This window comes from Dasypus novemcinctus, chromosome 20 (genome assembly GCF_030445035.2).
Source record: "Dasypus novemcinctus isolate mDasNov1 chromosome 20, mDasNov1.1.hap2, whole genome shotgun sequence".
Taxonomy (NCBI): Eukaryota; Metazoa; Chordata; class Mammalia; order Cingulata; family Dasypodidae; genus Dasypus; species Dasypus novemcinctus.
Genome location: NC_080692.1, coordinates 29,683,779 through 29,753,256, shown reverse-complemented (window position 1 = coordinate 29,753,256; position 69,478 = coordinate 29,683,779). Strand labels below are relative to the sequence as shown.

Genomic DNA, 69,478 nt, shown 5'->3' with positions numbered 1-69,478 from the left:
GGTGCCTTGTTCTATACAGACTAGACTGTTGGATGCACTTGTGGCTCATCCCTGCTCCTGACAGACCAGTAAGAGGGACAACTGAATTCACTTTCAGCCTGAATATATGAGATTTTGGGGAACACTTGTGACTCCATCCCCACCAACCCCAGCAGGAGAGGAGAGTAGCCAGTGATTCATCAGTTTATCTGGGCAAATATGGTCAGTTTTGACCTATATGACTTAGTTTGCTGCACATACCTGTGACTCCATCCCTGTCATAGGCAAGGGAAGAAGGACCATGGAGCTTCATCAGTTTCTCCAGGCAACTACAGATAGTCTTAGCCTGCATGGTTTGGATCACTACACTTGGCTGTGGCTCTGTCCCTTCCTATGGCAGAAGAGAAAGGTGGGAGAAGATTCAGTGGTTCCCAGGACAATGCAGGCAGCTTCAGCCTCCACAGCTTACAGTACCATGGAGGAACATGCCATGCTCATGGATTAGGAGACTAAATATCATTAAGATACAAATTTTACCCAAATTGATATACAAATTCAATGCAATCCCAATTTTAAAAATTCCAACAGGCTTTTTAAAAGAAATAGAAAACCCAATTATCAAACTTATTTGAAAGGGTCAAGGGCCCAAATAGCCAGAAACATCTTAAAAAGGAAGAACAAAATTGGAGGACTCTCATTTCTGGACTTCAGATCATATTACATGACTACAGTGGTAAAAACAATGTGGTACTGGCACAAAGATAGACATATAGACCAATGGAATCAAATTTATGGTTCAGAAACAGATCCTTACATCTATGGTCAAGCGATTTTTGACAACCCTGTCAAGCCTACCCAACTTGGGCAGAACAGTCTATTCAAAAAAATGGTTCTGGGAGAACTGGATATCCATATCTAAAAGAAAGAAAAAGGATCCCTATATCACATCTTATGCCAAATTTAACTCAAAATGGATCAAAGACCTAAATATAAAAGCAAGAACCATAAAACTCCTAAAGGAAAATGTAGGTAAACATCTTCAAGACCTGGTGGTAGGTGGTGGTTTCTTAAACCTCTCACCAAAAGCACAGGAACAAAAGAAATGAGACCGCCTCAAGCTTAAGCACTTTTGTGCTTCAAAAGAATGTCAAGAAGGTGAAAAGGCACCCCACCTAATGGGAGAAAATATTTGGAACAAACACATCCAGGGAAGCGGACTTGGCCCAGTGGTTAGGGTGTCTGTCTACCACATGGGAGGTCTGCAGTTCAAACCCCGGGCCTCCTTGACCCATGTGGAGCTGACCCATGTGCAGTGCTGATGCACACAAGGAGAGCCGTGCCACGCAAGGGTGTCCCCCCATAGGGGAGCCCCATGCCCAAAGAGTGTGCCCTGTAAGGAGAGCCGCCCAGCGCGAAAGAAAGTGTAGCCTGCCCAAGAATGGTGCCGCCCACACAGAGAGCTGACACAACAAGATGATGCAACAAGAAACACAGATTCCCATGCCACTGATAACAACAGAAGCAGACAAAGAAGACACAGCAAATAGACACAGAGAACAGACAACCAGGGTGCGGGGGGTGGGGGGGAAGGGGAGAGAAAATAATAAATAAATAAATCTCTTTAAAAAAAAAACCACATCCAATAAGGGTTTGATTTCCATGCTATAAAAAAAGATGATGCAACTCAACAATAAAAGAGCAAGCAATCCAATTTAAAATTAGGCAAAAGACTTAAATAGATATTTCTCCCAAAAGGAAATACAAATGGCAAAAAAGCACATCAAAAAAATGTTCAACATCACTAGTGATTAGGGAAATGCAAATCAAAACTGTAGTGAGATAGCCTCTCACACCTCACAGAATGGCCATTATTTTTTAAAAAATAAAAATGAAACAGAGATAGGAACAGTCCATCACTATTAGTGGGAATATAGAATGTCCTCTGCAAAAGAAGGTTTGGCATTTCCTCAGGAAGCTAAATACAGAACTACTATATGATCCCGCAATCCCCCTACTAGGAATATATTCAGAACTGAAAACAGTGACACAAGCACACTTTTGCACACAGATGCTCATAGTGGCCTTATTCACAATTGCCAAAAGATGGGAACAATCCAAGTGTCGATCAACCAATGAATGGATAAACCAAATGTAGTATATACTTACAATGGAATACTATGCTGCTGTAAGAAGAAATGAAATTGGGACACATATGGCAACATGGATGAACCTTGAGGACAGTATGCTAGGTGAAATAAGCCAGATACAATAGAGCAAATATTGTATCATCTCTTTAATATGAACTAAATACAAAGAATAAACTCACAATGTTAAACCTAGACTATAGGTTAATAGGAGATAGTATGAAGGCTGAGAAAGTGTACTGATGCTTACTGCATGTAGAATTTTTAATTAGTTTGACTGTGAAAGTTTGGAAATGTATAGAGTTGATGGTAACACATTATAGTGAGTATAACTAAAATTACTGGTTTATAAATGGAATTGTGACTGAAAGGGAAAGTTTAGGGATGTACATGTCAATTGAAAGAAAGGTAAAGAGTAATCTAGGGATTGAATAACATAGTGAACCTGGAAGTGGATAGGGATTGTGTTTAATAATGCAAATATAAGAATATTCATGTATGAACTAGAAAAAATGTACATTACTATTACAAGGTAATAAGAATATAGTGATGCATGGAGAAAATACAATTTATGTAACTTATGGACTATAGTTAATTGTAATATTCTTGCATCAGTGTCAAAGAAGGTACTATATGGACTCTAAGAGTCAATAATAAGGATGTTTGGAATTTTTTCTTTTGGACAAAGAGAAAAGTACAAAGGTTTACTGGGGTGATGACTGCAGTCTGTGATGAAAGTGGGAGACCTTGAGTGTACATTTTGGATGGAATATACAAGGCATCGAACTGTATTAACAGTGAATGATGCAGGGAAGATGGACTGTGGTTAACAGTACAAATATGAGAGTATTCTCTCATGAACAATAACAAATGTACAATACTAATGCATAGTGTTAATAATAGGGAGTGTAAGAAAAAATATACCAAGTGTTGTGGACCACAGTTAGTGGTAATAGTCTGATCAAGTTCTTTCATAATCTGTAACAAATATTCCACAACAGCATAAGCTGTTGGCGGAGAGGTAATGTATGGTAATTCTTCACATTATGGATGATGGTTTTGTAAGCTCACAAATTCTTAAATTAAAAAAATGAAAAAGAAATTTTGTAGCTGGTGGGTGGGAAGGGAATTGTGAGAAGATGGCAGAGTATGAAGCTCCAGGAATCAGTCCTTCCACCAGAACAACTATTAAACAGGCAATATATTTTCTACAACTACATTGAAATGAAGCTAGAAATCAATAATATGGGTAGAAATGGGAAATTCACACATATGCGAAAATTTTAAAAACATACTCAAATAACAAATTGATTAAAGATGATATCACATAGAAAATTAGGAAATATTTTGAGGCAAATAAAAGTGAAAATGCAGCATACCAAAATTTATGGGATGTAACAAAGGCAGTGCTGAAAGGGAAATTCATAGCTCAACATTCTTACATTAAAAAAAGAAGATTTCAAATCACAGGCTTATCATTAAAACTGGAAAAACTAGGAAAAGAAGAGCAAACTATACTCCAAGCAAGAAGGAGGGAAATAAAGATAAATGAAATAGCACCTAGGTAAATAAAATAGAGGGGGGAAAAAAAACAACAGAGAGACTCAAGTAAACCAAAAGTTGGTTCTTTAAAAGATCAATAAATTTGATAAACCTTTACTTAGACTGAACTAAAAAGAAGAAAGGACAAAAATAACTAAAATCAGACATGAAAAGAGGGTCATTACTACTGACTCCAATGAAATAATGAATTAAGAGGGTACTATGAAATAGTGTGTGGCAGTTTGAGATTATTTATTTATCCCAAAAAGAGAAATATTATATTTATAAACTAATCTAATCTTCTGGTATGGTACCCTTTGATTGTATTAAATTCAAAGGTTTTAAATTTGCTTGATAAAATCATTCTGGGCTTTTTGGTTTGACCACATCAGTAGGGCAGGACTCAGGTTGAGTCCCTACCCCCTTGGTGGGCTGATATAAATGGACACTCACTCAAGAAGACACTCAAGAAAAGAGAGAGAGTGATCATGTTTGATCCTGGGACTCTGGGGAGAGATGACAACTTGCAAATGAAGAGAACAGAGCAGCTAGCAGCTGAGAAGGCCCAGGAAGAAGTGAGCCCTATGCCAGAGACTAATATAGGAAGCCCTGAGAGACACGGCAGAGCATGCCCGCCACCTTGCTTCAACACATGGCAACTGTCTTTGGTGAGAAAGTACCTCTTATGGTACTTTGAGTTTGATTTTCCATGAGACTATGAGCTTTTACCCCAAATAAATATTCTTTATAAAAGCTAACAGATTTCTGGTACTTTGCATCAGCACCCCTTTGGCATATTGATCATACTGTATACCATCAATCTAGATAACCTAGTCAAATGGACAGATTCCTAGAAACACACGAACTACCTACACTGGCTCGAAAAGAAATTGAAGATCTCAATAAACCAATATCGAGTAAAGAGATTGAATCAGTAAAGAAAAACCACCCAACAAAGAAAAACCCAGGACCAGGTGGCTTCACAGGGGAATTTTACCAAACATTCTAAAAAGAATTAACACCAATCTTGCCCAAACTCTTCCGAAACATTGAAGAGAAGGGACTTTTCTGAATTCATTCCCAGAGGCCAATATCACCCTTATAATAAATCCACAAGGAAATACCACAAGGAAATACCACAAGGAAAGATAAATATACCATAAGGAAAGAAAATGCAAAACAGTATCCCTTATGACTATCGATGCAAAAATCTTCCTCAAAGTACTAGCAAACCAAATACAACAGTATATTAAATGAATTATACATCATAATTCAGTGATATTTATCCCAGATATGCAAAGGTGGTACAACATAAGAAAATCAATTAATCATGAGCAGAATAAAGGGGTAAAAAACATATGATTATCTAAATTGATGTAGAAATGGTTTTTAACAAAATCCAGCAACTCTTCTTGATAAAAACACTTAGAAAACTAAGAGTAGAAAGAAACTCCTCCACATGATAAGGTGCATATATGAAAAACCCACAGCTAACCTCATAATTAATGGTGAAAGACCAAAAGCTTTCCCTCTAAGATTAGGAACAAGATAAGTATACACACTGTCACCACTATTATTCAATATTGTAGTGGAAGTTCAAGCCAGAACAACTAGGCAAGTAAAAGAAATAAAAAGCATCCAAATTGTAAAGGAAGAATTAAAATCCTCCCTATTTGCAGATGACATGATCTTATACAAGAAATCCTGAAAAATCCACAACAAAGCTTCTAGAGCTAATAAAAGAATTCAGCAAAATGGCTGGGTACAATATCAACATGAAAAAATCAGTAGTCTTGCTATACTTTTGTAATGAAACATTGGAAGAAATTAGGAAAAAAATCCAAATTCCATTGACAATAGCAACAAAAAGAATTAAATATCTAGGAATGACTCTAACTAGGATGAAAAGAACTTGTACACAGAAAACTTCAAAACATTTTTAAAAGAAATCAAAGAAGACTTAAATAAGTGGAAGGGCATACCATGCTCATGGGTTGGAAGATTAAAACCATTAAGATGTCAATTCTATCCACAGTGATTTAAAGATTCAATGCAATCCCTATCAAAATTCTAACAGTCTTCTTTGCAGAAGAGGAAAAGCCAATCATCAAATTTATATGGAAAGGTAGGGAACCCTGAATAGTCAATGAAGCCATCATGAAAAGGAAGAATGAAGTTGGAGGACTCACAATTCCTGATCTTAAAAATTGTTTATAAAGCCACAGCAATCAAAACAGCATGATACTGGCCCAAGGACAGACATATAGAACAATGGAATTAAACTCAGAGTTCAGAAATCAATGCTTACATTTATGGCTACCTGATTTTTGACAAGGCGGCAAAGATCACTCCATTGGGAAAGAACAGTCTCTTCAAAAAGTGGGAAAACTGGATTTCCAGATGCAAAAGAATGAAGGGGGACCCCTACCACACATATTTTAAAAATCAACTCTAAATGGATCAAAGACCTAAATATAAGAATTAGAACTATCAAACTCCTAGAAGAAAATGTTGGGAAAGCCTCTTCAGGGCCTCATACGGTTTCTTAGAATTTACACCCAAAGCATAAGCAACAAAAGAAAAAAATAGATAAATGGACTTCATTAAATTTTTTAACTGTTTTACATTAAAGGACTTTATCATTAAGATAAAGGAAACCTACACAATGGGGGAAATATTTGGAAACCACATATCTGACAAGTGTTTAATATCCAGACTATAAAAGAAATCCTTCATTTCGATAACAAAAAGACAAACAACCCAATTATAAACGGGCAAAAGACTTGAATAGACATTTCTCCAAAGGAGATATACAAATGGCCAAAGACCACATGAAAAGATGTTTAATATTATTAACCATTAGGGAAATGCAAATCAAAACTACAATGAGATGCCATTTCACACACATTAGAATGGCTACTATTTTTTTTTTAATGGAAAGTTACAAGTGTTGAAGAGGATGTAGAAAAATAGGAACACTCATTCTTTGTAGATGGGAATATAAAATGATGCATCTGAGGGAAGCAGATGTGGCTCAAGTGATAGAGCTTCTGCCTACCATATGGGAGGACCTGGGTTTGATCCCTGGGGCCTCCTGGTGAAAAAGAAGAAAGAGTGCCGGTGTGACAAGCCAGTGCCTGCACAAGTGCCCTTGTAGTAAGCTAGTGGCTGCACAAGTACCTGTCTGGTGAGCCAGTGTCCCATGCACGTGAGTCACACAGCAAGATGATGATGTATCAAAAAGAGAGAAAAGGGGAAAGTCAAGGTGAAGCACAGCAGAGACCAGGAACTGAGGTGGCACAATTGACCAGCCACCTCTCTATCAGAGGTCTCCAGGATTGAATCCTAGAGGAAAGAAAATGAGAAGACAACATAGACAGCAAAAGCAGCAGGGTGGGAGGAGGGGAAGTGGGGAATAAATAAATAAATAAATAAATAAATAAATAAATAAATAAATAAATAAATCTTTTAAAAATATGATGCATCTGATTTGGAAGACAATTTGACAATACTAACAATGTTAAGTATAGAGATACCATTAGACCCAGCAATTACACTTCTAGGCATATACCCAAAAGAATTGAAAGGAAGGACTCAAGCAGATCTTTGCACACCAATATTCATAGTGTCATTATTCACAATTGTCAAAATATGGAAACAATCCAAATATCCATCAACTTATGAGTGTAAAAGTAATGTGGTATATACACGCAATAGAACATTATTCAGCTGTAAAAAAGGAATGATGTTCTGACACATGTGATGATATGGATGAACCTGGAAGACATCATGTTGAGTGAAATAAACAAGGCACAAAAAGACAAACATTGTATGACCTCACTGATATGAAATAATTAGAATAAGCAAACTCAAGAGTCAGAATCTAGAGTATATGTTACCAGGAACAGGTGGGATAAAAGAATAAGAGTTAAGGCTTAAAATGTACAGTTTCTGTGTGGGATGATGGAAAAAGTTTTGGTGCTGGATGATCATTTTGGTAGCACAACATCGTGAATGTAATTAGCAGCATTGAATTCTACATTTGAATGTGATTAAAAGAGGGAAATTTTAGATTGAATATTTATTACTAGAATAATCTTTTTTAAATTTTGATGAGTGGTAGACATAAGTGTTTTTGTCTTGTTCTTTGTATTTGTGAGAGTATATATGAAATGCTTTATTTTTAAAAATTAATCTTAATCTATATTTTATGATGAAAGAAATAAAGACATGCAGTAAAGACTGATAGGACAGAATCTACATTATGATGAGTGGTTTTCTGAAGAGGATATATTAAAGCTGAGAGAGAGAAAGAGAAAGAAAACTTGACAAAAATATCTTGAGCACCAAGATCAAAATGTGCACAGACATCAGTGTCTATACATGAGGGAAAGGCATTGAAACTCTTCATCTGTCTGTGTTAACCTCTAGACCTCAAGTTCTTTAAGAGTATGAGCCTTGAATGTCTTGTTCAACCCTGTATTCCCCGCACCAGAATAGCATTTAAAACTCTCCCCCAGCATGGGACATGACTCCCGGGGATGAGCCACCCTGGCACTGAGGGATTACTATCAAGCATCAACCAGCAATGCAACTGGAAAAAGACATTGACCTAAAGGGAGAAATGGTAAAAACAAATGAGTTTATATGGCTAAGAGACTTCAAAGCAAGTCAGAAGGTCATTCCAGGGGTCACACTTATGCACATCTCAGCAGAATCTCATTGACTACCAAAGTAAATATTGCCTCAAATATCAGAGACACCCAGATACCACAGGCAGAGCAGAGAGCTCAGGAGTTTGGTGTCCTTCCAGTGGGAACTTGAGAAGTTATGCTCCCCAGTGTGACAGAGTTGAACTTAGTTGTAGTTTCCCTACACATGGCTCTTCTGCCCCTTCTATTTGAACCTATAGTTAGTGCTAGAGTTGATAGGTTTATGTCCAAGAGACTTAAATCTTTGGGCTGTCCGTGTGCCAGCTGGGTCCTAAATCCCAGCAGAGTCACAAAACCTACTCCCCAGTTCATTGGACTCACCCAGGACAATACCCATCTCAAGGAACAGAGAGAGTCTGCAGCTGCAAGCAAGATAGTCACATCCACTTGCCCCATGGGATCTAAGCCCCCTCTCAAGTAGAGGTGCAGTGGGTATCACCATCCCAGAATTCTCAGGATTGGGGTTTGAATGATGGGCTAGAGTAGACTTATTGGTATTCTACTATACACATATTGTGATTCTAGTAATGGAAGAACTTTTATCACTTGAGGTTCTGCGGGGAGGGAGAGAGAAAAACACATGTAATATGGGCATATTTTTGGAACTTGGGAATTGTCCTCAATAACATTCCGATGACAGATACAAGCCATTATATATCTTGTTGTAAACTATAATCCACGCTTGGTGGCAATACTCCAAAATGTGTTCATCAAATGAAACAAATGTACCACAATAATGGAACATGTTGTTAATGTGGGAAAATGTGGGAGGGGTTGGGAGCAGGGCATATTGTAATCCCCTATATTTTTTATGTAACATTTATGTAATCTAAGTATCTTTTTTAAAAGGTATATTTTTCTTTAATTAAAAAATAAAACATGGTAAAATCTCAAGAAAATATTTCTTGAATAATGTGAATTACATCATTTAAGTGACTTAAACTTTAGCACGTCCACACAGTGACAAGGAAAGACAAAAGAAATTAGATGACCAGATCAGTGCTGTGAAATAGGCAAAGGGACCTTTGATAACCATTTTTTTAATGTCCCTTTCATTTTTCCCTATCCCCCACCACAGACACCTCTTTTGAATTGCCTTCTCCCAGGAATAGGTTCTCAATCCATAGCCAAAAATCCCCCTAAAGTTCTATTTCATTCAAACCCAGGAATGAATCTGTATCGAATGAATTACTGGCACCACGATGTGTCCCATGGCCTTCAAATATAGCTTCCTTTGATATCTGCTTATAAGGCTTTTGAAGGCAGCAATTTAAGGAGTTGGAGAAAGGTGACTTGAAAGTCCTTCATCAAGGTCTTTACTGTCAAAGTTAAAGTTCATTTTAACTTGCATATGAATTTTATACTTCAGAAAGGACTCAGAGCCCATCATAATTTAGCCTTGAGGGTAATGAAGCAATCACTGAGAGCAATGACCCTTTTAGAGAATCTGTGCTCAGCTTTGACCTCTATTCAGTGGCCATGGGGTGGGGCTTATTTGCAAACAGCGGCTGCATAAAGTCTAATAAATTTGGGACGTCACAGGGACCAAGCTGAGAGCAGGGAGTTGGGCACCAACACATTCTCTGAGATTTGTCCCTCACTATGGGGGAAAACAGACTCCCTCAATCACGCTTCATGCTACTTCTCCTTGTCCTGTTTCCTGCCAATGCCTCAGACTCTGCTGAACCGTAAGTTCCACTCAAAGTCCTATCTCCAAGTGTCCTTTCTGTATTTGTTTCTCCCTTAACATCTTTCCTGTGCCTTTTCTATTAAGAGCTACCTTTCCATTCATTAAGATATCTTCCCATCATAACAGATGATTATTGTTAATCCATTTTCTTCTGTTTCATAAATAAAATAAGGAGTCACTAGGAAACATGATTTCTTTAGACACCAAAACCTCCGATTCCACCTTCCAAGAACTGTTCTTTTTGGATTGAGGGCATTGACTTACAAAAACATTTAAAGTGAATAGTTAGATCCAATTTAAGTCACATTGTAGTTCAGATGTGCAGAAAAATATATAGCTCCTTTATTTTTCAGTTACTTGTTAGGTCTTCATCAAGAGACCTACTAACTGGTTGGTGGAGGAAAAAAATCATTTTAACCCTATCCATGTGCAAAATTGTTGAGATCCAGTAAGTGAAAAGCTTATCTTACACCCCTGCACATTTCCTCTTCAAGATAGTGTCTGAAGGAGCTTTGTCTCCTTTACTTCCTGGTAGAGGGTAAGGGTCTGAATCCTCGGGCTCTGAGTTCTCTGTCTTCCTTGACCTCTCTCCATCTGGCTTCTCCTTGCCTGCTAACATGCATTACTGGAGTCATTAGCTGACTGGTTTCTCGCAGCTTGGTCAAGATCCAGAAATCTCTGGCTGACTGCCGTGCCACCTCAGCTGTTTCTTGTCCTATGGAACTCCCAACTTTCTATGCATTCTTCATCCAAATCTGTGACTGTTTCTCTAACAGCTTCTGCTGCAGGGTTGCCCTTTTGCAGTTCAGGCCTATTTGAGGTCCCCGGCCTCAACCTACTTGCCTTTACATTCCTTCTGCTGAGCTATGGGAACACTTGGGTCCAATGACACCACAGGGGCACTGAGGTATGCTGGGGAGGTTAAACTTTGCCAACCCACACTGCACTTCTAGATTACTCTGATGTAACAACTTTTCAGATTGAATCAGGGCAGCTCTAGAGTCCCAAATGGGAAGAGGGGTAAGAGGACCCCCTGCTATGTGTGTTTCCTTTACTCATATAACATCCTTGGCCCTTTCCAGGCCAAAGTACAGGAAGCAGAAGTCAGGACTCTGACCAACTCATTTACTTACCTTTCTCAGACTTCTTCCTTCCACAATCTCCCAGTAACAAGTAGGGGTGCATTTCTCCCTCCCCATTCCTCTATTTCATCCATAACTTTGGGTGGTAGCCCCCACACACACATACCACCTAGAAAGTATGTGGAAATATGTGGAGGCTCTTTAGTTTTCTGAGTTCAGGATGAAAGGATGAGCAAGAGGCATTTATTGGGACTTGGGGCATTAAGCAGTCTTTATTTTCACAGGCAGTCAGACCTACGCACTATAGGAAACTCCTGCCCATTGAAAACCATGATCTATATCATATTCACCATTTTACATAGAACAATAAGCCATAGAGCCTAGTTATAATCAACAGAAGGGGTATCTTCTTCACCCTATGAGAAAAACTTATCTTTTCCCTCCAGAATTAGCTCTTGATGTGATAAATGAGAATTCTTGCCCAAAGAGGCCCAGATCTCCCCACACTGGTTCAGAGAGCCTCAGAGAGGTGGAGGTTGTAGGGGAATGTGATGAAAAGGATGCAGTTAAAAGGGATCAGCTTAATACTTGCAACATTTAATCCCTGCTACAAAGGCAAATATTTAAAATACAAACATCCATGATTGAGTAATATATTAAAACATTTCAGTTGCTCCTGACATGTGAGATCTTGGGCAAATTACTCAGTCTGGATGGGTTTCAACTTCATTATCTTTTAAATGCATACTAACCAAAACCTTTGTATGATAGTTGCTTGAAATATCAAATATATGTTGAATTAAATTTTAATTATTATATCAATTACTCTTATAATTAATAAGAAGAATTAAAACATTATATTGAATAAATTACAATATACCAATGCTTTCTTTCCTATTAAGAACAAGGAACTAGAGGAAAAACATATAACTGAGGGTGTTAAAATATAATCATATATTTTTTTTAAGATTTATTTATTTATTTATTTCCCCTTGCACCCCCCGCCTGCCCACCCGCCCTAGTTGTCTATTCTCTGTGTCCATTTGCTGCATGCTCTTCTTTGTCTGCTTGTTGTTGTCAGCATCATGGGATTCTGTGTTTCTTTTTGTTGCGTCATCATGTTGTGTCAACTCTCTGTGTGTGTGGCGCCATTCCTGGGCAGGCTGCACTTTCTTTCGCGCTGGGTGGCTCTCCTTATGGGGCGCACTCCTTGCACGTGGGGCTCCCCTACGCGGGGACACCCCTCGTGGCACGGCACTCCTTGCATGCAATGATGCACATGGGCCAGCTCCACACGGGTCAAGGAGGCCCGGGATTTGAACCGCTGCCCTCCCATGTGGTAGACAGATGCCCTAACCACTGGGCCAAGTCCACTTCCCAATATAATCATATTTATCACAGATGTTCAGAAGATTAGAAACATCCAAATGCCAGAAAGAGTTTAGGTCAGAGATACCAACTAGATGAAAATAGTAACTTATCTACTCAGCCTTTCTGCTTTAAAAGTAAACCCTGACATTCATGCAACTAAAACCCTGTGATTTTAATTTATATTGTTGCTGACAGTTTAAAACACATACAGTAAGACCAACATGTTGGAGCAGACCACTTGGAGGAGAGAACAGAACTTTACTTCCAGATTCCTCAGCTCAACTGTTTTGGTTCTTCTCCATGCCTAGTTCTATACCTATTAACTTTGTGAAGAAGAAAATTGTGTTTCTTGTATCAAGTTGCCTGTTTTATTACACGTAAAAGTTCATGTTGGTGATAGAAGGAAAGCATAGTAAAGCAATATAAGAAAACAGCAGTTCTTATTTGCAAATTAAAGCTATAAACAGTTCAAACCTGCAGGCTTTGAGTCATTAAAGCTTTCAGGATTCACAGTTTTAGGTGTGCTATACTGCTTTGGAGAGAGGGTGGGGGCTTTATCCTACTGATATATTCAAATTTGGGAATTGACAAGGATCTCATGTTTTAGTGCTCATGAACATGAAGAGTATAATGTATATATACCTTACAGGATTGCTGGGCAGATTAAATGACTTAATGTAGAGACTAGTTAACACAATGCTTGACGCGTAGCAGATACTCAGGAAATATCCATTTATCTTTTAGTCCACAGGGGTTCAGAGTGTAGAGAGATTATATTGAGTTGAGTGCTTCAGAAAAGATTTGTGGCAGAGGAGTCATTTGGGATGATTTTTGAAGCTTGGATAGGATTATAATAGCCAAGTCTGGAAGGTAGGGATATTATAGGGAAAGGAAACTCATCACTGAAGTTAAGACAAGGAAGTGAAGCTCAAACCAAGAATTGCCTTGCCTCTGAATAGTTAAAGGCACTCAAGAATTTAAATGGAAAGAAAAGGACTTGGCAAAAAATACATTCTGTATGAGTTCCTTTTTTTAAATAAAAATTAACATGAACGTATATTTATGAACATAGATTAAAATATGGATGGATTGACTTTACTGTACAAATATTCATTGCTTAAACAATGTGGGAATGAAGGAAAATGGTAATGAAATCCAGTGCGTGTTTGTCTGCTGTGTCAGATGTATGTGTGGAAATTATCGAGCAAAACAAAAACCTGATGAAAAAGTATGAATTTTGGCATCTCACTCTGTAGCTGGCCTGCACCCACACCTTGAATGTAGACTATCTCTTTTTCTTATTTCTTAGTAAATTCTTGTTACTGGCCTTATTCTTTTTTAAAAAGTATTTTGGCTAAGCTGTATCTGAGTAACTTAAGGGAAACAGAGGATTCTTTTTTAACTCTTCCTGTTATTAGGAAAATTATTTTGCAATATACATATTTATTATTTTGTGTAGTGGATCTATCTTCACTGAAGTTCTTTCACTTGAATTTGTATAAATCCAGACATGGTACAAATGTACCACTGATGCTTTATACAAATTTGGATGTAAGTCAAATACACCCACAATTTATTATACATATATGTACATCTATGGATATGTATTCAGGAGTTCATATATTAAGGCTCTTTAAAGCAAGGAATATCTATAAAATAATACCATTTTTGAAGCCAACCTCCAATAGAAAGATTGGGTGGCTGAGACACTACCAGTGAGTGAAAAGATATAATTTTTATGCCAATCAGTTGTAGAAACTTGATCTCATTGCTCTCAGTCCATTGACTCATAGTATAGTACTGACTGTAGTAATAGCTACAGATAGGTAAGAAGAACACGTTTATGGATGAAAATGTTTGCTATCCTTGATTTTTCTCAGATCTAGCTTTCTTCACTTCCCAGGCAGTATATGGTGCTGGTCCCCTCCCTGCTCTACACTGAGACCCCCCAGAAAGGCTGCCTCCTTCTGAGCCACCTGAATGAGACAGTGACTGTAAGTGCTTCCTTGGAGTCCATCAGGGGAAGCCAAAGCCTCTTCACTGACCTGGTGGCTGAGAAGGACCTATTCCATTGCGTCTCCTTCACTGTGAGTACTAGCTGCCTATCTCTGTTTGCTATATTATATTGCATTCTATTGGTCATGATTAGGGGGATCTGGTGTTCAATCCTAAGGAAGGAATTTCAGAAGGTAGAAAGGACTAAACAGAAGGAGTTTTCATCTACTAAGGAACAAATTAAAGTTTTCTACCAGGGTAGGGGAGGAATATTCTGATATATGCCATAGTTCAATTTAATGCCTCATTTAAAGTCCACAGAAACATTGTGAGTCCTGCTATGACCCACTGGGTGGACTGGGGGAGAGTGTAGACTACAATGTAGACCACTGTTCATGTGGTGCAGCAGTCTCCAAAATGTATTCACCAGGTGCAGTGAATGTGCTACGATGATGGAAGACGTAATTGATGTGGGAGAAGTGGGGTAGTGGGGGTGGGGCGTATATGGAGACCTCATATTTTTTTAATGTAACATTTAAAAGAAAAATAAATAAATTAACATGTATTCTAAAAAATAAAATAAAAACAATTTTTTAAAAAGTCCACAGAAATAGTCTTAGATAGTCTGAGGAATGTTATAGCTTTGATATGCAGCCACATCATTAAGGGCAGGATTGGACGATGCCTGAAAAATAGATTATATGAGAATTTTATGATGGGAAAGCCAACAGCAGGGCTTTATTCTTATGGAATATCATGTCCTATGAATGGGAAAATTTAAGCAAACATCCAGTGCATCTTTGAGATTGGCCAGCTTGAAATACTCAGCTCCTATATTCTCCCATATTTTTTCAAAGATGCTTCTCTTCATCCCTTCAGAATATAACATCTGCTCATTTAATAACAACAGCTCAAGGTGAGCTATATGGAGATTAGGCTTCCAATTGTGGTGGCTCTTACTGATTTATTTCCCTTCTACTTTATATTAATATCTTTACTCTTATATCTGGGGAAATAGTCATACCTCCTTAGCTCCTTGGGAGACTGAAGGAGAAACAGTAAGTAATAGTGGATGAGGATTCAGAGGGAGAAAAGAATGTGCAGTTCCTCAGGGATATCTCTGTTTCTTAGCTCCCAAGGACCTCACTGCCTTCAGAGGTAACATCCCTCACTGTCCAGATAAAGGGACCAACTCAAGAGTTCAGGAAGAGGACCACAGTGCTGGTAAAGAATGCTCAAAGTCTGGTCTTTGTCCTGACAGACAAACCTATCTACAAACCAGAACAAACAGGTATGTATGGACATTTTTCTGGCGGAGGCAAACACTGAGAAGGGGACCACCTCCTCAGCAGGTCTCCAGCCAAAGTTGCCATTATCCCGATCCCTTAGTCTCCTCTCTTGTTACCCAAATAATCTGCTTTATCATGTCAGAATCTTATAAAAATTTCTTTTTTAGTCAAGTTTCGCATTGTCTCTGTGGATGAAAATTTTCACCCCCTAAATGAACTGGTAAGCATCCCAATATCTATGGTTTGGAAGGTAGTTGGGGTGAGGGAATACCCACATAAGGTGGGGTGGAGAAGTCAAGAAAAAGCAAATGAAAGGCATCCCTTTTGGAACCTGGCACCAAAAGCCAGGATCCCTCCAGTCTCAGCATAGGCCAACAGTCAGCTACATTTACTGCTCCAAACACACTGTGCTCAGAATAATGAAGAGGCACAAGAAAAAAGTTAGGTACTAGCCATATTCTGAAGGAGTTTATGATTAAATAAAGCACCAAAGACATTTTCCCCTTCTGATTATATATATATATATTAGTATAATTTTATATATTATAGAATATAGGCATAATGGATTCGTTTAGGCTAATATTGCTTTCAATATTAAGGTAAAGGAACAAACTACTTTTGAATGGCAGATATTAAACATTATTGAAACTAGAAGAAATATTCTTTATTTACTTGTAATCAAGGCATACTGAGAATTTTCTTCCTCTCTGGATCTAAATCATAATGACAATATATGTAAGTGAACAGCATAGTCATATTCTTGACTAGGAAGATTTATGTAACAAAATTATATTCTTGGTAGATATTAATAAAAATTAACCAATAATATTAATAAATGTTCATAGATAATTAAATAAAACTAATATTCTCAATAAGTCATATTTATCTGAGAAATAGCAATCCATAATAATTGCCAAGATATATTATTTATTCTCTTATTACAACAATTTACCAGTTTCCCTTAGCAGATAAGTTCCAGTTTTGTGAAGTTTCATGTTGAATATTGCTATATTTTACTATCAGTGTTATAGACACTGTATCTTACTATAAATATTCTTCTTCTTTAATAAGTTGCTTGATCACAAGCCTGAAATTGGAACTTTTGATGAAATTCTAATCACATTTCTTCTTTCCTTTTTATCTAGATTACACTGGTATACATTGAGGTAAGCATCAGAGAGAGCATCTTAATAAGGGAACAAATGCATTTAGGAAGTAGGAAGTTTTGATAATATTCAAGACAGATGAACTACCATATGAAACTTCCAGATCTAATTTCTTCTCACTCCCAGATGTCAGGTTTATTGTTTTTTCATCTTCGTTCTGTATTTCCCTTTTCTGAAGGCAATGCCAGTTATTAACCCCTAAATCATTCGTGATGCTCAGGACTATCATGAATAAATAAGTTCTTCCCATGTTTCATGTTTATCTCTAGAACCCAAGAAGAAATCGAATTGCACAATGGCAGAATCTGAAGTTAGAGAGTGGCCTCAAGCAGTTAGCTGTCTCTCTCTCATCAGAATCCATGCAGGGTTCCTACAAGGTCGTAGTACAGAAGGAATCGGGTAGAACAATAGAGCACCCCTTCACCGTGAAGGAATTCGGTATGGATTGTGGAATGTGAATCTTTTGGCCCCTACCATGTGAGCTCATTCAGATCCTTTGAATTTCCCAAGGGTATGTTAAACCTAGAATCGAGTCAGCTATATCCTGTCCTAATGTCGTCAAGCTTAGGTGAACACAGAAGCTAATATGAGCTTGGCGATTCTCAACAGTAAATTATACTTTGCCAAGTGTCTAAATTCTTATTTCAGGGGAACCGTTATCATTTGTTAGTGCCATTTGAGATCTGATGTGGTCAGATTCTGCATGAACTATTAAACCTTATCATCTTAAAGTCAGTTCATTGAGAAATGCATCTAACTTTTTAAGGCATCATCTTGGGAAAAATTATAGGCATGTTGAATATTTGTATTTCCATCCAATGTATACCAGCCTCCCTTATTTCCATTATCTCTATCAACAGTACTGCCCAAGTTTGAAGTCAAACTTCAGGTGCCAAAGATAATCACTATCCTGGATGAAATAGTGAACATATCAGTATGCGGTGTGTGAGTTAAATTTTTATATTTGTCTGAAGTTTCTTATATGGTCTCAATTTGGAGTAATTACTTAGCCAGGTACAGAGTTATAAATTTATGTTTCCTTAGCACATTGTAATATTATTCCAATGACACCTTTTTCTGAAAATTATTAAAATTTCAAATATTTAAGAGTAGAGACAGCCATCATCATGATTAATAATTATTAACATCTTTCCATATTTGCATTATCATTGTTTTATTTTAACATATTAAGATAAATTATAGTGATCTTGCCATTTTCTTCTAGATGCAGTAATAAGTACCCACAAAATATAAATAATATTATAGATATTTTCCTTCATAATCACAATACAACTATCACACTTAACACAATTAAAAGTACCTTACTAATAACAATATCGAATCTGCAGTCAAGTATCCTCAATTTTAAAAATGGATTATAGAGCATTTGACTATTATAACTTATAAGAACCCTTTCCTCTCAAGTCTCTGCAATGGAAATTTTCAATGAATTCAAAAGTTGACAGAAAAATTAAGTGAAATTTCATGTACCTATCATCCAATTTCAAAAAATTATGAAATTTTTCCATGTTTGTTCCATTTTCATCCCTCCATCCCAGTTATTTTTTTCCGGAGTATTTAAAACAGTTCACAGAGAACTACAAATATCATTTTTTTACATCTATAATCTCCTTTTTTCCCATGACATTCACTTTTTGATGAGCAGGTCAGTTGGCTTATAAATATCCCACTTGCTGGATTTACCACCTTGTTTCCTCATGGTATATTGAGTTAATTATTTTTAATTTCTCTTCTACTCAATTTTAAGAGGACACTTTGGGGCTTTTGCACGAATTCACATAGTGCAGTGACAGAACAAGTTGTTTAATAACCTGGAATGATCCCATCTCCAGAATTTTCTACTCCAACCAATTTCACTTTCTTCTTGTCTCCATGTGTCTACCATTACATAAATAGTAATCCTCTCATAGAGGAGAAAGGAGGGATGGGCTAACAGGATTGACCAAAAATGTGCCAGGGAAGCCAAAAGCTCACAGGAGAAACACCAATTAATGGCTAAAAGGACAAAATTTAGACTTTATAGAAGTGACTTAAAACTTATTATGTATTATCCAGTGACTAATATTATGATTATAAAGAATGCTGGACCCAAAATTAGCAGTCATAAGTATGAATCTCCTACCAGTAACTCAGTTTCACTAGGGCATGACACTGTTTCTCTGAGCCCCCTATTTTGCACAGTAAATTGAGGAGGTGGACAAGATGTACAAGGTTCCCTTTCTCTTTAATCTTTTTTGATTATAAATAACTCTTATAGTTCCTTTAAACCTTGAGGATTTCCAACAATCCTGCAATAGTAAAGGGAAAATGCAGAGCAAAGAAATATGCCAACCTGAGTATTTACTATTAATATATGCTTGAACTATCAAAGCACCTGTCCTCTGCCCCAATTCTATCTCAGAATAACGGCCAAGGGAATATCTGTCTCACTTATTGACATCCTAGTGCAGATAGATATCCATCTCCTGGATAGGAGTTTCAGAACAAGTTGTTTTGATTTTATTTCATTTTTTTTATGTGAAGTGATTTTGGAGGCATTTACAATGGGGAAATAAAGTAATGTCCCCATGTTCTTTTAGAAACAGAAAATGAACGAATAGAAGTGTAGAGGATATATACATATGCACACACACATACTCACACCTGGACTTGCCATCATACACTCAAATAAATTAGCTGTTTTTGGATATGACCAGTGGTATTCTTAGGGTCTTGGTGTTTTGTTTTGTTTTGTTTTGTTTTGTTTTGTTTTCATATGTTTGGTATAATTGTGTTGGATCTGCTTGCTTATTTTTCATTCTATTTATCATTTGCTCATTTGGTATAAATAACAAGTTTTAATTTTATAACAATAAAATAAAAAAGAATGAATAGGCTAAAAGGAAGAAATAAAAAAACACTACAGGATATTTGGTGGCACAATGCAGTAAAGTTTTAATGGTTTTAATGGGTACTGCTTTTGGTTAGACATTTTCCAGATGTTTCTATATAGGACGAGCTCAAAATGTACAGGGAACTTCAGAGAGTACCTGTTGTGTTGTAGGTTGGTAGTGGGAAATGTGGATTCCCTCTCTCAGCTCTTGTTTTATTTCTCCTGTGACAGATATACCTATGGGAAACCTGTCCCAGGATTTGGAACTGTGAGGATATGCAGAAAATTACTTCTCCTTCTTCATTGCCACGAACAAGAGATCTGTGAGGAATTCAGTCAACAAGTTAGTGCGCAGTGTTCTATCTGAGGGGCTATCCTGGTTGGAAACCACTGACTGTCTCCATTTTACTTACTAGAAAGGGGATGTCAGGGCCAGCTTGTCCAAAAAATCCCCCACCCACTCACCAAAAAAGGAATTTTTTTCTTAGTCAAAAGAATTCTCATTTTGATGACTAACCTTATTGATTACAAAGCAGATATGAACTAATATTAAATTTCTGAAGGTCGATTAACATGTTTAATACAATGAAGTTGCTTGGCTTCAAAAAGAAAGTAGTAGATTTAGGGACTATTGGTCTTAACGTCAGTGTGACATTTACTTTTATTTTTATTTTTATTTTTTTGTATTCTCAGCTAGACAGCAATGGCTGCATCAACCAGCAAGTGAAAACAGCACTGTTCCAGATTAAATATACCGGTTATGAAATGAAACTTAATGTGGAAGCCAAGATCAAAGAAGAGGGAACAGGTTTGAATATTAAATGAATAAGGGAGATAAAACAATAAACATAGATTTGCTCCCCATAACAAAATAAGTGTCATAAAGGGGGTGATGAAAAAGAAATTTTAGGACTAAGATAACTTCCAAGAGTACTTACTCTTTTCTATGTATTTTTCAGACCTGGAAATAACTGGAAATGCAACCAGTGAAATCACAAACATCGTAACCAAGCTCTCATTTGTGGAAGTGAATTCACACTTCAGACGAGGAATCCCCTTTTTTGGACAGGTAGAGTAAACTGCAATTCACAGGTAAATAATGTGTCCAGTGGTATCCCAGTAGTCCAGGAAAAAAAATGATGTAGCCTGTTCCTGGTTAGAGTAATCAATTAATCAATTGGACCAAAATCCATGAAACCAAGAAAAACTGGATAATTTCTCTTATAAATGTCACTGTTAAAATGTACAACCACATACCTAATATTAAGAGAAACAGAGACACTATTTCTTTTTTGCATATTTAGCTAATAAAAATACTTAAAATAATATGACTTAGTTATTATGTCAAACCTCCCCTCAACTCTAGTTTTTTTTTTAAGATTTATTTATTTCTGTCCTCCCCTGCCACCCCGTTGTCTGTTCTCTGTGCCCATTTGCTGTGTGTTCTTCTGTGTCTGCTTGTCTTCTCTTTAGACAGCACTGGAAACCAATCCTGGGACCGTCCAGAGTGGGAGTGAGGTGCTCAATCTCTCGTGCCACCTCAGTTTCCTGGTCTGCTGCATCTCTTATTGTCTCTCCTCTGTGTCTCTTTCTGTTGAATCATCTTGCTGTGCCAGCTCTCCACTTGGGCTAGCTTGCTGCATGGGCCAGCTTGCCTTCACCAGGATGCTCCACGAATCAAACCCTGGACCTCTCATATGGTAGACAGGAGCCCAATCACTTGAGCTACATTTGCTTCCCCCTCACTCTAGTTTTAGAATAAGTAAATATGTCTGCCATTGTTGACTCAGCATCGGAATTTTAAGAGAATTTCTCACAATTGTCTCCCAGTTTATAGCTGCCACGATCCTTCTTTATATCTCTTATTCTATTTAAAAATAAGTGAATTTGTGTTTTTAATTTTAAGCAGAGGTGTTATAATAGTGTGGATTTCACGGTTATTACTATTTTACTGTTTCCAAGTTGAAGGTATATGTTTTAAAATAATAAAATAAATAAAAATCTTTATTTTATTCATATTAATAGTTAATTTTATCAGTTTTATAATTATTACATTTTCTCAAAAAGAAACATTCTAATATGGATTTTCTTGTGTGGTTTATTCCATAGGACAATAATAATACTATTTTTACTGACACTTACAGGAGCAGTTACCATGTGCCACATAGTTCTAAGCTATTTTACATGGATTAGCTTATTTAATCTTCAATATTACCCTGTAAAGGAGTCACATTATTATCCCCATTTTACAAATGAGGAAAAGTAAAGCACAGAGAAGTTAAGTAACTTGCCTAAGATTGTTCAGATAGTAGTAGAGCAGAATATAAAGTCACGCTTCCCAGTCTCTTAGGGGAAAAGGAAAAGCATCTAGTTTAAGATCAGTTCTGCTGTTTTGATTATAGGTGCACATTATGTAGCACTCACACTGCAGGTAGTACAAAACTCCCTGGTCTTAATGGAAATACTTCAGGGTTTCCCTGGAAGGAAACAGTTACGGAAGGTTTTGTTCCAGCATGGCAGCACAGGAGCTTTCTCCCATAGGATTTACCCTCTCTGAGTATTATTCCCATAATTTATCAAGAGCTTTTTTGTTTTTAGGTGCTCTTGGTGGATGGAAAAGGAGTCCCCATTCCCAATAAACTCATCTTCATCTCTGCCAATGAAGCCAACTATCATTACAACACAACTACCAATGAGCAGGGTCTTGTATGGTTTTCAATCAATACCACCAATGCCATGGCTAACAAACTAACTGTCAGTGTAAGTACTACAAAACCAATCCCTGAGGACAAAGAGAAACCTTAGAAATAGTGATTCAAGAGCAAAGAAATACACAGACTGCATTTAAGAAAGAGGAGTATGAAATTGCCCTACTTAGGGGTTATAAATTAGGGAATAATAGAATTTCATGAAAAATGATAAAGGCATTAGAAGAAGTACTGTACAAGTTCCTGATCATTTCCCTAGCAATATCTTTAAAAGTTTATGTTATTAAGCAAAACCATTATTCTCATTTGATTTTGATCCTGAATAATATCAGTTGCTTCTCTTGGTAACCAATTCATGTAATTTGTTTTATGTTGCCTTTTTCCATGTCCTTTTAGATATTTTGTTAAGTGGGCAGAGCCACACACACTAACTCAGACCTCAGACACCTAATGACAGTGAACAAAAGATTTCTACAGGCTATGAAAGTTTCAGACCTGAAGGAAAGAAGTGACAAAAGCCTACAATTTATTGGTTCCAGCTTAGATAAATAGCAAAAAATTACTTCCATTTCTCAATGTTCATGTTAATTCAATATAAAAATATGCAACGATGCTTTGATGTTTTCCATATGATATATACCTAGGAATGAGAAGATGAATAAACAGTGTCCCTACACTTGAAAAGTTCCTATATTCATGGAGTTAACAGACCAGTAAATCATTATTATGGCATGTTTAAGTGCAATAATTTTTTTCAATAGAAACATTATTATGAAAGCAAATAGAAGAATGCACAAAATATGCCTAATAAATTTAGGTAAAAATATAAGTACTCCAGGAAAGAGCCAAGGAGCAATCATTGCATTTTTCTGCTAAAAAGTATCTGTATTAGAAGTCCAGTAACTACAAAGGCCTGAGAAGATCAATGCTAGCATTCACAATAGTGATAGACACATAGTGTTGTCTTATCGTGGAGGAATTATTTAAACTTTTGAGACCCATAAGGCAATAACATACTACATCATTTGATTAAGCCAAATTACAAACATCTTCTGATATTTGAAGATTCCCATTTCCACTTGTTCAGCTCATTTATCATTCTCAGTGGGACAATATTGTTCCTCTGGTTCTGAGCATCAGGGGGAAAAAAAGTCAAAGCAGTGATGAGTTAGCGGAATCTAAGCAAAGGACATAAATTTGTGAATGATTTCCTTTTCATTTGTGAAACGTAGGGAGGTTGACAATTGTTTATTTGGAGATCAACAGGGGCGAGGGGACCAGAGGAGTATTTCAGATTGAGACACAACATTTTTATCTATTCATTTTATTGGGAAATTAAAGTGAAGAATTTAAAGCCGGCATTGTATCTTTCTTTTCGTTTGTTTTATCAGGCCTACCATGAGCAGCCTAACTTCTGTTTTAACTATGCCTTTGTACGAGAAGAACACAGGGAAGCTCAGCTCATTGCAAGTCACATTTTCTCCTCAAGTGAGAATTATGTGCAACTGGAACCTGTGGCTGGTCTCCTGCCCTGTGGCCAAACACAGACCATCAAGGCATACTATATATTGAATGGAAAGACCATAGGGGACCTAAAAGAGCTCATTTTCTATTACCTGGTAAGGATAAAGCCACAGAACATATTTGGAGCTTATCAGAGGACAACAATGGTTGACAGAGTCCAGAATTTCAAAATTACCTGAGCACCACCATTTATCCATGTTCCCCTTGAGGCTTTGACTTTCCAAGAGGTTGATTCTTTCTAACAAAGACTCAATAACAAAAGCTGGTCGTATGGGGGATAAGCTGTTGAAAATGGTGTCAAGCTAAAGAAAGTTTCCTTTTTGGTGATTTTTCCTTATAGATCATGGCTAAGGGAGGCATCATCAGATCAGGAAGCCAGGCTGTGCCTGTAGAGCCAGGAGACTGTGAGTATCCTTCACATCTGTCCTCCATTCCTTCCCTAACACATCCACCCTTGCACCTTAGTGGCAGCTCACAAATGGTGAAATTATTTCCGTTATCCCTTGAAAATAAGGAGGAGGATGCAAAGGAAAATTAAAGAGACTCTCCATATTTCTTTGGCATTTTTTAATTCAAGTTGGAAAAATAAAATATCAGTTGTTTTTCATTGTCCAATATTGAAGTGATATTGGAAGAATTTGTCTCAATTTAAAACCAAGTTATTCATCAGCACTCTCAATAATTAATTGTTTCAATTAAACCTTAATAAGTGCTGACAGTTTGTACATCATTCTCCTCAATATTAGTGTGAGTATAGTTAGAAATGGAGAACGACCTTATTGTGTGCATTGTTCTACCTTGTCACCCATTTTTCTATTTTCTTGTAATAATGCAGCATGTAACACACGCATAGAAACAGGTACGTTAAAACATTCATTCCTTTGATATATTCTTTTCTGATATTTTAATTTAAGTTTTATTCATAACAAGAAGAGCCTATCTGCCTGGAAATCTCATATAGTAACATCAGGAAAACTACTTTAATTATATACTTGATAAATATATCACAAAAACTTATTGAAAATAATCGAGCTAACAATTGGTGTAATTTTGTTTATTTCAGTCTAGAATAATTGAATCAGGATTATTTATTTTTTAAATGTTTACACCTTTTAATTAAGTTATTAATTACCAATTTTCTCTCATCTAAAGAATTAAAAATCCTTAACTATATGAGAACAGACTCTGTTCACAATTTGTGTGAATTCAAATTTTTTATGGCTCAAGGTTAGTTTGCTCACATTATTCCTACTCTATTCTGTTCAGATTTTTAATTAACTTCAAGACTCAAATTACTAATTTCAGAACAATTTCTGAGTCTGTTTGAAATTCAGATTTTAAATAGCAAAGCACTCACAAATTTCATTATTAAAAGACTTAGTGTATTTCCAATATTTTCTGCAAAAAAAAAAACTACCATAATTTCTCTTTCTTTTTTTGTGATATGTCAATCTACTCTACCTTCTGTGTTTAGCTCAAAACACAGCAATAGAATGGCTTAAATTTCTCTCCTTTTAGATGGAGCTTATTTCCTATTAGAGATCTGAGTTAAAGTTTGAGTCCTTCAATTGGACACAATATGAATGCCACAGCACTAAAACAGTAGTATTTTAAACCCCCTCTCCTCCCAAACTTAGAGTTTTGCTGCATAAAGCACTTGACAGTAACCAATATTAAACTATAGTAAAACTTACACGAAGTTGGAAAAATTCCTCAGTCTTCATAGTCAGTTTTTAATGAAGTATATCACAGGGCTTTAATAAAATAGTTTATAAAATAAGGCTATTAGTCTTAATTTTTAAATACTTGTAGTCTAAACAAGAATAGATAATAACTGTTTTAATTGTCCATTGTCCTATGTTATTTTGAGTTTCAATAATGTCTAAAGACTGTTGCCCTATGTATACTCTAATTGTGTCAATTTTCTAATAATGAAGAATAGGTTACTGGGGAAGAATTTGAGAGCTAATAGCTGAGAGTCTTGAGCAGAAAGGTTGCAGAGAGGAAGAACAATATGCAACCAATCGCAACTAGGTTTTCTGTCCTCTCTTTGTATACTAATATCCAATAGGCTTTCTTATTATTAAACTAAATGCTTAGTTGTGTTAGTTACTAACTTTTATTCTAGTAAATGAATGTCTTCTATTCAAGTCATCACTGAACCATTTAGAAAATAGAACTTCTGTTGTTGCCCTTTCGTAACCATTTTGTGGCCCCTTAGCTACATTTCAAAAGTTTAACATATCTTCCAAAATGTTATATAAATACAATTTAATCCTTCAGGTAGAAATATATTGATGATACTTATGATAGCCTAAAACTGCAATGAAAATATCCAGAATTGCATAGTCTCTCAGCAAGTCCAATTATTATGGACAACATTTTTTTGCCTAAAGAGCTTTTTTAAAAATACATATTTGAGAAAGATGTAAACAACTATCATTATGTTTGCAATTTATAGCTCTACATTGTGAATAATCTCTAGTCCGAAATCTAAATATAATGATTGATATTTATCTTATATATATTAGCAGAATAATTTTTAACTGTTGAGATTTAAGTTAATTTTGGCATACTGTCAGTGGGAAAATTAAAGTGCGTGGAAGGACATTCATTAAGTTAATCTATAATTAAAGTCTTGGGAAGAGACATCACCCTATTAATTTCATCAAATAACCAGGATGACAGTTAACAAGACTAAACCATTGAATGCATAGGCAGAGTTTTGAGCTAGTTTACACCAAGCAACCATGTCCTGACCCATGACCATTTTGTCTCATTCTTTCCATGCTCCAGTGAAAGGCAGTTTTTCCCTGTCCTTCCCTGTGAAGTCAGACATTGCTCCCATTGCACGATTGTTCATCTTTACTATTTTATCAAATGGAGAAGTTATTGGAGATTCTAAGAGGTTTGAGATTGAAAACTGTCTAGCCAACACGGTGAGTGTCTTTAGCATAAAATAAGAATAATAAATGGTTCTCTAGGTACCATCTATTTTACTCCAGAGAGAATTGAGTTCAGGGAAATAAAATGAATTGTTCAAGAGTTCCCAACAAATTAATGTGGTAGTCAGTACTTTCTCAATTAAGCAAATTTTCTACCACATGAAGCATAATTAAATGTTGCATCCTTGGTGCTCTTCTGTGTTGATTTTATTGTATAAGATGTTAAGATTCACATTCCAAAAATGTAAAGAAAAATTCAAATACCTAGAAGCTTTGTCATCCCACCTCTAGATACAGACACTTTATCATGAATCAGAGATTAAGATGGGTCTTTGAAAATCAAACCAGCTATCTATCCCATGTGATGTCTCAGTTGTCTCCTTAGGATAGGACTGAGCTATTGATTAAATCTTCATAGTCAGCAGTGAAAGGAAGATAAGAATAGACGTTCCTACATGACACGAACAAGCAAAATCATACAACTGAGTAGAAGGATGAGTTAAGAAATGTCAGTGACTACAGGATTGCATGAAGTAGGGAAAATGCTGGATGACTTTTCCCTCATTTCCAACAGGTGGATTTGAGCTTTAGCTCCACACGAAGTCTTCCGGCCTCACACACCCACCTGAGAGTCGCAGCTTCCCCTCAGTCCCTCTGTGCCCTCCGGGCGGTGGACCAAAGCGTGCTGCTCCTGAAGCCCGAGGCTGAGCTCTCCCCGACCTCGGTGAGTTCCCGCCAGCCTCTGCTGTCAGAAAGGGCCACAACAGGGGCTCCGAGCAAGAAGCCCCTGTTGAGAGTAAAATATACCAACAAACATATTTACCATTTGTCTAGGTCGTGACAGTTTCTCACACTTTCTCACATACGTTTTTAAATTTAATCCTCCCAACATTCCTGAAAGTAGGAAAAAGCCCCCATTTTAAGATGTGAAAAATAAGATTTAGAAAAGTTAAGAAATTAGTGGCAGAGCTGAGATGTGGTTCTGATACACACTGCCTACAAGTTTAGAACACCCTTCTGTGACATAACTTCTGTTTTTACATAGAATCAAATCTAAACCTCAGTGACTTATGCTTTACAATCATCTTACTGAAAGCTAAATTCTATTACATTTCCACACTTATTTTGATGGTCACCCATCGTCATGTCCGCAGTATCTTACTGATTATACAAGGCAACTCTATTCATTCTGAAGAAATTATACAGGGGTGTGAATAAATACCAGCGGGCAGAGATTATTGGGGGCAATTTTTGAGACCATCTTTGCAGTCTCTCCTCAGACCCCCAAAGGTTCAAGATTGTCCCACATGCCAAATACACTCATCTCCTTCCCAAGGCTCCTAAAAGTCTCATCCAATATCACAACAGTGCTGAGGCTGAATCACATTTAAATTAGATTTCAGGTATAGATAATATATGGGGTGTAGTTCCTCAATACTGTTCCTCTAGAGATGAAGACCGTGAACTAAAGTTATCCCCTCATATGCCCAACATAAAATGGGGAAACAAGCATAGAATAATCACTATTGGCACTAGTGATCAAAAAGGGAGAAATGAGAGGCAAAAGGGAGTCACGGTCCATAGAAATTCTGAGATCCAACCAGGCAAATGTTGGAAGTTCTTTGATAAGGATTTGCTCTTACTCCAGCCCAGGAATGAATCTCCAGAGTTCTGGGCTCCACCTTAGAGGTTCTTGGTTCTGTCTATTGTCATCCTTCTTTTTCCATAAAAAGTAACCTGTATTGGTGTCAGACTGTGGGCAGACTGCTTGCTGGGCCACACTGTAGGTCAGAAAGAGGTACCTATTATCGCCTCCAAGGAAGGAGTCTCTCTGCAGGGAAGGTAGCAAAAGCATAACATTGAAAGCCACCAGGAGCACAGTCCTAGGGTCTCAACCCAGCCAGCAAAGCACGGCTCACATAGGCAATGGATGGAACAATGTTTTACTTGAAAAGAGAGGAGGCAGAGCAAGGCGAACTTCACTAGTGGGCATCAGTCCTCCACAGCCAGTGGGTTTCAATCTGCAGCCACTGCAGGCAGATGATCTATGCACACCCTTCTTGTGCCATAATGAAAGGATTTCTGTCATTTCTCTCCCCAATGAAAATAGATCTAACAATGGGGGTGGGGGCAAGTGCCATAAAAGTTGCATACTTACTCTGGGGGGGGGGGGGGTTACATGTGCTTAGGGCAAAAGGGGAGGGAAAGGGCAGACAGACCACCCTCTGAAATGCCCCCAGGTGGAACTCAGCCCACAGTTATTACCCAGTCCTGGAAACCAAGGAAACACATCTAGACCCTAGCACAGGGTTATTTGTGGTTCACAGGGAGAGGCAACAGGTTGCACCTGGCTTCCATGGTTTGCTTACCCCAATGTGGGTGATTTGTGCCATGTATGTGCCTATTGGGTTCTTCTACCCAAAAACAAAGCTAAGTAGATGTAGAAACTTAATGCATACCTAAATTCCCCAGTTCATTAACTACTTATCAAATACAAAGGCAAATTAGAGCTCCTTCCTATATTTCATCTAGTTTTGCCTCTAAACTCTTGTTAAGGTTTAATTAATTCAGGGACTTAGGATTTTATTAATTCTTGGGTTCATTTTCCCAAGTAGGTTTTACATCCTTAGAACAAAAGCACGATAAAAACAAACAAAATCTTTTGCTTTTTTTCTAATATGCCAAGTCCCTGAAGATATTCAAGAAAAGATTGATGACAATTATACATTTCCCCCGGTTCACTGAATATTGTAAAAGAAAAGTGGGCAAGAGTTCAGCTTTTAATCTACACTGTTACAGGTGTATAACATGCTAACTGTGAAGGATCTCACTGGCTTCCCTGACAATCTGGATGAACAGGAGGAAAATTCTGCAAGCTGTTCAAATCCTACTTTCAGGCATAAAAGATTTATCTATTTTCCCCCCTTACCAAGTTTTGAAGAAGCTGATATTTATAGCCTCCTGAAGGTAAAATTCTTATTATTTATTAATGTTATGGTTTGTGAATTTCTGAATGTGATTAAAATGATGTATCTATAAATAATTTTAGAGATCATTTAGGCTGGTCTCTTCACTTTCCAGCTGAGAAAAATAAAGTCAATAAAGTGGCTAAAGTTTCTAAGATCATCCAGTTAGTATTTCAGAGTCAGGGCTACACCCGGCCTATGCCTATTCATCCAGGAATTTTTAGGTATGTTTAGTTTGCCTTCAAAAAGCCAAAAATAATAAAATCTTAAAAATTTATAAAGTATAGTAACTTTACCATTCTATTTATATTCCTGATTTTTGTGTATCTCCGTGGAATTAATAAAGCATCAAAATTATTGGAAATACATAGGGCAATTCCTAAGAAAAATATATTTTATATAATCTAATCAAGTTTACAATTGGATTGAGTGGTCATTTTCTTCTAGGGTATGGGACTAAGAGTGTTCACCAACACAAAAATCCGAAAACCAAAGTCGTGTTCAACGTACTACCCACCCCCAAGAGGAATAGAGCACCTGCGTTATGGTTATGGAGGTAAAATATCAAGTTGCTTCTAATTTTCTGGCATATTCAACAACATTACTTTGCTTAAAATGGTAAAATTAGATGGATAAAGAAGCCTTAACACCATTTTATCCATAAAGAAGCCAAGATTCTGATAAATTGTTTTTGCTGAGGCCACTTAGCTGGTAAGTGACATAGCCAAAGCTGACCAGTTTTTCTTAGAATAGTCAGATACTTTAGGGCACAAAATGAGATGAAACACAAGATTCTGGCATACTATAAAGAGGTTCACAATGGAAGGAGAGAATAATTTTGACTATGGAATCAGGAAAGACATTCATAGAGATGATGTATCTTGAAGACACAGATTCACTGGTGTAAAGAAAAAGTGTAGACATGGCAGAAATATCACATAATCCAGGGCCATTAAACACCACTCAAACAAAGCAGATTTTTTTTCTAGGCCCTTCAACTTCCCATTAAAACATATGTGTTGCCTCAGCTCTTCTAATATTTGAAGTCCATTTTCCAACCCTTTCCCATCCCTCCCACCCCTGGTCCTGACCACCCTTTCCTTCAAAATATTTCTGATATCTATCTGTTAAGAAAGATTTATATCCTTTGGGCTTTGGATTGAAAATCAGGGGTCCATGTATAAAGTCATCATGTCAAGCCTCTCCTCTAAACTTCTAGTCCTTCATTAATAAACTGAAGGAATTTGACTAAACAGTTGAAGGAATTTGGAATTTCCAAATTTGGTATATCTTGCAAAATACCTTATATAATGTACCAAAATAAATTTAAAATTTTGACTCCTCAAAAATTGTTTTCTATGTTGTATGTTCCATGACATTGGAACTATATCTAAGGTTAATATCCATCTGAAAACCAGTCTCATCATGAAAAGAACAATGTTAGCATCCCACTTTTAAAGGATCATGGACTGTTTTACTCTAAATATAACTTTCAAGAATTCCAAAAAAATTTCTCAACAGTTATAAATACGATTTTGTCAAGTAAATAAGATGTAATATAATCATGATAGAGAATAGAGTATAGGGAAAAAGAGAATAATCATGAGAAAGAAGTGCCATGAAGCTGTTAGGGAGAAGGAAATTTCCTAGAAATGGGTAAGGACAGCATTTAAGGAATATGATATATCTTAGAAAAAAGAATTTCTAAAAAATGTGATGAATGAACAAAAGGGATTGACGTGGGCAAATACAAATGACCCAACTATATGAGACAATGAAAGAGCTAAGAAAACTGGAATACCCGTGAAAGTTCTGGGAAATAATTTGAAGAACCTGAACCTCTATTTAAGAAACTATCATACGCTCTCAAGATTTATGGCACAGGATTGCATGTATGGAGAAGTTAATTTTAATACTGTCCACAGGATTTAAGAGATAGGGACAATGGCAAATATAAACAGGGGACCAAAATTATGTTAGAAAATGAAAGAAATTATTAGTGCCCAAAAGAGTAAAAATGAAGAAGTTACAATTATGAAAGTTATCATTCATTCATATGTTCCATAAATACTTATTGAACACAGACTCATTTTGTGGATATATAACAAATAACAAGAGGAATAATTTTTAGCCCCATGGACGTTAAGTTCTAATGGGCATAGTGAGAGTATAAACAAATTAGCAAAGTAAATTATATAGTTTGTTAGAAGGCAATAAATGCTATGGTGGAAATTCAAATAGGGAGGAGGGTAGTGAGGCTAGCAGTAGTTGCAAATATAGAGTGGTCAGTGAAGGACTTACCAAAAGAAAGAAATTTGAGTTAAATCTTGAAGGAAGTAGGAGAACAAACTATATGGCTATCTGGAAGAAAAATATTACAGAAGGAAGAAACAATATTGATAATAGAAAATACCTATGTAGTTCTTATTATGTTCCAGGAGATAGATGATGGATAGAGGTATGGGTAGCTAGACAGAGACAGATGCCCTTAATTCTCACAGCAACCTTACAGGATAGGTACTCTTAATGCCACTTACAGATGGGGAAACTAAGGACCAGAAAGGTTAAGTAACTCAAGCCGTAAGATCCCACAGCCAATAAGTTATGGAGTGGGGATTTAAATCAGGTACTTTGACTCCACATCCATGTTCTTAACCTCTACAACATTCTGCCTTTTCAAAGGCTCTGATGTGAGAAATCGCCTGGACTATTCTAAGAGTATAGAATCCAGTGTGGTTGGAACAGAGTGAGTAAAGGTGAGAGTAGTTGGAGAGAGAGTCCAGAGGAATAAATGAGACCAGATTGTGCCGGGCATTTTAGGTCATTGTAAGGATTTCATTTTCACTCTGAGTAAAATGGGGAAATATTCAGAAGAAAGAAATGAGCTAATATGTACTTTTAAAGGCTCACACTAGATACGGAATTTAAAAGAAAATAAAGTTTTAAGGTTTTATAATTTTTGCCCCTTATTAAAGCCATGAGCATAACATTCAGTTGAAGGTATTTTGTGATTAGCATGAAACAACGTAAATGGGTGAGTCCAGGGATCAACACATTTTCATGAAGTCAGATGGGAAAAGAAGTATAAAAAAGATTTTGTCTTGGGAAATGGATTTAAAGGCATTTACAGTAGAGTTTATTAGTTGTGAAATGAGGAGGAATTGAACTTGAATATAGAGAATGTGAAAGGACAGACAGAGAGTCAAGTTGACATTGAGAGTAAGAGACATTAGGAGGATATAGCTGGTATCCAATAAATGGAGTTTTGATAACATATACTGCCAGGGTTTGTTAGCTGCTATAGTTGGAGGAGTTGGAGGTCCCTTGACATCTGGGATAGAAAATGGAGCATAATTTATTTGGATGCATCATCCATTTGGATATTAAAGGTAAGAGCAAGACAGGGAAAATAGAACATCAGTGAGGACAGAGATGGTTATCACTTGGAAAGACACGGCGGAAAGAAGCTGTATGATATTCATTAAAGAACTTTATTGATGCTTTTAAGTTGAGAGAAATATTGAGGGGAAATTTCTGGAAATTTTTTTTTCTTATAAATGTTATTTCACATGTATTTCTGAAATAGCAAATGAGATACATCCCTAGCTCAAACTCAATTTATAAGCATCATTTCAGGCATGGGATGGACTAGAAAGTCTTCATGTCTAATTCTCTAACTTATCACTTCTGTAAATGATATCTTTGTCTCAAGCATAGGGCTATTCCAAATAGAAATAACTCTCCTTGAGGTCTTGAATTCTTGATTTCCCCTTTATATAAAATAAATAGGGTAAAATAAAATGCTTAGCTTTGTTATCCAAAGAAAAATTTGCAAGCTTCAATATAGTATATCCTGTAGAGAATGTTGGTATTATTAAATTCTATTCATCCTCTAGTACATCAAACAACTTTCAGTGTAACCATCATTCACATTGCCTAAAGAGAGTTTCAGAATTCCTGCTCAGTTCCCCTAATAGTAAATCAATACTCTTTCACACTGAAAACCTGCCAGTCTTTCCCAGACCCACAAAATCCTCTCCAAGTTATCTTGCTCTTCCAAATTCCATTTACATAAAATTATGCTATCTCTGGGATACATGAAATTTCTAACCTTGACAAAGATTCCTTTCTGCTCAGAGAATGAGGGCTCAACAAATTATTTCCAAAGTTCATTGGCATTTTCCATCTTTTAGGGAGGCAAGCTGAACAGGCAAACTGAAAATTAGCTCTCCATGTGCCCCGTGCAATGAATGGGTTTTCTTACGTAGAATGCTATTTTCTTTTATTTTAGAACCTTTTATAATGGCACGTGGACCAGTGGGTCCATATGGTCCTCCAGTTAACTCATTTGCAATACCTGCAAATAGTATACAAAGTCCCGAGCCAATTCCTGAAACAGTGCGGAGCTATTTCCCTGAGACCTGGATCTGGGAGCTGGTGGTGGTAGAGTAAGTAGTGTTCACTCTCCTCCATTTGCTGTGAGAGAAGAATGTGGATTTGCCGGCATTTTCATTCCTAAGATAATCTTTCTGAAAAGTTATAAATCATTGTCTTTACTTCTTACCCTTTCAAGGTAGACCTAAATAAAATGCTTCAATTAAATAGATTGATTAGTGTCATTGTCTCAGAGCTGAGCAATTCTAAAATAATTATTCCTGAGACTGCCAGAAAACAGATGTGAGTACTAAAGGGAGCCTTCAATAAGCTGTAAGATTTGAACAAGCACATAACCAAGAAAATCAGGCTGCATAAACACAAGTCAATGGGTTGGATCTTGATTATTAAATGGGTTCTTTTATAGGATGGTATAATAACAATGGCAGTTTCATGACCAAATTGAATCACTTTCAAATATTTCTATTTAAAGTACAGACAAATATGATGCTGCCATATGTTGATAGGGGAAAGAGGCACCATATAGTGCCATCCATTTTCCCAACTCAGTCCCTGTTATATCATCAGGTATATACATGCACACACAGCCACAAGTGGGTTCAGTTCTTGTCCTTAAGCTTTACAAGATTCTCCTTGAGAAAAGACTTCTTTTGCCTGCTTAATTTTTGTTTTTCATATTGCCATCCTCCCCAGCTCATCAGGTGTGGCTGAATTAGAAGTAACAGTTCCTGATACCATCACTGAATGGAAGGCGGGAGCCCTCTGCCTGTCTGAGGACACTGGGCTTGGACTTTCTCCAGTTGCCTCTCTCCAAGCCTTCCAGCCCATCTTTGTGGAGCTCACAATGCCCTACTCTGTGATTCAGGGAGAGGCCTTCCCACTCAAAGCCACTGTCATAAACTACCTTCCCAAATGCATCCGGGTAAGAAAAATAAGGGTAAATTGAAAGGGTAGAAAGAGTGGAAAATGCCATTGGCCAGTCAGTTCTTGATTCTGTTCCCAAGATAATCCATAATTCTGGAAATCATGTGTTAACACTGCAAATAAGTAGTGCCAAGCTAGGCAGGACATTATCAGAGCGATAACACAATGATATTTCAGCTGCTAAATCCATGGCTCTCCAAAGAACAGACCTTTTTTTTTTTTTTTTTTAATTTTCTGAAGCTTGCAGAACGCTTTCCTACAAGTTAGGCTTTGTTCCAGGAAGATTCTTTTTTTTTTTATTGATTTTGTAAAAATATTACATTAAAAAAACAATATGAGGTCCCATTCAACCCCATCACCCCCACCCCACCACTACCCCCCCAGCAACACTCACTCCCATCATCATGATACATCCATTGCATTTGGTAAGTACATCTCTGGGCATCTCTGCATCTCATGGTCAATGGTCCACATCATGGCCCATACTCTCCCACATTCCATCCACTGGGCCCTGGGAGGATTTACAATGTCCGGTGATTGCCCCTGCAGCACCATCCAGGGCAACTCTAAGTCCCAAAGGCGCCTCCACATCTCATCTCTTCCTGCTATTCCCCATACCCATATCAGCCACCATGTCCACTTTTCCCACTCCACTCCAATGCCACCTTTTCTCTGTGGACCTTGGATTGGGCTGTTCCAGGAAGATTCTTGACACTGAGTTTCTGAGTTTCTGAATTTTCTTAATTCCCTAAGTGTCATTCTCCGAGCTCTCATCTCTAAATTTCTGTAATCTATAGTTTTACTTCTCTAATAGCACTTATGTCTTTGTAAATTATGTAATAACTTTACATATAGATTGTCTCCTTTGTAACGCAATATCCTCAAGGTCAAAAACCCTTTATATACCATTCATAATTTGCTATGCCTTGTATAAACTAGACATGCAATATATGTTGGAAGAAGTGAAGGAGGGAGGAAGAAAGAAAATCTACACAGTGGGTAGGAACCAGTAGGTAGTGATTCCAGGGGCAATATACCTTGCTGCTTCCTCTCCACTGTTGCTACATCTGCAGATCACTCCAATCTTCCCAGAATGCAAATGCCGGATCCTTCTAAGAGATAATCGGTCTTGATTTCTATCACTACCATTCTCATGCTTCTCAAAGCATGGATGAATTTATGCTGCATACGTTGTTTTCCCCAAATCCCAATTTACTCCAGCCCCTCACACTTGGCCCCAATTCCATGCATTCATTGTCCTTCCTTTGTTCACGGATGATAGGTCAGTGTGCAACTGGAAGCTTCATCAGCCTTCCTCGCTTCCCAAAGCCAAAAGGGAAAAGAATCCTATTGCATCTGTGGAAATGAGCGGCAAACGTTGGTTTGGACAGTAATTCCTAAAACCCTAGGTGAGTGAGAGTGCACAAAATGGTCCGCCAATCAATAGGGTATAGCTGTCTGGGCATTCTTTTTGCATAATATTTTCCCTTTTTCTTTCCATGAACATACTTCTATAAAGTTGAATTCTTTTCTTCCTTTATTACCTTCACCCCCACCCTCGTCCCACAGACACTGCCCTTGGATATTGCTCATTCAGTGTATATTAGCTCTTTCTTTTCAGTTTTATTTCTCATTTCAGCCAGTTGTGAGGTTAGAGTAATTACAGAGCATAGCGTCATTTTCAGCTCTGAGGGAGGACTTCGCTGGATACTCATTTTGTCTAGCTTCTTTGTTTTAGGGAATGTGAACATATCAGTGAGTGCAGAGGCACAGCAGTCCCTAGAGCCATGTGGGAATGAGATTGCCATGGTCCCTGAGATTGGGAGGAAAGACACAGTCATCAAAACCCTGTTGGTGGAGGTAAGTCTGTCTGGACCACTTGACGTGTTTTTCTGAGTCCCTAATAGTGGTGATTATTTAAAAAACACTATGGCCAGTCTTGAGATAATAAAGGATAATCGATATTGTGCTCATATAATACATCCCATAAAATAATGGAATCTCCTATTCCATGAGTATGACAGTTATCCTTTTGGTGTAAATAATTTTCCATAAATTATCCAAGAGCTGTTCCCTTTTCTTGGTCTCTCCACCTTCTCTCGCAAGAGTCGCATATTTCTCACATTTGTTACCTTTGATCATTCCCTACCCTTATTGTCCCTCCTAGTTTTCTCCTCTGCCAAACCCTGGTTCTTCAACATTCTGTGGATTTATAAAAATTTAATAATAAAGTGAATGTTAAACAGCATTTAGTGTAATCCCCAAACCCTGGTTCTTCAACATTCTGTGGATTTATAAAAATTTAATAATAAAGTGAATGTTAAACAGCATTTAGTGTAATCCCCAAACCCTGGTTCTTCAACATTCTGTGGATTTATAAAAATTTAATAATAAAGTGAATGTTAAACAGCATTTAGTGTAATTCCCACATTTCAAAATAAGAAATCTGTGGTTGTCATCCTGTCACTAAATGTCTCTCCCTTTTTCTCCTTTTCTTTCTTTTCACCCAAGCCTGAAGGTATTGAGCAAGAGAAGACCTTCAACTCTATGACCTGTGCATCCGGTAAGAGCCCAAACTCATAATAATGGTGAGAACAGTGCCTCACAGGGATATATACTTTAAGTCACAAGGCATGTCAACACAATTATCTCATTCGGTTTTTGAAATGTTCCTTTAAGGTAAGCATAATAGTATTTCTTCATGCACATTTTACAGAGAGGACATTGAGCCCAAGAGAGCAAGTTAACATGGCTTAAGGTAGTACAGACAAATTAACCCTGGGGATTCTTTTTTTTTTTCAACCAAATCTTTTTTTTTTTAATTAAAGTTAACAGATCACAAGGAATGTTACATTAAAAAACATTTAAAAAAAACCAAAAAACATGAGGTTCCCATATAACCCACTCCCCACCCCCACCACATTTTTGTAAATTGTATTTTTTGAAGATATGTTCATCACACAAAAAAATGTTACATTAAAAAATGTGAGGTTCCTGTATACCTCCCACTCCCCCACACCCCACTCCTCCGACACCAACAACCTCCCTCATCATTGTGGTACACTCTTCGCACTCGGTGAACACATTTTGGGGCATTGCTGCACTACACAGATAATAGTGTACCCTGTAGTTCACGCTCTCCCCTGGGGATTTCTTGGTTCACAGTCAGCCCTCTTACCTCCATAGTCCGGTGGCTGCTCATTAACAAGCCTGGGTGTAGGAGTCTGGAGTGTCCCAGGACTAGGCAGAAAGAGGGCAGAGTCATGATCAATTTGAACCACAGGAGATAGATAGTTGCTGAAAGAATTGATGAGGAAACACAGCACTTGACTCACATCACTAGAAAACAGAATTTTTCATGGCAAATAAAAGCAATTTACATTTAGACTTCATCATATCATTGTAAAATGACAGTAGCTTTTTAACAGTAATGTCACCTTGGTATTAGTTCTATGTCACAGTGTATCTGTCACCATGCTTGTCATTTAAGAAGGATCAATTTAAGGTATGTCTATGTTATCTATTCATAATCATGGGAATGCATGCAAATATATAGAATAAGAGAGGAAATGTAACAACTTAAGTCGTAATGTTGCTATAATGAAATCAGAGAACAAATAGGTCCCTGACAGCTCCTAGCCTCCCTTTGGAGAATTGTTATACCCAGCAATGCAGAATATGGTTAAAGGAGAAGGGAAAGGGGTCTGGAAGTCACATAATGTCAAAAGGATCTGGTCTGTTCAAAGTTAATTTCATTCCTAAGTCAAAATTCTTATTTCTGAGACCCAGAGCCCAGAGTTCCTCTAGGAGATGCAATACTACTACTGCTAAATATAAAAATATTAATAATAATAACTCCTCAAATTTATTGAGAATTAATATGTGGCAGATACTGTTCTGAATGTTTCACATGTTTTATTTCACTGAATCATCACAACAACATGAGCAAATTAGACCATGAAGAAGTGAAGTAACTGACCAAGGTCACACAGCTAGTAAGTGGCAGAGATAGCAGAGTACCCAGGCAGCATGGCTTTGCAGCCCACACACATTCACAGATAAGTATCTTCCTTTGATTTGGTTTATCTGCATCCAAAGGTACTGAAACATCAGAGCAAATATCCCTGAAGCTCCCATCAAATGTAGTCAAAGAGTCTGCCAGAGCTTCCTTCTCAGTTTTGGGTAAGTCCCCTTGTACTTAGGAAACTTGTGATAAAAGAGCTGCTGCTCTGTATCTCATCTATACATTTATATTTTAATAATTAACTTATTGATAGCTTCTATTTCTCTTAGTGTCCTGGAATGCTCATTCTGTAATTATAACTTTTCCCTTGCCTAAATGATAGCTTGGTATGTGACTCTAAATATGAAAGACATTTGTCTCTAATAATGTTGGCTACTTATGAACTGAAATTATTTTGACATCCAATTTTTCACATTCCCCAGGTGACATACTAGGTTCTGCTATGCAAAATACACAAAATCTCCTCCAGATGCCCTTTGGTTGTGGAGAACAGAACATGGTCCTATTTGCACCTAACATCTATGTCCTGAACTATCTGAATGAAACCAAACAACTGACTCAGGAGATCAAGTCCAAAGCCATTGGTTATCTTGTCAATGGTAAGTAAGACAGAGAAAAATTTACTTTATTACTCTAATAAGACTTTTCCCAATTAGGCTTGTTACATCACCAGATATTAACTGAATGATGGTGATTCACATGCAAACAATAACCTTCCCACCCTATAATACCCACAAAGCCATGGCAGGTCCTGCTCACAGAATGTCTGTGGCTCCCTGGCATATGAGTAGCCTGCCTTTCCCTGGTTCTTTATGACCCAGTTGCAAACTCCCATTCCAGGTTACCAGAGGCAGCTGAACTACAAACATCGAGATGGCTCCTACAGCACCTTTGGGGAGCAATATGGCAGTGCCCAGGGCAACACCTGGTAAGAAAAAATATATATATTCTGAGTTTCAGCTGTGAGTACAAGTTATATACATATACCAACCTATTTACTTCTTACAGCAACGTTATGAAGTGAGAGTATTTGCTTCATTTCACAGAGGAGGAAACTCTCTGTGTAAATAAATAAGTGTCTTTGGTTTAAACAACTAAGAAGTGGCAACAGAGAGAACACTTTGAGATTGATTATTTTTATATCCTCCTTCTTATGTTGCTAAAGACCCATTATACATTTATGATCAGCCCTCTTGAGTTGTTGCTCAGCATTGAGAAATGTTAGAAAGTAGGTTTATGTGTGAGTGATATACTTCAATAATTTTTTTAATGAAAGAAAAAAAAAAAGGTTTATTAAAGTTACAGCCATTACTCACAGAGCAGATCTGACTGTTTTCTACCAGATAATGCCCTCTCTCACAGGCACTTTCTCTCGTGCATGCTCTCTCTATATATATATCTCTATCTCTCCCCCCCTTCTCTCCCCCCCCTTTCCCCCTCCCTCCCTCTCTCTCTCTCTCTCTTTCTCTCTCCCTCTCCCTCTCCCTCTCCCTCCCCCCCCCTAAATCTAAATACACAGGAATTCATGGAAATCAATGTCCTGGAAACTGGTGGAAGGGCAGAGTGATGTGGAGAGAAATATTTATGTCTTTGAATCAAAACATTAGAAGGCGTTAGTCCATTACAGTATGAGGTGCAGTAACACTGAGATGATGATGGACAACAACCATCCCAAGGAACAGAGTCTGTAACTGCAAGCAAGATAATCCCATCCATTTGCCCCATAGGATCTAAGCACCCTCTCAATTAGAGGCAGGATGGGCATCATCATCACAGAATCCTCAGGATTGGGGAAGACCAATGGACTAGAGCAGACTTGGTATTCTACTATATGCTTGTTGTGATTCTAGCAATAGAAGGACTTTTATCATTGATGTGAAGGAAATGGTCACCGGAGATTCTGAGGGGAGGAAGAGGGAAAAACAGGTGTAATATGGGGGCATTTTTGGGACTTGGGCATTGTCTTAAAAGACATTGCAATGACAAGTACAGGCCATTATATATCTTGTTTCTACTTACAAAATTGTGCAGGAGAGAGTATAAACTACAATGTAAACTATAATCCATGCTTAGTGGCAATGCTCCAAAATATGTTCATCAATTGTAACAGATGTACCACACTAATAAAGGATGTTGTTAATGTGGGAAATGTGGGAGGGGTAGGGACTTGCCCCCATATAGGAATCCCCTATGCTTTTTAAATAACATTTATGTAACCTAAGTATATTTTTTAAATAAATTAAAAAGTATATTTAAAAAAAAAAGATGCAGTAGAGTAGGTAAGAAATCTGCAAGTGGAAAAAAATACAGGATGTTCAGAAGGAAGGAGCAGATATTTTTTTCAACCACTCAAGGATCTCAGAGGAACCTGAACCCCTAAAATGACAGAAATGCTCTAGGAAACAAAGATCTGTTGATAACAGATTTAAAAACACATGATGTGGGGGCATTTTCAGGACTTGGAGTTGTCCTGGGTGGTACTGAAGGGACAGATGCTGGACATTGTATGCCCTGCCATGACCCACTGGGTGGACTGGGGGAGAGTGTGAACTACAATGTAAACCACTATCCATGTGGTGCAGCAGTGCTCCAAAATGTATTCACCAAATGCAATGAATGTGCCACGATGATGAAAGAGGCTGTTGATATAGGAGTGGGGTGAGGGGGTGGGGTATATGGGGACTTCATATTTTTTGAATGCAACATTTAAAAAAAAATAAAGAAGGAAAAAAACACATGGCAGCAAAATAAAAAAACAGTTGCTGCCAGCTTCAAAGGAAAGGTCTCCAAATTTTCAGTTACAGCTCACTGATGTCCATGAGCGTGTGGTGAGATGGGAGGGGCTCCGGGGAGGGACACCTGAACACAGCATGAAAGCAAATGACCTCAGCACCCCATTCTTCCTCCCCTCTCAGGCTCACGGCTTTTGTGCTCAAGACTTTCGCCCAGGCTCGAGCCTACATCTTCATCGAGGAAGCACACATCACCGAAGCCCTCACCTGGCTCTCCCAGAAGCAGAAGGACAGTGGCTGCTTCAGGAGCTCTGGGTCACTGCTCAACAACGCCATTAAGGTGAGTTGTTCCAAGAACTTCAGAACCTGATGATATAGGCCGATGAAACATCCCCCAAGGGCAAGGGGAGAAATGGCACACAGAGAAATTGCAATGAAGTCCTGAGTTAAGTAGGAGAGCATCAGGGAAGGAATATTAAACCTGGAAATTATAGAGAAAGAAGAAACGGTGCTTTGAATGAGGATGATACTACGCCTGGTAGAGAAAAATAGTCAAGAGAATTTCTATGAAACAATAGAAAAGAATATCTAAAATTGGGGAGTAGAATTAATCATAATCTGTCTCCCTCTGTCTCTCTCTCATATTTACAGGGAGGAGTGGAAGATGAAGTGACTCTCTCTGCCTATATCACCATTGCCCTTCTGGAGATTCCTCTCCCAGTCACTGTAAGGTCCACCTCAATCCCATTTTCCGACCATGAAAACTGCAGAACCTACTGTCTGGACTGCCACCCTACTATAAAACAAGTCCAAACTTTCCTTTTGCTCCTTGCTCAGACACTTCTCAAATAGATCAACTATTAATATTTGGTCAATCCATTAAGGAGGATTTATACTTGTCTGGTAATGCCCTTAGAATAAGTACCAAAACTAATCCTGAAAGCAATGTTTTAGTTTCCTAGGCTGCTTCAGCAAATACGAGGAAATATTTCTGCTTCAACAATGGGAATTTATTAAGTTAGAGTATGAGGCTTGGAACGAAGTCCAAATTACAGCACCACCAATGTGATACTTTCTCCCAAAGACTGTGACTTCTGGGGTTGACTGCCAGAGGCCCTTGGTCCTTATTTTGTCACAAGACAGAGTACATGGCAGTGTCTCTGGATTCTGCTTGTGTTCAGCTTCTGGACTTACCACCTTTGAGAATTTCATTCTCTTATAAAGTTTTCAAGTGACATGATTAAGACCCATCCTTACTGAAATGTGACACACTTCTACTGAAGTAACCTTCTCAAAAGGTCCTACTTACAATGGGTTTACAACCACAGGAATGGATTAGATTTAAGAATACATTTTTCTGGGGTATAAACAGCTCCAAACCATCCCACACAGGTTCCCAACCTTATTCTTTGGGACTTGCCTATGAGATAAAGAGATCTAAAATAGGCTTCTGTTTAAATACTGTAGGCTGTCTCCCTGGCTGGCTGAAAACCATTACTGACATCAGTCTAGCATTATCCAGCTCAGGGCTTATTTCCTCCTCTTTTCACTACCACCCCCATTTTGCCTTCACAGCACCCTGTTGTTCATAATGCCCTGTTCTGCCTGGAGTCAGCCTGGAACAGAACCAAGGAGATCCATGGGAGTCATATCTATACAAAGGCATTGTTAGCCTATGTTTATGCTCTGGCGGGAAACCAAGATAAGAGAAGAATAATACTGAACTCACTTGATAAGGAAGCTGTGAAAGAAGGTGAGAAGAAATTATAATATTTCTTCCCTTCCATTTACATGGATTCTACAAAAAATGGAGGAATATTCTGCTGCTGAAATCTGTTGTTCCTTAGCCAAGTCATGCATTGTGAGAACAGAGCGTCTCTTCTAAAAACATCTTCTCTAGGATTGCATGTTGCACAGAGGAAAACACAATAAACATAACACTATGGGTAAATTATGGAATTTTATTCCAACTTGCTAAGACCTATATATTAGATATATATTTTTTCACACAATGTCTACCTACGTACTTGAATGAGATGAGGTGCTAAAATTAAAAAGCCATAGTAAAAGAAGTACAAGAACATTTCCAAAGTATTTTTATCCCTATTTGCCAGATACATTCTTACAAAAACATTCTGGGATAAATAGGTAGGTTTTATATTCCAGTTTATGGCCCAGTTCCCAGGAATATCCCAGTGAGAGAATTCTCTCTCTCTCTGCCGTTTTTCTCTTCTACCAATCCAACTAAAACAATATTTAAGAGATTGGTAAGGATGCTCAATATTTCTTCTTCTGACAACACTCACTACTTTGGCCCCACAGGGCTAAACCAAGTTCATCATGGAAGAGCAAATTAATGAGTTTTGGTAAATTATGACAGAAAGAACCTTATGCCAGCTTCTGTATTACTATTTTTAGTTCCGTATGATGTGAACATGCACTCATTCATTGTCTAACAATAGTTATGATTCTTTGCTTTTTCTCACCCCCAAGATGACTCAATCCATTGGGAGCGACCTCAGAAACCTAAGGCACCAGTGGGGCAACTTTACCAACCCCAGGCTCCCTCTGCTGAGGTGGAGATGACATCCTACGTGCTCCTGGCTTACCTCACGGCCCAGCCTGCCCCATCCTCAGAGGACCTGACTACTGCATCACACATTGTGAAGTGGATCACAAAGCAACAGAATTCCCAGGGCGGGTTCTCCTCCACCCAGGTCTGTGGTTCCCAAGAATCTTCTCCTCCAGGTTCACTTGGCAAATAAAGGCTTGAACAGTTACAAGGAAACAAGAAGGGGAAAAAATACAAAAAAAGTTGTTTAGAGATATTTGAGGACAGTGAGAATATGAAGGAAAAGGGCCTAAGAAATTCCCCAAACCAATTTTCACTAAACCCTATGTTAACAGGCTATCAATTTGGCTACTTTCAATAAATATTAATCCCTCTATAGCTTTCCTGTATCCTAAGGACTCTCATCATGGCCACACTCTAGACTAACGCTTCTTTAACCTTGATGACTATTGACACTTGATGTAGGGGGCTGCCCTGTGCAGCATTCCTGGCCTCTGCCCAGTAGACACCAGTAGCACTCCACGTCCAGCTGTAACATGAAAACTCACCCCTAGCTGAGAACCAGTGCTCCAGACTACAGACCCCAACTTCAGAGTCCTGCAAAAAAACCTTCTAAGGTGAACCAGAAAATTGTCTGATTAAATGTAAGGTGACCAAGCAGAGCGGACTGTGATCTTCATGAAATGATTAAGAAGTTCCATTAAAACTACTCCAAGGAGATCAGCCTCTTCACTCCTTTCTACTCCAAAACTCTGCCCTGAGAGTCCCTTCTTCCTCTTTAAATTAAATTCCTTTTTTTTTTTTTTTTTTTTTGCTAAAGCACTTGGTAATTTCTTTTTCTACTTATCACAATTTTGGAAGTATTTTACTGATAGTATAAATGATTGTGTTAAACATCCAGGTAATTTGAGTCCCCCCCCCCCCCCCTTACAAGTCCCCTTTAAACTCAGGATTTACATAGTGAAACTTTTGTTTTACTGAGAGATTGGGGGGGTGGAGACAAGCTATATAATATAAAGGGAAAAAAAACTTGGGAAAGGGAAACTTGTGGTAAACTGCTCTTTTTTATTTGCAACCGATTTCTCTTACTCTTCCAGCTAAATGGTCATCAATCATCTAGTTAACTACAGGCACTACCTTTAACTTCTTAATTTTAAACCTGGTTTTTAAAAGATGAGTAAAAGCAGGGTCTTCTGAGTCATACAGAATAGGCCCCTTAGAAAATACTAATCCAGATTAAAATAAATTGTGAGGCTAGTTAGAATTAGTAAACTTTTATTTCACTTGGAGAAACTGTAGCATGATTTGGATAAAGCCTGAAAGGCAAAGAGAAAGGACAAGCAATTAGCAGATGTATACATTAGGAGGGGAGGGACCCAGAATCTCCTTGTGGTGGCCAGCACAGGCTTTTGGGACAAATCCCATCTACCAAGAACTTATACTCTGCATGGGCGGGTCTCCATTCATCTCTTCTAGGACACAGTGGTGGCACTTCACGCCCTGTCCAGATATGGAGCAGCCACTTTCTCCAGAACTGGGAAAGCTGCACAGGTGACCATTCAGAATTCACAGGCCTTTTCCACAAATTTCCAAGTAGACAACAGCAACCTCCTGCTATTGCAGCAGGTCTCATTGCCTGAAGTGCCTGGGGAGTATGCCATCACAGTGACGGGGGACAGATGTGTGTATCTTCAGGTGAGACTACTGAGTTATTTTGGAGAGAGTCAACTCTTGTACTAAAACGGAAGTGCTGCTCTTTCCTTCCTGTGCAAGGAAAGGGCAAATCTAGAGAAGTTAAGTGATGAAAAAGTCTCAGGGGAAGAGAAAAACTGACAGTGTCCTTGGTATTCCACAGACATCCATAAAATACAATATTTACCCAGAGAAGGAGGACTCCCCATTTGCTTTGAGGGTGCAAACTCTGCCCCAAACTTGTGATGGACACAAAGCCCACACCAGCTTCCAGATCTCACTGGACGTCAGGTAAGACCTTTTGACGGCATCACCTAATTTGAGCCTAAAAGCTACATGGAACCATCAGTAATTAGTAATATATTTGGAAGCTACACTACCAGATGAATACAATTTATAATTGATATATCCACTCAATGAATTTATAACCTTTTATTGTTAGGAAGTGATCCTTTTCTCTAGCAGTTCTTTTTGCCTTAAAGTCTCAGTAATGTTTTCAAGGCTAAGGAGACTGAAAATATTTACAATTTGCAGTAAAGTCTGGTATTAAATCTGTCAAGTGAAAACAATTTGGACAACTTAAATCTTCTAATCTCTACTTTTCCTTTACACTAATTTTTGTTTAACACATTGCAAAAGAATAAATTATTTTCCTCAAGCATTTGTATTTTGGGTTGGGGAAAATCTCCATTACCTCATCTGAATAATTGAATTCTATTTTATTATTTCTCTAATCAAATGGATAAATATAAAATGTGAATGCTAAATACAAAATATACATTATGTATAAAATATAGATGTCATCTTATTACAACCTAACAAAAACTTTATAGGAATCCTAAGAAAATAAAGCAGCAAATAACACTGTTATGTGTCTAATGCTAAAGATATTAATATTATAAAATAAATCATATTTCAGGTAACCAACCTACTTCTTAAACATCAGTTTGTGCAAAGTATGAAACATAAGAGATTATCTGCTCTTACAACATTTAGATCCCTCTTTGGAAAGATATGATACATTCAAGTTACTTAAAAATATAAAAATAATGCATACTAAGTAACAAGTGAATATTTTAGATGGAACATCCAAAAGCTAGAGATGTCCTAAAAATACACCTTCCCAAGCTTCATACCCAAAGATTCTGATTTGATAATTTAGGAGTGAGCTTAAAAATCTGTGATTTAAGCAAGCTATGGATTCTGGTGTACACTCAAGGTTCCAAATCAATATCATAAATGTCCAATGAACACAGATACCTGGGAGTAATAATATTAAAGAAAACTTCATGGATAAGACTGGGGTATGGTGGATCTTGAAGGAAGGTACCTCCTCTTGCAAATTAAACTCTTACTTCTTTTTCCTTTGACATCATAGTTACACTGGGCGTCGTCCTGTCTCCAATATGGTGATTGTTGATGTAAAGATGATATCTGGTTTTATTCCCCTGAAATCAACAGTAAAAATGGTATGTGTATTTCAAACCTAGTAGACCCCTTATAGTAAGATGATCTATATCCCCAAACTAAGACCGGACTTATATCAAAGCTCTATCCTGCATCAAAAAGTTTATTTTCCCCAAACCCAGGAATCTACATACATTAGTTACTTGTTTGGCTCTAAGATAAGAGATGTGCAATATCAGACAAATAGAGAGGAGTCCCTGTCCTTAGGCCATTCACAGTCTAGTTAGAGATTTAGAGCATTTGGGCATAAAACTGTAAAATAAAATCCAAAAAAAAGATTGTGACTACTACATAAAAAATTGACTTATTTGGAAATGACAAAATGTGGGCTAGAAGCGTCAAAGATGCCAGAGAATCTAATGTTACTTGGTTTTTGAAGAATGGTGGAAATCCTGACCTGAAAATATTTAGCTTCCTTCCCTTCATTGAAAGCCAAAGTTTTCTCAGTCAAAGCATATTGACTCCTGTCTCCAAAACTTGATTCCTTCCCTCTACCCACTTATCCCATCTTTTTGTATCTAATATACCCCAGCTAGATAATTTAAAGGAATCCTAGTCCTCACATTATTTGGAGACTAAACACATTTGTCCCTTATTCCAATCTTCTCTAGGTCTTGCAATGTCCCACATCTGTTCTCTAACTTAGAGTTCTCTAATTTTCTTCAGCTTGAAAGTTCTAGCTACGTGAGTAGGACAGAAGTGAGCAACAACCACGTCCTCATTTACGTGGAACAGGTGAGAGCCCTGACATCCTGGCTGAGACTGTATATATTGGTGGTCAAAGTGGGTCTCTTTACTGGGAAACAAGTCATAGAAGGAAATCATTAATTAGTAATTCCCTCCACCACCCTTGAAAGTTCTTCTACTCTAGTCTCACTTGAGAAATCTCCTTTTCACTCCATGGGACCTTCTGCTTTTCTTTTTAATTATGTTAAAGTTGGGATATGGGTATTTTTATGAAATTTCAAGTATGAAACAAGTAGAACAATTGGTTTATCATATATTGCTGTTATTTTAAAAACACCAAAAAGGAAGGAATCTGATATTAATCATAGTGTTAACATTCTAATATAACACTACATAAAATAAAATGTAGATCTCATGAATTATCTTCAAACATAAGACTATAGAGAAAAGATGTTTTATCCAGTCAAACAGAAAATAATATTTTGATACAATAATTACAAATCATGCAAAGATAAGTCTCTGCATTTTAGGAAACATTCACATAGGCCCAGAGGATTAATCTTACAGAGAAGACTAATTATCTGACTAATTATCTGAGTTGTTTAGGAGAAAGCCTGAGGAATTTTGTTGTTCACTGCAAACAGTTCCCAAGATTGCATTCTGAAACCCATCTTGACATCCACAAATGTTTACTCACCTAAAAGATATGGATGCATAAGTGCCACAAAACAACGAAGAATATGTTTTACTCAAAGAATAGAGAAGGAGGCTTTGTAGTTTCTTCATTACTTCCACTTTTTTCTTTTAGATGACCAGTCAGACACTAAGCTTTTCCTTCATGGTTCTGCAAGACATACCTGTAAGAGACCTGAAACCAGCCATTGTAAAAGTCTATGATTACTATGAGACAGGTGAGTGGGAGAAAACTGAGACAATTTCAACATAGATCCAGGAAATCCGCATGTGAGAAGTGTTTGTGGGTCACCTGTGACAATAGATCCTGTTTTCAGTCCATTCAGTCAATATCATATCCATTTGTATCTTTTCTCCAAGACATATCCTGCAGAAACTACCTAGAGAATAAATTAATTATTAATATTTATTGAGTCAGAAACTTAAGAATTTTAAAAAGAAGGATAATATCTGATCTCTCCCTCAAGTAGTTTTCAGACATAGAGAATATAATATACATGTAAAGATAATATAACAAGGAAGGTAGTTAATGACAAATGAGTGTTAGAGCACTAAGTGTAAGGAATTTGGGAAGCAAAATAGCACAGAAGGCTGGTGCTTAAGAAAGTAAAGTATAGGACTGAAGAACTGGATTGGATCCTAGATGGTACAATCTTTCAAGTACGTAGGAATAGGAAGAGTAGTCCAATTATTGGAGCAATAATCTTAGAAAGAGGATTAAGGAAGCAAGCTGGACATAGTGAAGAAGCAGAGAGTTTACAGAAGAGAAAAGTACAATGTAATTATCGTCATCTTCCTAAGAATTTAAAATTTGAACAGCAGCTATTTCAGTCAGCTTCAATTTCCCCCCCAGAGAAAGAGGGTAGATATTATAACTACCTTATTCAACTCTGGTTTACTTACATGGGGTTTTCACAATTCTGATACCATTCACTTCTCTTCAACAGTAAAGTGAATAGACCTAATATGGCCCCTCACTCAGAGAAATTTTGTTCTCCCGTCACCCCATTGTTCTTTCAGATGAGTCTGCTATTGCTGAGTATATCGCCCCCTGCAGTACAGGTAAGAGGTCACATGCCATGACAAGTATCATAGTCCATTAGCCTTGCTCTCCAAACTTCCTCCTAAATTTTAAATTCCTATAAGGCTTTTCCTATATTGGAGATAATCCATATGGTCTGTTTTCACACAAAGAGCCTTTGGAGAAGAGCACTTGCTATGTAGGTGGACTTGTCAGTTTCAGATATTCACTCCACTATCTGAAAAGTCAATAAGCTTTGTTTTTTTGTACAAAAGCTATCTCCAATTGGTAACGTTTTCTACCACAGCTAATTGGGTTTCCATCAGCCTAGGGGTCATAAATTACGGTCATTTATCTTAAATTGCCAATCTCCTATGACAAACATTACACAACGGGTTGACTTAAGTTAGTGGAATTGATTGGCCCATGGTTTTGAAGTCAGGAAAAGTCCAAAATCAAGATATCAGCAAGTGGGGAGTGGATATGGCTCAAGTAGTTGGGTGCCTGCTTCCCACACGGAAGGTCCTGGGTTTGGTTTCCAGTGCCTCCTAAAAACAAAAACAAACAACAAGCAAACAAACCAAAAATCCAACTCAGGGGAGCCAATGGGGCTCCATGATTGAGTGCTGGCTTCCCACTTAGGAGATCTCGGGTTCAATCCCCAGCACAGATACCATAAAAAAAAATTGGCAAGGTTTACTTTCTCACCAAAGTCTGTAACATCAGGTGTTGGAGCTGCCAGCAATCCTTCAGTTTCTTTGTCTTGGACCCTTGCTTCGTGTCACATGGCAATGTCCTCTCCTTTCTCTTCTGGCTTCCATTGATTTCCAGCTTCCAGCCTCTCCCTGTGGTTTTCTGTCTAAATTTTTTCTGCTTGTAAAGGCCTCCACTAATCCAGATTAAGGCCTACCTTCATTCAGCTGGGCCACACCTTATCAAAATAGCATCTTCAAGAGGTCCCATTTACAATGGGCTCACATCTACAGGTATGCAGAATAAGATTAAGAACATGTCTACATTGAGGAACATAATTCACCCTGCCTCCCTCTAACCAAAGCCAGCCCTACACTTATTTTGTGAATGAAGTTTATTGGAACACAGATGTGCTCAGTCCTTTACTATTGTAATGACTGCCTTAATGGGTTGAGGAGTTATGACACACCCATATGGCTGACAAAGCCTAAAATAATTGCTATCTGACCTTTTACAGAAAAAATATGCCAACCCTTGCTTAGCCCACTCTGATGCCCATAGTCAACACAGCCAACAGAGGAAATGCTCACTCCTCAAGAAACATACAACCTTTTTATGGTTTTCTTCTCTCCATAGATGCAGAACATGGAAACCTTTGAGAAGCCTCTTTAGTCTACACATGTTGGATTCCCTGCCCTATACTTCTTTTTGGAAGGAATGGGATTGTTTGTCTCTGTAAAGCAGACACCAAAAAGTCTTGCTGAATAAATGTGTAATTAGTGTCAAACTGTTGCATCATTCATCAAGCATTACTTACATGTTTATATGATGAGTTACATTGTTTTAAGTAATGTGGAGATACAGCTTTGTTATATATCTATATATATATCTGTTGGAATTTCAACTGTGAATATAGCATATAAAGTCAAATAGAGAATAATTCCAAGTAACTTATGTTCTGGGGGATATTGGTCTAGGAAGGCTTCATTTAGGAACTGGAGGGAAAAGAAGTAAATAGTTTTGATTAGTAATTAGAGAAAGCAGAAAGCATAAATATTTTACTGAGAGGGAGCACCCTAAGCAAAGGCATCAAAAACAGACTTCGTGGTGGCTCGAGCAGTTGAGCACCTGCCTCCCACCTGGGAGGCCCCGGGTTTGGTTCCTGGAGCCTCCTAAAAAAAATGAAAAGGAAAAAAACCACAGCAAGCAAACAAATAAAAAAACCAACTCAAGGAAGCCTCCAGCTTCCCACATATGAGGTCCTGAGTTCGATCCCCAGTCCCAGTACCAAAAAAAAAAAAAAAAAAATGGACTCCACAAGAGACCAAAATAATCAGAGTAAATGGAGATGATGTTGGAGAGCTGCAGTACTGGGCAGTCATAAAAGTCCAGACACTACAGGCAGACTGCCCAGGTTTGACACCTACCTCACATCCCTGCCTCACAGCTGGGCCGAGGGCAGTGGCTTACATCTCTTGACTTCAGCTTCCTCATGGAGAAAAGGGAATAATAACTGACCCTACCGCAAAGCATTGTTAGGAAGCCATGCCATTCTTGTGAAAGAGGCAAAAGGGAAACAGATGAACTAAACAATGGCTCTTAAAGCTTCTGTTTTTTGGATGAGGTGTCTGTCACATTATATTGCCTAAAGCAAGTCAGTGATCAAGCCTGAATTCTGTGGGTGAGGTGGGGGGAGGGTGACTCTACCCACAGGGAGACACACAAGTCTCAGAGCAATGTGCAGAGATGCAGAATTCTCTCGTAGGGATAGCAGTAAACAATCCAGCAAGAAAAATAATACAGTCCCACACAGGAGTGAAGAAGTGGAGAGTCCGTGTTAATTACCCAATTGTCCAAGTAGCTTTCATTAAACAGTTCATCTTTAATACACTAATCAGAAGAGGCACATTAATCCTTTCCTAAATTTCCACGTTTTGGGGGGTATTTTCAGAAATTTCTAGTGTTTCTCTGTGTATTCCTGTGCCAGTACAACATTGTTTTAATTATCAAAACAAATTAATATAAGTAAACGGTGAACCCACCCAGTATCACACGGACTCAAGGCAGAGTCTGGCTGCCACAGGGAGGAAGGAAAGGGAGAGGCTGAGAAAGTCCCACCTTAAGGCCTGGGTGCGTAGGGCCTGCCTTAGACTGAGGCTGGGCCAGGAGAGCATCAGGAGCATAACAGAGTAACAAGCAATTACAGCCTGCTGTTGGGAGAGGAACAAAAATGTGGAAAGAAACTCCCTTAGCCATCCAGGCCTACAGCAACTGGTGAAAGCAGAGGGTGGCTTAGACAAATGCAGGCCCCACTCTAGGAATTTGAAGGCTATGACATTAACCATAACAGAAAAAAACAGTTGGATTAAACTTCAATCAAATTAAGAAGATTTATTCATGAAAAGTTCAGATGGGAAACAAATAAAAATAGTCAAGAGATTTCTGAGAAGCACAGATCATCGGGAATGATTTACCCTACAATGTATTAAACATATTATATACCTCTGTACTTAAAACAACATCATTTTGGCACATGAATAGAGAGAGAGACCAATGGAACAAAATACAAAGTTCAAAAATATATGTAAATGAATACAAGAATTTAGCATGTGATAAAATTCGTATACCAGATCAGTGGGTAAAATAACTATCGAAAAAAAAGAATCTTTTGGTAGAGACAGTTACCTAGAAAAAAATTAAGTTCAATACATTCCTCATGCCCTAGAGAATGTATTGAAAATATAACAGGTATTTACACATAAAAAAGGAAGTCATAGTGGAAGAAAACAAGAGAGATTTATTTTATAACTTTGGAATGAGAAGGACCTTCCCAACTAGAATTTAAAATCCAGAAACCGGAAAATAAAAGACCAAGCTATTTAACATATTCAAAAGAAAGCCTTCAGTGTAGTAAAAAACACCACAAGCAAACTCAAAAGATAAACAGCCATCAGGGAGCAAAATATTTATAACTTATATCACAGGAATATATATAATAGAGAACTTAGAAATTGAATAAAGGATATGAAAAACAAATCACCAAAGAGTCAGAAAAAAGGGATCATGCAAATTGCCCTTAAATTAGGAAGCCATGTTCAACTTCACCTGCAATAAGAAAAACGTAAATTAAAATCAAATTGCAACACTCTTTTTCATATATCTGATTGCCATAAATCCAAACTTTTGAGAACATCATGAGGCAATACTGCAGGTAAATTCAGCACTCATATATTACTTCTTCTGAAGAATGCATATTTTCACAACCCCCATTGGGGACAGTTTGGCAATGTATAACAAAATTTTAAAAATGCATATACCCATTAACATAGAAATTCCACTTATGGGAAATTTTCCTACATATATACATGCACACAGATGAAATACCACATGAATAAGATTCTTCAGTTTGTGACTGTCCATCACAGAAGTTTGTCCATCAGTAGTAGACTAGCTAAATTATGGTTTATAAATGCAATACAATAATATGACATTGTAAAAAAACATAGAAACAAAAACAGACCGAGGAAACTATGTACTGAAAAATTCTACCAGATTACATTGTTAAGTAAAAAAAAAAAGTGACAGTGCATATTGTAAGCTGGCTTTTGCATGGAAAAATAAAATAAATACAGATATGTATACATGTTTGTGTTAACTTATAGCTATAAAGAGAAACTCAAAGTATTCATGAGACATAGTGGTTTGAAGCTGCAGGAAGGAGTAAGAAGTGTGTTAGTTTGGGAAAGCACGGATACCATATGTTTGTTAATGATTTTTTTAATATATGGACATAATTCCTATTTTAAAATTTAAACTTAAGTACACCAAAGCCCCTGTTTTAGTGTCCTAGGCCATGAAATTTGTTGGCTAAAGAATGGCAATTCATTAACTTAGAGATTTGAGACCAGGAAAATATCCAAATCAAGGTAGCATCAAGGCAAGGCGTTCTTCCCCAAGATGGCTGATGCTGATCCTGGCTTTTCTCTGTCCTTGGCAAGGCACATGGTTGGAATGACTTATAAGAAACTTAAGAGCTTAATAACTTAATCATCTCTAGCCACTTGACGTCTTTTTTCATTTTCAGCACTGCTGTGGATTTCTTCTTCTAATTCCTTAATATCCTTTAAGTGGATCATTGGGAAAAGGTAAAGAAGGAAAAGTGGGTGCACGTGATTCAGAAGCCCAATTGGATTTCAATTATTGTCCTCTTGATCAGAGAATTTTCAATCCACGTAAGTTTTTCTTGCAGAGGGATTTTGTCCATTAGCTTTTTACTTTGTTTTAATGTGTGTGTGCGTGTGTTTTGGAAGAAAACCCAAGACCCAAACTGCTTTTTATTTGCACAATACTTTAAACATTTCAGAGGTTTTTATATAAAGTATCCCATTTTATCTACACTAGATAAACTAAACTAGTTCCAGTGGAAGAGCTAGAAGCAGAGTGAGAAATGACTCTCTTTGGACTTCTTTTGGATCAGAAGCAAAGAGGACCCTGTTTCACAATGGAAAATTTGGAGGAAATCTTTAAGGATGATCCAAGAGGGGCGTGCCTGAGGGCGCCTGGACCCCCTGGCTTTGGGTCACTGGCGACGGCGTTGGGCGGAAGAGCTGCAGATTCCGGGGGACGTGTCTCATGTCTCCAACTAGTTGGAAAACACACAAAAGAATCAGCTCTGTCATCTCAGGCATCCAGACCTCAGAAGCGAGCATGCATGGGATTAGAAGCAGCTGCTCCCGTCGTGGTTGCCCCGTGGTAAACACATTTGCCCTGGAATCCTGGAGCCCTGAGGAGCTGGAGCCTCAGCCCGGAGGGCCCCCCCACTGCCCTTGGTCCCAAGTGTGTCCGTGAGAAGCAAAGCGCAGGGGATCCTTCAGAACTGTGGAAGGAGCCCAAAATGTGCTGCAGAGGAGTCCGGGCATTTTAACCACACCATGAATCCCTAGAAGATACAAGCTGGAGAAAAGGAAGATTTAAATTTAAATCTCTTACAGATGGATTTCGACGCCCACTTGTTCAAAGAGCAGCGGTATGCACCGGCCAGGGGCCTGTTTGTTCTCTGCTTCGGGTAATCCCACCCCCTCTACCCCAGGGCTGGGAAGAGCCGCACACAGCCAGGGCGCCTGCAAATTGCCAGTGCCCACCCACTTGCAGCTCCTGCCACACACAGCCAGGGCGCCTGCAAATTGCCAGTGCCCACCCACTGCAGCTCCTGCCGCACACAGCCAGGGCGCCTGCAAGTTGCCAGTGCCCACCCACTGCAGCTCCTGCCACACACAGCCAGGGCGCCTGCAAATTGCCAGTGCCCACCCACTGCAGCTCCTGCCACACACGTCCTGCTCGAGAAGGGCGTGAAGGGGAGCAATTGCGTTGCTTTAGAGCTAAAGACCAGTTCACTAGCAAACTTCCTATGAGGTTTGGGAACCTGTGGCTTATGGAATCGTATCCAGATGTAGCCCTGTTTTTATACTTCTCATTTATTTCGTGGATGTATCTGGGGCTGCTTACTACCGTTTTTAAATGAAAGATTTATTTTTATATTTAAAGTGCTCCTTCATCCTAAACTGAAGTTTACTAAATGCTAGTATCCAACATGTTTTGTGTAATTCTTCAACTGAAGTTAGCAGGCATAGGACTCCTTTTATTTTAAAACGGAAATTCTCATTTTCTCTTGGGTTTTCAATGTATCAGCTGGCTGTGGAGACAGACATTATTTTCCCTGGTTTGAAAGCTTCATGGGATAACTCTGTTCACATAATAGACAAGGACCTAGAGAACTGCGGTTGTGAACTTGCTCTCGAGTTCTTTAACCTTCCTAAAGCAGAGGGAAGACCGGAAACTCGCCCTTGCCATATTTTCATTATGTTATCCACCTGGGGCCGTGTTCTCTGCCAGTGACCGACCCTCAGCATTGACATTTTGAAGAGCCCAATCCAGAAATAATCATGGTGTGTAGTCGTGGGAGGAATTTCATATTGAAAAGACAGAACGAGAGAAGACAAGATGTGAGAGGAAACTAGTGCAGTGCCATTTGTGGAGCAGCTTGCCCGAGTCACGGAGCAGGTTGCCAGGACGCAGGAAGCAAGGCTGGCTTTCCCATCCCCAGCCTCCTTTGAGGTCATTGGACCTTCGACCCTGAATAAGATCACAGAGCTGTGACTGAATTGGGAGAGCTGGTCCATGCCAGAAAATCATGGCTAGTTGGAGGGGGAGGGTGTTGGGATTTGTGACTTCAAAGCACATATTTTTAAATGCTTTAGCTTGCTCCCTTCCTTTCAAAAGGAGGTACACATCAGTTTTTATGGAAAAAAATAAAACAGATCCACGACAAAAAAAAAAAAAAAAAAAAGGATGATCCAAGAGATCCTAATTAGGCAATTAGAAAGAATTTTGTGAGAAATAAGATGTTTGTCAATCATAAGGATTAGATGGGAGGACAGGAAGGAAGATAGGCCAGAAGTCTAAGAAATTCTCTCTCTAATCCAGACCCCTTTTAAAATGTCATCTTTACTCTCTCAAGAGAGAGAATGTCATCATTCTAGGTGCTAGGTTACTAGTACTAGGTGCTAGTCTTTTCCTCAAATGATGTGTACCATTTCTACTTATTGCTGTGCGTTTTGATCCCTTTTTCATAAGGTCAAGTACTGTTGACCTATTTTTACATGAGGGAAGAGAAAAATAGGAAACATTCACTTTCGCAAAATCTCACTACTCCCAGTAAAATAGTGCACACTTCTTACTGCTAGTGCTCTTTCTTTGAATCCTGGATTTTAAAATTCCAGATTTCCAGACCCAGATGATGCTTAGACAAAGCAGAAAGAATACTTGTGTAGAAGAGTATTAGCAGTGAAGACAGGGGAGTGGTTTTACCAATTATTGCATTATTCTCACTGTTTTTATAAAATAAAAAGAGGTTTGGAGGTGTATGTGTGTGAGAATGGAAATTCCCAGAATGAAAACAAGGCTAGTCTGTTCTCCTACCCCCTCCTTTCCTTTTCCCTTTTTCTCTTTTTCAAAAAAAACAGTTGCTTAAACTTATCTTAACTGAAACGGTAAATGCTCATTTTTCTTTTCCCAAAGTAAGTGAAATATTTCTCAGGTATTCTTCCCTTTCTTTTCTGATTGTTGAAACATTAACTGTGTTTTGTTTTCACTGCTGAAGAAGATTCAGGAAGAAAGTGAGCTTTATTGCTTCTGATCCCCTGGTATTTTTCCCACCCCCATTTTTTAAAAGGATAGTCAGGACCTTGTGTACTTTCGCCTCAAGAAATTTCAGTATTGAAAGCAGAGGTTGCTTAAGCACAACTTCCTGGCCTTTGTGGAAGTCCTGGCTAATTTGATAAATTACGCTATGTGCTTCTCTGAAGAAGAGGTCCTTTCAGAGAGGTGAGGGCAGGAACTCTGCTGGGCAACAGAATCCAAGATGAGGAGATGAATACAGATTTGTGGAACCCAGAAGAGTGGGCACCTGGAGTTCCTCCATACCTGCACCAGGAAAGGGCCAGGATCTCTGAGGTTATAGTCTCAGCAAAGATTATTTTGCCCAAGTATGGCACAGAATCCACTGAGTGGCCAAACTTCAAAGGGCCTGCAGGGTTGAACATGTTATGACTAACCAGTTTAGAGCAAAGAGTAAAGCAATCTCCCCAAATATTTTGATTTATAAAATCTCAGCATGTGGAAAACTTTAATAAATACTGAGATCAATTCCCACCAGGAAATGTGGAAGTATGGAAGAAGAGCCAGACATATTCCAATCAAAAGAAAATAAAGCAATGGTAAATGTTTTAGTTTGACAAAGCTGTCAAAGGCCATATGTCAGAAATGGGTTGGCTTTTATAATGGGGATTTATTAACCTACAAGCTTACAGTTCTGAGGCAGTGAAAATGTCCACATCAAGGTATTATCAGGGGATGTTTTCTCCCCAAAGACCGGCTGCCAGTGATGCTGAACTCGTCTGTCACATGGCAAGGCATACAGTAGCTTTTGCTGGTCTCCCCCTTCTATTCTGCATTTTGTTGCTTTCAGCTTCTGGCCTACGTGGCTTTTTCTCTTTTTCTCTCCACATTCATACCATTTATAAAAGACTTCAATAAGAGGGTTAAGACCCACCACGGGCAACACCCTAACTGATATTACCTAATCAAAAGGTCCCACCCACACACCCACAAGAACGGATTAACTTTAAGAATATAGTTTTCTGTGGTCCATTCAGCTTCAAACCATCACAGTATACTTCTTGAAGATAAGAACTTTTGCTTACAAACTCATGCCCCACTAAGTTTTTTTGAAAGTATACCAAAACATTAATCTTCCTTGCCTTTTTTTTTACTTTATTTTTTAAAGGAGCTTTAGTGTATACAAACGTTACATGGAAAGTATAGGGGATTTCCATATACCTACCTCCTCCCCCTCCCATACTTTCCCCCATTAACAACATCTTTCATTAGTGTGGTGCATTTGTTACAAATGATGAACACATATTGAAGCATTGCTACTAGCCATGGTCTATAGTCGACATTATGGTTTACATTTTGCACCGCACAATTTTATATGTTTTAACAAAATGTATAACAGTTTATATCCATCATTGCAATATCATGCAGAGCAATTCAAATGTCCCACATTACACCTATTCTTCTTTTTCCCTCCCTCAGAACCTCTGGTGACTACTGTCCTTATATAAATGTTACAAGTTCTTCTATTACTAGAATAATGATGATAATAATAAGTTCAAAGTTACATTCCCCCCTTATGTTTGTTTATTCCTCTATCTTAAGGGTTTTGAAATGATGATGCTCACTCTGCTTCCAACTGAGAGTGGGCTTAGATCCCATGGAGCAGATGGAGAACTGTCTTGCTTGCAGTTGCAGATACTGAACACTTCTTGCGATGGGCATTGTCCATCATCATCTTTCTGTGAGTTTTTCTGGGTGCGTCTGATGAACTAGAGAGTAGGTGTTGGCTGGAATTCTGCTAAGATTCACAGTTCACCCAGTATATGAACAGCCAGAAGACTTAACTCTCTGGGTCATATATTTAATGGGTATAATGCTAATTATGGGCTCAAATAAAAAGGGATAGAAGAACCATGTGTAGGAAAATTATAAATGGGTGTACCTTTGATACATTGGGGAAATGGGTTATCATATATTCCAAGGTAAGACTCACTGATGGGGTGCTGATTTCCTGGGGTTATATGTGCTGCCTATAGTGACTAGATGTCTCTAGAGCCCCCAGGAGCACCCCTACTTAAGGCACTGTGTGGTAGTTTGAAATTATTTACAAATTCCAAAGAAGAGATTTGATTATGTTTGTAAACTGATCTGTTCCTCTGAGCATGATACCTTTTGATTTTATTAAATTCAAAGGTTGAGTTTACTTGATTAGATTAAGATTAGGGCTTTGATTCAGCCATGTCAGTAAGGTGTCAAGTCCCCGGCCCTTGGTGGGTGACAACTCACAGATAAAAGACATGGTAAAGGACAGAGTTGAGAGTTTTGGGATGCTGGAACTCTGGGAAGTAAACAGACAGGAGAAGAACACATTGGAATAGAGATGGCTCCTTAGACACAGCAGAGGCCCTGGGAAAAGAGCTGTTGGCCTGACAGGTTGCAGCTGCAGAGACCAGAGGCCTGAGCAGCTGAGCCCAGAGAGAAATGAGCCCTGGGAGAGAGACTTATCCAAGCCTAAAGCTGATTTCAGAAGGAGCTGGGACCACAGAGCCTTCAGAGGAAGAAGGAGGCTGAATCCTTGCAGACATTGGCAGCCATCTTGTTCCAACATTCCGCAAATGACTTTGGTGAGGGAAGTAATTTACACTTTATGGCCTAGTAACTGTTAGCGTCTACCCCAAGTAAATACCCTTTATAAAAGCCAATAGATTTCTGGTACTTTGCATCAGCACCCCTTTGGCTGACTAATACAGTGGTTTATGTTATGGTTTACCTTTTGCGCCATATACTTGTATAGGTTCTGATAAAATGTCTAATGGCCTGTATCCATCATTGCCTGATCACACAGAACAAATCCAGTGTCTCAAAGATGCATCATGTTCCACCCATTCCTCTCTCAGTCCCCTATCCCCACTGGAACATATAGCAACCACTAAGCTTCAAGTTTTGAAGAATAATGTTCTTAGTTACATGCATTAATATTGATTGCTTGACATATTGGTCTATTTTCTTTTATTAGGTACTGCCAAAGTACTCAAGAGATTCTTGCTGCTCTATATGAGAACATAGCAGGTCTCCCCAGGATGGGAGTTTAATATTTTCTGTTTATTGTGTGCATCTCCACCCACTGAGGAAACACCCTATGACAAGATGAACACATTCATATTCCATAGAAGCATGCTCCAAGCATACCCTTTCCCACATATCCCACCACCTATGCACTGCATCAGTGACCAACTCTGCCTAATTTGCCAAAAAAAAGCATTCCCACCATTGTAGTTTCAACCACAGACCTACAAATCCCCCAGAGTTCACCTGTTCCTTCCTCCAGTCTTCCCCTCAATTCCATAGATAGCCCATCCCAATACCCCCACACTCTGCTCACCATCACATTCCAGCACCTTCAACTCCACTCACATTCCTTCACCACCATCATCCCCCTCCACTGCCAAATTACCCTCTTCCACCTAATTATGGGTTTTGCCAATATTGACCATCAGCTCACCTACTCTACTCCCTTTCTGTCACCTGATAACCTGTCTTCCAGACTCTAGCTCTGTGAGTCTGCTCAACAGTCTTAAGTCATATCAGTGAGGTCATGCAATATTTGTCCTTTAGTGACTGGCTTGCTTCATTGAACATAAGATTCATCCAGGTTGTTGTGTGTGTCAATATTTCATTCCTGCTTACAGCTGAGTAATATTCTATTGTATGTATATACCACATTTACTTATCTGTTCATCTGTTGATAGACTCTTGGGTTGCTTCCAACTTTTGGCAATTGTGAATAATGCTGCAGTGAACATTGGTGTGCATATATCTGCTCGTGTCCCTGCTTTCAATCCTTCTGGGTATATATCCAGCAGTGGGATTGCTAGATAATGTGGCAATTATAAAATTAACCTCCTGAGGAACTGCCAAACCATCCTCCACAATGATTACACCATTCTACATTCCCACCAGCCATGGATGAGGGTTTACATTCCTCCACATCCTCTCCAACAATTATAGTTCTCTGTTTTTTTAATAGCTGACAATCTAATAGATATAAAGTGATATCTCATTGCAGCTTTGATTTTCATTTCCCTAATAGCTAGTGATGTTGAGGATCTTTTCATGTGCTCTGTAGTCACTTGTATTTCCTCTTTGGAAAAGTGTCTATTCGAGTCTCTTGAACATTTTTTCAAGGGGTTGTTTGTCTTTATTTTCAAGATGTAGGATTTCTTTATATATGCTGGATATTAGGCCCTTAACAGATAAGTGGTTCTCAAATATTTTCTCCCATTGAGTAAGCTGCCTCTTCACTTTCTTGACAAACTCCTTTGAGGCACAAGGTTTTTAATTTTGAGGAGGTCTCATTCATCTCTTCTTCCTTTTGTTGCTCTTGCTCTGGGTGTAAAGTTTATGAAATCATTTTCTATTACAAGGTCTTGTAGATGCTTCCTACATTTTCTTTCAGGAGTTTTATGGTCTTGGCTCTTCAATTTAGGTATTTGATCCATCTTGAGCTAAATTTTGTATAAGACATTAGCTGGTGATCTTCTCTCATTCTTTTGAATATGGATATCCATTTATCCCAGCACCATTTGTTGAAGAGACCATTCTTTCCCAATTAAGTGTGCTTGGTGACCTTGTCGAAGATCAGTATTATTCAAGGATCTATATCAAAACTCTCAATTCAGTTCCATTGGTCAGTAGGTCTATCTTTGTGCAATATCATGCAGGGTTGTTGATTTTTTTTTAATTATAACTGAAATCTTTATTAGAGTATGTCCTTCAGTAAATATGTTAGCATAGACACATACTTTTGTATACTCTCACATACCTCACAGATCACCTCATGGATTGAGGTTAAACAGTAAATTAAAGTTAAAATGTGGGTAACAGGGGGTTGAGGGCAAAGATTCCATATGTCTGGTAAGAAATTGCAAATTTCTCAGAATTTCCCTGAGGAAAAACTGTGACCAGACACTTTTAAAAATACAGTGGTGCAATGATGCTATTGGGTTGAATGGTGCTGGTCTGTAAGGGGGAAGGGTATTGCACTGTCCATGGAACTGGGGGGAGGGTTAGGAGATGGAGCACCATGCAATATTGACCACTGTAGCTTTGTAGCATGCTTTAAAGTCAGGTAGCATGATTCCTCCAGTTCCTTTATTTTTTTTCAAGATATTTTTGGCTATTTGGGGCCCCTTGTCCTTCCAAATAAATTTCATAATTGACTTTTCCAATTCAGTAAAAAATGCTGTTGTAATTTTTATGGAATTATTTTAAATCTGGAAATCAATTAAGACAAACATCTTAATGAGGTTTAGTCTTCCAAACCATAAACATGGAATATTTTTCCATTTATTTGGTTCTTCTTTGATTTCCTTTAACAATGTTGCAAAGTTTTCTCTATACAAGTCCTTCGCATCTTTAGTTAAGTTTATTCCTAGATATTTGATTGTTTTAGTTGCTATTGTGAATGGAATTTTTTTCTTGATTTCCTCCCCAGCTTGCTCATTATTAGGGTACAAAAGTGCTACTGATTTTTTGCATGTTAACCTCATATCCTGCCATTTTACTGAATTCATTTATCAGCTCTAGAAGCTTTGTTGTAGATTTTTCAAGACATAGAATCATGGAATTTTTTTTTAATTTTATTCTCACTCACCCTCATTGTGAAACCACTGTGAGTAATTCAGACACCAGTATAAAATGGATGGCCAATTCTTATATCGGGCTGATCAGCTAATCCTAGTATTCCTATCTTCAAAATGTATTGTAAAGAAGATGATGAATGAAAAGGCTTCTAAAAATTTTTCTATATCTCCCATTAGTGGTCTTTTTCTCTATCAGGGAATATAGAATATGCTGGGGAAAAGGAAGAATATAAAGAAAAGGGAAAAAGAATACACAAGTGGAGTTGTTAAAACCTGGTCTTTGGACACCACTCCTTGACTACACTCACTCCATGGGGAATTCACCCAAAGTCATGACTTTAACATTAATCAATATGCTGATGACCCCCAAATTTTTATTTAGCCCAGATCACTTTCTTTAACTCTAGAGTGGTAAATCCAACTTCCCACTCAACAGCTACACGTTGGATGACTGACAGCATTTTAAACTTAATGTATCCAGAACAGAAGTCCTGATTTCCCCCACAAAACAAACAAAAAACATATTCTTCCCCCTGAATTCCCCATCTCAATCAATGGCAACTTCATTTTTAGTTAATCAGATTTTTTAAAAACCTTGCTACTACCTGTTGTTTTAATATATATTTTATCCATGAAAATGCCATATCACAACTCTACCTCCAAAATGTATCCCCAATCTGGTTACATCTCACCCCATCACTGTCTCCTCCCAGAGCACACTGCCATCATCACTTGTATGGATTTTGCAAAACTTTACTAACTGGTTTCTCTGCTTCAGTGCCTCCCTCACTACCATATATTTTCTATAAGCACAACTTTTAAGTTGTTTTCATGGCACTCTTTAGGTCTCTAATGGCACTTATCAAGAACTGATTTTTTTTAAACACGTGTCCTTGTTTGTTTGCAGTCTCCCCCACTAGAATGTAAACCCCCTGAGAACTGTCACATTTTCGGTTTTATTATGCGATCTATATTCAACAATGCCTACCACATTGTATGTCTAAAACAAATATCTAAGAAATAATAAATGACAATCATTTTGTGCAGTCACCTATTACCTCCCAATTCTGTCACTCAACTTCCTTAATCCATCTCTAATTCATCCTCTTCTGATAACTCTCGTTAATAGATACCTAATGAAGCTTTTTTTCACTTTTACTAATATTATACCATTACCTTGTGAGTGACCATGCCTACCTCTTTTCTGGATACCTGCTACTCTGCCTTCCATTTTGCCACCAGGATGCTCTGACAGTCATGTTTATACCAGAGATAATCAGGCAAAGTGTCAGTGCTTTGTGTATGTCAAGATTTTATGCTCACTTGAGTTCACAAAAAAAGAATCTCATTTAATTTTGGGATAGAGTTATTCTCCTGTAACTAGTGGGTAAATGTTGCAAAGGATAGATGGAAAGAACAGAAAGGAAGGAATTACTAGTGGTGCAGGGTAAAAATGGAGCCATTGTGTGACAAAGATGTTGGCAAAGAATTTAATGAAATCATGATACCTTTATGAAAAAAATAGATAAATGTAAGTTTACATATTTGCTAATGGTTGCATAGCTTAATTCACAATTAATTTACTATACCTAAAAAGTTAATAAATAAATTTTAACTTGAAGAGTATTCTCTAGTAGAATATTTTAACTCTTAGTCTTTAGTTCTACTGGTTAACTAACTTTACCTGTTCTATATTTTAGTTCTACTTGTTCTGTAAGTGACCAAGCACACAAAAAGAATGTCAGTTTTGCAAATAACTTATTTCTGGGAAAGTCAACAAATCTCTGGACACTGAAATCACATCCATAAAACTAAAGGCAGATACCCATAGTTGCCAAACCAAGTATTCTTTTATACGTTGATTTTAGTCATTTTTTTCCTTTCAACAATTATCTATTGAGCACCTGTTTCAAATATGGCACTGTTCTAAGCACTAAGGATACTGTAATAAACAAAACAGACGAGTTTTCTGCATTTGTGGAAGCAGACACTATATACCAAAAAATATATATAGTCATATGTCATTTATAATCTGTATTATATATAATGTCATATAGTCATATATATAAAATATAGCATCATAGAGTAAAATAGTGTTATATAGTGAACTGTGCTATAGAAAAAACAAAAGAATAAGGAAATAAAGATTAATGGACCAGGGCAGTATTATTTTTGATAGGGTGGTAAGGAAAGAACTTTGTAAGGAGGCATTGAGCAGAGAAATGAGTGAAATGAGAGAGAAAGTCATATGTGTGTCTAGAGTGCTACAAGAATAGAAAACAGGGAGTGAAAAAACACTGAGGCCAAAGCAGGACTCATGTCTTCTAGGAACAGGAGGCCAGTGTGGCTACAGCAGAGTGAGTGGGATGGGATGAACAGTAAAAGATGATGTCAGACCATGGAGGGAGTGGGAACATTCTACAGGGTCTGAAGCCTTTGGTCAGAATCTTGGATTTTCCTTTGTGAATAATATGCAGCTGTTAGAAAACCTGTCCAGGACATGATATGAATAGATTTTCATTTTAAAGGATTTATGTTGGTTTTTGTTAAGAGAATAGATTGTAAGGGAGCAGTGGTGGAAACAAGGAGACCAGTTAGGAAGCCTTTACCTAATGCAAGCAGGGGCTGATGGTGCTTTAGAATAGAGTACTGCCACTTGAGATAAAGGAAAATGAATGGATTTAGGATATAGTGTGATTTTCTGCAGGTCTTCAAGTAGATAGTAGGAGAAAGGGAAAAAGTAGAAAGATGAATGTAGGGATTTTTGACCTGAGCAATTGGTGATTGGAGAAACCATTTACTGGAAGAGAAAACACTGAGACACTGAGGAAAGAGGAGGAATCAAAAGTTTAGTTTGGGGCATATTGAGTTTGAGATGTCGATCAGACATCTCAGTGGGGAGTCAAGAGTATGAAGTCATGAATAAAATTCTATATTTGAGGTCACCAGTCGGAATGGGATGCTCTGCAATGAGAAACTCCTTGGAAATCATTAGCAATAAAGTATTTAGAACCCTAGGACAAGGAAAGATTCCAGCAGGAAGAGTACTGATTAAGAAGAGAGGAAGTCAGAGAACTGAACTTAGACATATAGTAACATTTAAGAGTCAGGAGTATAAGGAAGCGGATTTGGCTCAACTGATAGGAGGCCCAGGGTTCAAACCCAGGGCCTCCTGATCCACGTAGTGAGGTGGCCCACGTGCAGTGCTGATGTACACAACATGCCACGCAGGGGTGTTCCCCACATAGGGGAGCCCCACACACAAGGAGTGTGCCCTGCGAGAAAAAATCACAGCCTGCCCAGGTGACGACACCACGTACAGAGAGAGCTGATGCAGCAAGATGGCACAACAGAAAAAGAGACACAGATTCCTGGTGCCACTGACAAGAATGTGAGCAAACACAGAAGAACACACAGAGAATGGACACAGAGAGCATTCAATGGGTAGGTGGGGGGGGAAGGGAGAGAAATAAGTAAAAAAAAATAAAAATCTTTGAAAAAAAAGAGTCAGGAGTATAAACAGCAATGGATTCAGAAAACGACTGACTGTAAGACAGGAAGAAATCCATAGGGGTATGGGATATTGCCATCCAAGTGAAGAAATTCTTTTAAGAAGGATTCAAAGACAGAGTAAGCAACTATGCCAGTTGCTCCTGAGAGACAGAATAAGATGAGGGCTGAAAATAGACAACTGAAATTGGCACCCTTAAATGCAACCACCTACTGAATAGCTTCACTCTGGATATCTCAAAAGGACCTCCAATTCAACGTGTCCAGGACTATACCTCCCATTTTCCCTATATCTGTTACTTGCAAGACTATGCAGGCATTTGCCCTGGTGGAAAATCCTAAGTCATCCTCTTATTATTTCTAAAAGGGAAAAGAAAAAATCAATACCATTGAGTTTTATAGGAGTTAAGTGAGATAATCAAGGCACAGTGCTTAGCACAATGCCTGGCAGTGGTATCTGTAAATATTAGCTATTACCAGTTTTCACTGATTCTAAGATAGACATCTTTTCAGGGCATGTTTTACAATCAATAGTGCATCTTAATAGAATTAGGCATATTCTCTAAGTAGACCATTAGGTAATGGTGTGATTTATATAGATGATATCTTAGAAGTGATAAAGCACAGTACCATAATTTCTGTCTTCAATATGCCCATCGATATTAAAGCAATTATTAAAGTCATGTCAAGTATGCTTCAATCTATATTTTCCTCCCTTTCCTCACTGTTGCAACCTTATCTCAGGCCCTCCTATTCTCTCACCTGAAATTTTAAAGTAGCATCCTGAATGGTGTCCCTGCCTCCGACATGGCCCTCCTCCAATGTGGTCATTTCTGATCACGTTTCTCCCATTCAATTCACTTCACTGTCTACACAGTTGCCTACAGAATGAAATCCAAATTCCTACTAATGGGACAAAAGGGTCTGATTCTCTCTTCTGTCTTATTCCTAAACTCCAGGCAAGCTGAACTTCTCCCTGTACTTGTTACCTAATACCCCAAGTCTCTGCTCATCTTGGCCTATCTATCTAGAATATATTTTATATCTGTCTGTGTATCAGTGAGGAATAACTCTGGCAATAAATAACAGAAAAGCAACTGGTAGGTGGTTAAACAAATAGAGAAGGAGTCCATAGGTTGGCCTCCTAAGGTCGATGCACTTGCCCAATAATGCTGGCAGGAACCAAAGCCTTCTCTCTCGGTCTTGCTTAGCACTGCAGACCTTCATCTACCTGCTTGTTGCTTTACCATCTTAAGATGGTCATTGAATCATTGAAGCATCACATCCAGTTTCCATGCAGAATAAACAGGAACGGCATTCAGTGGTATTCCTACTGAAATGCTCTTTTTATCAAGAAAGCAAATTTCCCATGAGTCCCACCCAGCTATTTTCTACTTATATCTCCTTAGCAAGACTATCAGATAGTCACCCCTAGTTTGAAAATGGCTAGAGGAAAGAATGCTGTGTGACCATGCTCAGCCAAGAAGCAGTGTCTGTCATAGTCTGATTGGAAGATATCTTCTCAATTTTTGAGATTCAGCTTAAGAGTCATATCTTAGAAATCTAGAGGTATAAATTGACCTATGATCCAATATTTCTACTTTTAGGAATCTATCTGAAAGACTCTCTTGAAGGTCAAGGATGCTCACTGAAGCAATAACTGCATTATTCTGCTTGCAATTATTTTATTTTAGAAATGCCAGGAAAACTATTTCAGAATCTACTACTTTAAAGTAAGCAGCTATATCCAGATTACAAAAGCATCATCATCTTGTTACAGTTCATTACACAGCATCCAAAGCAAATAGGCATGAAATAATGCATAGTTATGCAGCTCTAAACCATATGAAAAATATATTGCAGGGGATGTCAAGTAGAGAAAGCGCTGGAGGAAAAAATGGAAATGAAAGATAGACATTATTTCCCAATGCTATCAAATTTCTCATTTGTCAGCCCCATTCAAGTACTTCAAATATAGCACATTAGTATATAGAAGTATCTGTATACCTGCCTAATACTAAGTTTGGTTAACACATCTTTTCATAGGCTCCAGTGGTAAACCAGTTTGAAAGTCTTTTGAATTTATTGTTCAATGATGTTGCTCAACTCAGACTTTACACTCTCTACATATAAGCAATGAATTATTTATAATGAAATATTCTATTAAAAGTACCTTACTAGGGTCTCTCTAGGGTCAAGAGTGGTGTAGCATGCTGGCTGTAAGAAGGCCATACAGAGTGGAGC

The 69,478-nt window shown here is 38.0% G+C and overlaps 1 protein-coding gene across 1 annotated transcript; it reads left to right on the top strand.

The window, feature by feature from the left end:
* Nucleotides 1-9,915: 9,915 nt before the first annotated feature.
* On the top strand, nt 9,916-51,693 carry LOC101438219 (PZP alpha-2-macroglobulin like). The gene is made up of 36 exons (XM_004451386.3): nt 9,916-10,065; nt 14,424-14,607; nt 15,647-15,806; nt 15,972-16,024; nt 16,950-16,970; nt 17,240-17,408; nt 17,831-17,915; nt 20,095-20,206; nt 20,557-20,671; nt 20,823-20,932; nt 22,462-22,623; nt 23,963-24,190; nt 24,436-24,499; nt 26,892-27,034; nt 27,615-27,764; nt 29,840-30,007; nt 30,454-30,562; nt 34,298-34,454; nt 35,095-35,323; nt 36,608-36,734; nt 37,064-37,185; nt 37,837-37,888; nt 39,424-39,507; nt 39,772-39,948; nt 40,190-40,277; nt 42,265-42,421; nt 42,733-42,807; nt 43,657-43,834; nt 44,575-44,798; nt 46,130-46,348; nt 46,509-46,636; nt 47,724-47,814; nt 48,479-48,547; nt 49,308-49,410; nt 50,213-50,254; nt 51,543-51,693. The coding sequence occupies exons 1-36, from the start codon at nt 9,980-9,982 to the stop codon at nt 51,563-51,565; spliced, it is 4,464 nt and encodes a 1,487-aa protein (XP_004451443.2). The 5' UTR covers nt 9,916-9,979; the 3' UTR covers nt 51,566-51,693.
* Nucleotides 51,694-69,478: the final 17,785 nt, after the last annotated feature.

Bases quoted from the DNA above. Each gene is read 5' to 3' on its own strand.
- LOC101438219 (XM_004451386.3), top strand. From the start codon at position 9,980: ATGGGGGAAAACAGACTCCCTCAATCACGCTTCATGCTACTTCTCCTT. The intron at 42,422-42,732 runs GTGAGTTGTTCC...TCATATTTACAG, and splicing joins TGCTCAACAACGCCATTAAG to GGAGGAGTGGAAGATGAAGT. The intron at 47,815-48,478 runs GTATGTGTATTT...AATTTTCTTCAG, and splicing joins TGAAATCAACAGTAAAAATG to CTTGAAAGTTCTAGCTACGT.